At 36.6% G+C, this 72089-nt stretch overlaps 1 protein-coding gene and 1 long non-coding RNA gene across 3 annotated transcripts in view; both read left to right on the top strand.

Moving 5' to 3' along the window:
• Positions 1–647, top strand: part of LOC125244696 — a 2447-nt gene extending 1800 nt beyond the window's left edge. The window contains exons 1-2 of the long non-coding RNA XR_007179360.1: positions 1–289; positions 371–647. The exon at positions 1–289 is cut by the window's left edge and continues 1800 nt beyond it. This is a non-coding gene — a long non-coding RNA (uncharacterized LOC125244696). The remainder of the gene's footprint in view (positions 290–370) is intronic.
• Positions 648–19242: 18595 nt separating this feature from the next.
• arhgef39 (Rho guanine nucleotide exchange factor (GEF) 39) lies at positions 19243–68813 on the top strand. Of its 2 annotated transcripts, XM_048154848.1 has the most exons (13): positions 19309–19389; positions 21956–22162; positions 23985–24177; positions 24992–25086; positions 34330–34450; positions 38278–38396; positions 53756–53826; positions 57245–57373; positions 60445–60674; positions 64134–64222; positions 67421–67544; positions 67774–67895; positions 68112–68813. In XM_048154848.1, exons 3-13 carry the CDS (start codon positions 24028–24030, stop codon positions 68149–68151), a joined length of 1290 nt encoding a protein of 429 aa, XP_048010805.1. In that variant the 5' UTR covers positions 19309–19389; positions 21956–22162; positions 23985–24027; the 3' UTR covers positions 68152–68813. The 2 variants fall into 2 exon arrangements, with proteins under 2 accessions (XP_048010804.1, XP_048010805.1); XM_048154847.1 differs by lacking the exon at positions 21956–22162 and having other exon boundaries at positions 19243–19389.
• The last annotated feature ends 3276 nt before the right edge of the window (positions 68814–72089 follow it).

Genomic DNA, 72089 nt, shown 5'->3' with positions numbered 1-72089 from the left:
TACTCAATACAGCCTCATGCCATTAATTTCAAATAAGGTATGTACACATTGAAGACAAATCACCCAAATTAACATTATGATTTAAGTTTGTGTGTTCTAGGTCAAGTCAGTCTGCTGTTTTAAGTGTCTGACACTGACAGCATGCCGTCGAGAAAGACCCCCTTGAAAACCAGAGCAAATGAACAAACAGCCCAGTTGGCCAGCCGAGCTGCCTGAGAGACATTTTAATTAAAACTGTGACAGTGTATCATAAAAAGCAGGAATCTAATCATGATGGAATAAGTATAATGTAATTATCACTCAGGTTATAAATAGCTTTAATTTCATGCTTTGCAAAAAAAAAGTTGAAATGGCACCCATGTGTTTACAGAGCTTTGCGCCACCTTCAGTTAGTGCCAAGAGACAGAAGCCAGATCCAGATTCTCCTCTACAGTCTCATGTCTGTCCATTCATCCATCAAACCCTTCTCACTCGATTTCTCACGCCCTTCTTCAATGGAACAGCACCTCTAGGGCGCCTAAGGCCTTTGCAGATGTTTCCCTGATGGAGTAAATTTGTGTACTTGTGATTTTATTTGTTATTTTAATCTCATGTAATTTGAACATGCTTTCTTACACAATAAATGTCCTGCTGTTTTTTCGGGCTAACTCAGGGGTTCTGTGAGAAATTTAATCTTGTTCTGGTATTAATGTATGAGATTGTTTAGTATACTATTTTTTTCACAACTCTTCTCATACTTTATTTGAACTTTCTTTTGAATAACTAAAGCTAAATTTGCTGGTTTTGGTTTATTATTTTTGATTATTTTTGACCTTTCTGTGTAAAATTACAGTTGGTGGAAGCTAGTAGCTGGCTTCTCATCCTACATATAAAGGGAATAATGTTCGCTAGGAAAGTCCCATAACAGACTACCCAGAACAACCACTTGTAGTAGCAGCTTCAGGTATGATCCTTATCTTAATGCCTGACGAATGGATGGATGGATGGATGAATGAATGAATGAATGAATGGATGGATGGATGGATGGATGGATGGATGGTCCTACTACCTGGTCTATGTGGCATTAAGTCACCCAATACCATAAGAAACTGACGTCCTATGTTAATAATTGTAACTCAAATGTTGTTTTGAAAACGTATCCTACCCAAACTCTATCACCTTCCTTTAAACATACACCAAGGCAGATGGTTGAAGCCTCACACCTACATATTAGTCACATCGGGTGAGAATGTTTGTCTGAGAAGCTCAAACGAATGCCTAAGCAAACCAAACAAGAATGTCTGCAATTTGGCTGATTTACAACAATCGCATGCCACCCAGACAAAACAAAGGAATAGCAGACTAACAGAGGAGTGTGAGAGGAAAGAGAACACAGGGCTTTAATGACTGGCCTGCTGAAGAAGGAGAACAGGAGGAGGAAGAATTCCTGATGAGGAGACACTAGTGGCACAGGTGCACGAGGTGAGAATAGGAATAGTAGTGCGTCTAATGATCAGGAGGGATCCTTGAAGTGGTCCTTGGGGAACAGTACTACACATGGAAGAAGATTCATATAATGAAAGAAGCTGTGGTATACGAATGAGGGGGAGATACAGCAACGATGGTATGGTTAGATCTTTGTGAGGGGTTACCTGAAAGACAAGGTTTTGAAAGACGCACATAAGTGACGCCTTAATTGGTATGCAAATATATTTCAGGCTGGTTTCCCTTTGAAAAAATAAACCATATAGTGGAAAATTGTAAAGGCAAAAATGCCTGAGTTTGTTCAAATTCAGCTTTAAACTTTCGGTTGATCATAGGAGGAAAGCTAAAGTTGGCATGAAAGCAAAATTCACCTTTGTTACTTTATTTCACCATGCTACTGTATATTTCAATGCAGAAAAACTGCCTCTTGTGCTGCCTTCATGTTCTTTCGGAAATTTCTTTCTTCTCATTTCCAAAATCGTAATTACAAATTTGTCACATTCAAGTGCTTTGTTGTTGGAAATAATATGAATAATGGAGATTCATTCTTGCCTATTTCTTGGGGAAATCTTATTAAAGCCAATATGTATAGAAGATTTTTAGTCAATAGCCAACAGATTTCATAAAATGTATCCAATTTGTTAGCAACCATATAAACATGGCCTGCACTATGTGAATATCTACAGTTTGCTGGTGATTCTGGAATTTTGGTCAAATAAATGCTATTTTAGCTCTGTAAAATACATACAATATGCATCAAATGGTTATTTGCATAAGTAAATACATGAATGTAAGTGCTGAAGAAAGCAATATAGATGTTGTAGGAAAATGAGTAAAACCTAACAGTCTCTAGTAGCTTACTTCTTTTCTTTGAGTTTATGGCCAACCTAACCATAACCTATGCTATATAACCGTAGCACGTTTTTCCAGTTGTAAATATGACTTGAGGGGCCATTCACACCCAATATCCATCTAGGAAACTTGTATTTACAATAATTCCTATATTGCACATGAAGACAACATTCACTAACCACCCACAAACCAGTTTAACATTAAAATGAGGTGAAGTAGTGCAACAGTCTAATTAATTGTTATTCTTCTTGGCACAAACACATTTCTTTTCTAATTAAATGGGTTATAAATTCCACCTTATTAAGCATTTAAGTTTATTTAATTGTGCACAAAATGACCAGTGTTATTTTGTGCATGATTAAATAAAGTGCAAACATTTCAAGAACAAATGACTTTGTAATATTTTGTAGAAATCTAATAACTTGATGACTTAGAAAGTACTTTATTTTCAGTTGGCTTCCTTGTTTTGGTGGATAAAATCTAATTCCTGGTTGAATATTAGTTAAAGTAAAATGGTTGTGAGCGCCATTTCGCTTTTACCATAATGCATGTCCACAGATTCTGTGTTGAATTGCATTTGCACTACTATAAAGAAAGTATTGCCAAATGACCCATAAACCCAAATTAATGTCCAGGGAAAGTAAAAGGGTCATAATATTGAGCTCCTTCCCCCATTTCTTTCCTTTTAGTGGACTAAATGGAAGAAAGTCTTCATTATAAGCGTCAAACATGTGTTAACCTTAAAGCATAAATGACCTCAGCCTATCAATAGAAGAACTTGTCACATGTTGGGTCATGCTCCATGTAGTCATAAAACAGGAGGTTGAAATGGCCATTAGAAAGCCACTTTATTGATGAAGTCTTGCTACTGCTAAGTATTGTGTTACTTAGCGAAAAGGACTGAAGTTTGTGTACAGCACCGTCAACCTCTAAAGACTTATTTACTTGTGTTTTGTGTTCTGTCGACTCCTCATTTATTTGGTATTGATGCCGTCGTGTTAATTTCCCCTGCAGTGACATTCTGATAGGAGCAGAACAGATGGAAATACAGGATTGTCCTAGCAAAATTCATCATGAAAAATGCATCCGACACCTGTGTAATTTGCCTAATCATCTTTTCCTAATAAGCTCCCTCCATTAATTATGCACGACTTCCACAATGCAATCAAGATAAAAGTAAATCTGATGACTTAATACCCTTCAAAATAATTGGTTCAGCCAATCCCCCTCCCCCAATCCCCCTTCACCATACTCCCCCTTTCCCATCATGCCCCATCTCTGGGACAGCTTCTCTTTTGATTCTCTTTCTTACCTCTCCTGGACATTAATTGGGATTAGGGATCGTAAAACACGTAGTCTTGAGTGTGCAGCGTGTCAGGGTATGCATGACAGGAGTTAGGCCAGCAAGATGGCTCAGGGCAGGAAGTTCACCCGCTGTGGACTGAGGGATTCAAAAACGGTTTTCTCCACTTCCTTTAACCCACCCCCCCACCTCCCGAGTCCTCCACGTCTGCTCCGGCTTGCTGTCTCGTTGCAGTTAACAGATGCAGGTGCAGATGAACGTGCATCAGGAGGCAGCTGCGAGGGCCTGTCGGTGGGGCTTTGGAAACCTAATGAGAGTCAACCTTTGCGAACTTGCTGTCTTGCCGTGCGTCCCACCTGTCACTTTGTTACAGCCGGCGTGTGCCTTGAATTTAGCGGGCTAAATGAGCGGGAAAAGGAGGCTGCCATTGCCTCATGCTGAGGCTTAAATTTATAGGGTGTTGGGGGCTGATCCTAAGCAGAAAAGCTGGTAACAGTACAAATAAACAATATAGTCTGTTAAAAGCTGCAGTCCGTAACATTTTTTTGGTTAAAAATGATTCAAAATCAGTTTTTGAGCAAGTACAAAACCAGCCAGTGTTCAAAATTATCTCCTTACCTTAGCCCGATTCACAACGGTAAGCTTGTAATAATGTTTTCTGTACTGGTAGGTTTCTGCAGGATATTTGAGCATGCTGCCATTCGTCTTTGCGTCGTTACGTCATGTCTGCTTACATAAAGAACGAGTCCCAGCTAGTAGGCTATATCATATATGAGGATGCTGCAGGTGGCAGATCATAGCCTTTTATAGCCTCACAGAAGCTGGAATAATTAATCTTATCATTTTGATGGCAGATTGTATGGTATGACAAATGAACAATTATAGAGATTAGACTGTACAGAAATTGAAATCTACAGATAACGCTAACACACACTAAATACACGTAGTCATGCAATGCTGATGTTGTTAATGTTAACAATTTGAGAACAAAGTAAGTAAATAAGAAAATTGTGCACATGATTTAGTAAATTAGGTGCTCCGTACATTTTTGTTTTTGATTGTGAAATTATTTTTTTTTTTTACAAATTACCCACAATCCAGTTGAAAGGGCCATTCAAAGAACATGCATTTAAACACTCGAGAAGGAATGAAATACCAAAGTCTAGCGATGCGTTTTTCAAAAGCTGAATTTATTTTAATTTGAGCACATTTTGTAGGATGCCTTATGCGCAAAGAACAGTAAAATATGCAAGACGCGAACACAGCAGTCAAACATGTCCATTTATCACGTTTACATAAAAAACATAGCTTTTTGCACCATTTTAGAAAAACTGTTAGCGTTAGCATCTAGCGGCCGTGTTAAGCAGATCAAAACTTTGCAAATTGGCAAATTTTGTTTCTAAAAAATTTTTTTACATTGGTAGCAGATTTGGTTCAATTAAAACAAACTCTGGTGTGATTGCTCTGTTAGCGCAGTTCATTTGAACAAGTGTGAACGCTGCCATCTGAACCTTGGTGTGCACCAAACAAGCGGACTGAGATGTGCTGGACTAAATGCACTTGTTATATGATATTTTTAACTCGTAAAGAGCTTATAAAATGTGTAAAGAAGGCAAAACAGCACCAGGAATTACTCTGTCAAACACTCAAATGACGATTTGCTGCATAGAGACTGCAGTTCTGACACCTGGACCAAACTGTGATGGTCATCGTAGCTCCTATGACAAGAAAAAAAAGGTATGCTTCAGCAATATGTCCTTTCTAGGGTCGCATTTGACATCCTGTTCTTGGTTCATTTAGATGTTTTTGGTCTGTGTCAAATCTCACCAAATCACCCACTTTTTCAGGGATCTCAGTTCGCTTGTTTGGTGCGCACCTTGGTTCAGATGGTAGCATTCACACTTATTCAAATGAACTGCACTAACAGATCAATCGCACCAGAATTTGTTTAATCAAACCAAACTGCCATGTATGAAAACACCCTTAGTTCCGTCATAATTTCGTTTTGTATCTTTAGGTTTGGTCTTAAAAAATGGCAGTGTGAACGCAAAGTGAACCAGGACTAAATGCATCATTTTCTTTTTTGGTTCGGACCAAAAGAACCAAGAGAACCAAACTAAAGCTGTGAACACACCCATTTTTCTGTCGGTTTGGGTAGCAGTAAGACCAAATGATAAAGAAGAGCTTTGTTAAATTTATTGCGAAAACAATGCAGACAACATATGCAAATAAGCTTTGCTATTAACTGCCACAAGTGAATTCTCCCCAGAGCCTTTTAAAATCCCTTTCCAATTGTGTCATTATAGACAAATATGCATTTTGCGTGAATCCTCACCTCTGATCTCATGAGTTTATAGCCTATGAGATCCCTGTCTTGAAGCACATCTCAGACCTTTGGCTGGCAGCAAGCCTGTTCTTTCCTGCACTATTGCTAATCCATTGCATAATTAAATCCCTGCTACTTTTAAGATATCTGAACAAAGCCCACATTTTCTGATTCCCCAGCGTTCCACCTTTGATCAGCTGCCTTACTCCTGGCGAGAGGCTGTAGTTAATGGGAGTTAATGTTTCTCTCGGCCGCTCTACCCACGGAGTGCTGCGTTAAGCCCACATCAATGATGATTACAAGTGCGTTTGTGGAGGTGTGCTTTAGAGCAGTAGTGCTCTTTGCGTTGAACTGGCTATAGCTAGCAGTATGGTGTATCTTTTTGTTTCCTCAGATTTGCTTTGAAATGCACAGCATGGCCTGTGTTGTTTACAGTGCTGTGCAGTTGCTAAACTAAACTTTAAAGTGATATTAACTTAACTACATTTTTCATTTGCGTGATTGCAGCTCACAATATTGTAGCTTCTCCAATAACAAGCACTTTTTTCAACAAGTAGCAGTGTACAATGCTGCTTTTTAATTTTATGTTGTTGCACACTTAGCTTTGTTGCTAAGCTAGCAGTGAAGCAAGCTGTTCCTATCTTTTTGTTTACTGTAGATGTATTTATATATAGATGTAGCTAACTACTTCAAGATTAGTTAGACTGTAGTTTAAATTATAAGAAGATCACAGCTTGACAAGCTACAATTTCAAATTAGCTTCCGCAACACTGTCTGCTTTCTTGCAATTATCCTCAGACCAAGCGAGGTGACATTATTTTTCTGTGGAAATCGATGTATTTAAACAATAAAGACGTGTGTGCAGAGCAACTAAATGTTAACACTGGTATGTGAGCCGTTGATTAAATGAAGAAAAAGGAAAAAAATAGACTCGATCAATACTGAAAACAGAGCTGTTGACGAGATGCAAAACTATTCCCTTCCGCAGATTTGGTCCGTTCGACTTGAGATAAGTGGCCTTAGTCGGCTTTCAAATTAACGTCTACATTTCGAGATATTAGCGTGTGAGATGCCACCCTCCACCTGCAACACCTCCATCCCACAATGCCTTGTTTTCCAGCCCAAACACTCACACTGTAACACCTGCACAGAGACATTGATGCACCGATGCACTGAGTAGCTGTTTATAGGAGCTTTTACATCATTAATTTGGAGACTGCTGAAGTGTTAATCAATGCCGCTGCCATAGTAACAGAACAAACAGCGAGTCCTGAATCCCCCGCTAATTGTGCTTTATTGTTTCAGACAGAGCAGGCAGAGCAAAGGGGGCTTCAGTTTGACGTCTGCTCATAAAGACAATGTTCTCATTTTAGCCTGATGTCTCTCCATCAAACTTAGTCGGGGCGTTGTTTCCATTAACCACTAGCAACACCTCACCACCGGAGAATGTTTTAATCAATTATGGTCTGACTCACTCACAGCTTATAGAGAGACACCAAGCGCATTTATGCCTTCCTCTTTAAACTCTCACCGTGAGTGCTTGTCCTGGTTTGGATGTTAGATTTTGAGAATTGTGCATGCATTAGGATAGCATACAGTATCTATAATGAGGTTAATCATGACCAATTATGTTTTCAGATTAAGTGCGGTGAAGTTTCACGCATAGAATATTCTGACAGCTTTGTTTGTGTCTCCACTTATGGCCATTATGTGAGTCGGTTGCTTTGAAGGAATATAAAAATTGTTAAAAACACGTCTTGGTTGAACAGGAAAGATCAATAGGAAGTTTTAATGGATTTTACGTGGGTAATGATAGAGGAGGTTAAGAGGCTAGGGCATGGGTTAATGGTACTATCAGGACATAGACCAAGTTAAGTGCAAAGGAAAGGTCTACCACCAGAGGTTAATTAACCTTTTTAAACCCCAAGGTGTCGGAACACACATACATATTGAATAGAAGCTGCCACAAAAAGTCTGTAGGTCACGGCAAATACATTTTGCAAGTTACAATTAAAACATCATCAGACCACTCCACATCTCGATTTAGGAGCCATTTATGAGGCGAAAACTCAGAAGGCAATTTATTACAGTCAAAAGCTATCTGAACAGAGGGCAGTGGGGTTACCAGATATATAATTTCAGGCAATGGCACATGGTGTAAAGAGACAGGAAGGCCAATGATGCAAGCCCAAAGGCATCCGCTCTTCATTTTTACCTTTTCATTTGCACAAAGTTTAGTTAATGAAAGATTAATGGTCAGCAATTTATTCAGTTCTTTAAAATAAGTACTGTATATTATGCACTATTAACAGCCATTGATGATCAAATTTGCTGTTGTGATTTTGGGGATGAAAAAAAACCCTTATGTATTGTCAACCCTTATGTAAAGTCAATATGACAAAACATTTCAAATTAGATTTTATTTTTATACTATACATTATTCATTTGAATTAGTTTAATCATTTTGTTTTGCCTTTTTTTATTAGTTTTTGACATTTAAACGTATATTGTTTTGTTTATTTAGTTTTAGTTATTTTAGTACTTAATTATTTTGAGTTATTTTGGAACTTAAATGTTATAAACATGAGAAATGTTGCCTTGGTAACTAGCTGAAATAATGTATTTTATTTTATTTTAATTTAAATAATGATTTGTTTTTCTATAGTTTAAGTTAATGATAATAACCCTGCCCCATTTACTTTTTAAATGCCTGTTCTTGCTCTTAATGTGAAAGATTCATTGATGCAAGTTATTCCAAATAGAAATTTGTGTCTTCATAATTAATTTTAAATGTTAATATTAAATCTAACTCTATTCTGGTTTGTAACACCCCCTTTGGACGATCAATTTCTATGGATAAATTAAAGTTTTGACCTGCATTTTGTTTTCTTGATGAATATTTATTTATTTTCCTCTTGACTATTTAAATATGTAACCCAGTGCCACAAAACCAGTCATATGGGTAAATTTTGACATTGAGACATTTTTGACCTTTATATATCATCTGAAAGCTGAATAAATAAGCTTTCCATTGATGCATGGGTTGTTAGGATCGGACAATACTTGTATGAGATACAACTTTTTTTAAATCTGGAATCTGCAAAAAAAAAAAAAATCAAAATATTGAGAAATCCCCTTTAAAGTTGTCCAAATGAAGTCCTTAGCAATGCGTATTACTTACAAAAATAAATTTTTGATATATTTACGGTAGGAAATTTACAAAATATATTCATGGAACATGACCTTTACTTAATATCTTAATGACTTTTGGCATAAAAGAAAAATCGATAATTTTGACCCATACAATGTATTGTTGGCTATTGTTACAAATATACCAGTGCAACTTATGATTGGTTTTGTCGTCTAGGGTCACATATATATTTTTTTAGTTCGGAAATATGGCACATTGCGGTAATTTATATACAAGCAGATGGAAAATTAACTCAAGTTATCAATCCTTTGAGCCTCCGCACAAGCATTTAAATGTTATTTGAGAACTCTCTGGTAAATATTTGTTTGATCTAAGAAATACAGTTTTTTTATTTTTTTCTGAAAAGCTTTGAATTACTTGGATTGCCTCAGTAGCTTTTTAATGATGTGAAGGCTCAAGATGGTTACCGAAAGTTATTGCTAGTGAGTTTCACTTACACTTCAGCATTAGTAACAAGAGGTAAAACATCCCCCCGTGACCGAGAAGCACAAACCATGATAGACGTAAGACTGATTTGTGGTAAATAGCATACGGAGAACCCTGCTGATGACTTCCACTGTGAGTGATCAAAAACTTTCTGCAATCCACCATACATATCCTGCCATTCCCTTAGTGACTGGTATCCCTGCCAGCGCCTCGATTTTGGAGTTTGGAGTTCCCCAAGGCCGGTTCTCCCAAAGGGACCACAAGAAGGAGTCAAGTTTTGTGCATTTCTTCCTTACTTTGCATCTAACACGGATGGTAGGTTGAAAGTGGGCGCGAAGAATCATGAAACTCATGAAGCTGATATTTCCCTATCCTCTCCCGCAGTATTCCCTTTTCCATCCTTTCCCAAGAGCCTGTCAATCCACACCCAAAACAAAGACAACAAAGGAATCCCCACTGGAACCAGGCCATCCTCAGAAGCATAGCGCCGAGAAGATACTCTCCACACCCATGATGTAATGAACGAGCAAGTTTTTCCCCCTCCCAAAAAACTCTTTGCTGCTTTCCTACTTCGCTCTTTTTTGGATATGCCTCCTTTTTTACTTCATGGTGAAAGTTTTTTCTGCATATTCAGTGTGAGCCCGGAGTTTGAGACTCGCACCCACTCTCCTGCGATGAGCGCTATTCCCAAGGTGCGCTCTTTCCAAGTAATTGCCCTGTTTTTCCGAATGCGCCGGATCTGGTGCCACACTGATGCTGTGCTTTAATTTGTGGGTAAATAGGCTTTCTGCTGAGTTTAAAAGCACGGCACCCGTTGGGGGAATTCGCTGTGGGGGATTCTGGAAGGTGAATCATTAGATGAAGGAGGCACCTTGTTTCTGGCCTTGCATCGAGGAAGTTAAGCAAGTGGATAATGCAGCAAACAAGAGCACTGGCGATAACTGAGCTGACCTCACACATCACGCGCTCATCGCGGTTCGCCTACTGAGTGCTACTGCCAATCAACAAAAACATCCTGAGCTGCTGGATTCTGGTAAACAGCTGTGCTGCTACAGGCAAAACTCACCACGAATTAAGATGGCAGAGTCGAGCAGCATTAAACGTGATACGTATTTGAAGTCAGAACTAACTTTGTTATTCAAGAGCAAAACATGCTGCTTCATTCAGGTTTTGGGGGAGTTTAGGTGATACAGGCGCATGCACACAAATTAAATATGCAAAAAGTACATATCCTACATAAAACGTAAACAATTTAAGTGTGTTCGTAAGAAAATCATGTATTTTTTTATGTAAAAATAAGTAACAGAAATTAAATTTCAAGGAGATTCATAGTGTGGCTTACTATAATTCATCAAAATAAATAAAATAAATAATTTTATATATATATAATTTTTTTTTTTTTTTTTAAAGATATGACATCCAAAGTATGTAAGGTAGTACAACTAGATCTCTGTTACTGAATCCAAGAGGTTTTAATTATATTTTGCTACATATAAAGGTATTTTAAAGATTCTGAAGTGTCAAAAGGTCATTCGGTTTAACCGTCCAAAGGCCAATACAGCCATTTCATTTGTGATTAAAATATCTTTAATAAATTTTTTTTTTTTTCTGGCATGATTTTATAACATCATATATCAACATAGTGCAAAATAGTATTAAAATTATGTGTAGAAGTTATTGCTTTGTTATGAGAAAGAATGTCCAATTTCATTGATGTCATTTGGAGTAACCAATATAAAGAGACCATTTTGGATCAAGTCATGCAGTCAATATCATGTGACAGGATGTGACATCATTCAGACACCTGCAAAGGATCACATGGTCATGAATACGCAACATCCGAAAACACCAGGTCATTTGGTACAACCGCAATAAAACATGGAAAATGTTTTAATATTTTAAAAACTTGTACTAAATATAAAATGTTTGATTGTCCTTTTGCTAGCTAAATATCAGCCTGTTAGCATTGTTTGAAAATATCGCCATTCGGTATAACCAAAACCATTTGATAAAACAAAAATTTTGGTTAAACCGAATGACTTTTTTGGTGACAAATTTTGTCCATCTTGTAAAAAATGACAAAAGCAGCGTTAATTGATTATAAAAACCACATAATCTCATTGTAATCAACACTTAATAAAACTTCAAAATTAATTATATTTCCATTATGTTTTACACTTTTAAAAACCTTATTTGTCAATGACCTATATATATAATATATATATATATATATATATATATATATATATATACGTGTGTATGTGTGTGTTGTGCAGAACCGTTAATTAAATGTCAAAAGTGTGATTGTAAATAGTCCATGAAAAGGAGTTGTTACCAGGACTACTTACACTTTCACTTATGTACATTAAAGGGGGGGAGTTAATTAAAATTGTTGTCCAGTTATCTCCATTTAAATATGAGTTAAAGAGAATAGTGTGACATTTGAGACTGTTTTTCAGAAGTTTGTCTTGAGAAGTAGCTAATAGGTTGTTTTTGACATTTCCAAGAGTGTATTTGCATTGTCAAGTCACACTTGAAGTTGGATGAATCCTAATAATTAAAACAGACATATTAGGAACAGAAGAGTTCTAATAATATGTTCAAATGAAACAGGCAACATGAGCTCACCAGACCCTCTTTGCAGTTAATCACTTTGAAATAAAAGACAAAACATCTCTAGAGAATAAACCAATTATAACGAGATAAAAGGCAGCTAAAAATAAGGTTGCAATGAAAAGAATGTGATGCCTCTTGTTTGTTCACTATGACTTGCACTGCTGGAGCAGCTTTGACTCAAATGGGATCCCAGAGGTCTGGGTACTGGTTAAACACATGCAGTGACAACCCAAGCATAACTCTAAACATTCTCTCTGTCCCACAGGTAAAACGCGGCGTGGACATTCAGTGTCACACGAGTTTAACTTTAGATGCGTCTCCAGTGAAAGCGTGACAGCCAGCCCTCCGTGCACAAACTTTTACGCTCTAATTTCCATTCCCAAAAGTGGACGCCTGAGAACAAATGTATCGGTGATGGACGTTCACAAATGACAAACACAACACCGAGCCGTTCCCTCGCGCACGTGTACAAAACGCACGCGAAAATTCAATAGGTGAGCCTCTCGACGTAATGCTTGATGGTTGAATGACAGCTTTCAAGAGAGTTAGTGTCCCCCATCGTCAATTAGGAGCAAACCTCATTGACACGCATAAAACCCTGGCATCCTGTGCTTGCGGTAATTGCAGGCATGACAGTTTATCATTATCCATGAAAACCACTGGGTTTTGCAAGCACTACACTTTTTTTTTCAATGGTCCTCCTCGACTGGAGAGTCACTCCACTTTTTTTGTGTCTATTTGTTTCCATGTGATTATTTTTTTTCCAGGGCCAAACAGTCATTTTACTTTAATGAGCTCACCATTTTCAAACATGCCGAAACAGCGACAAGTATGAAGAGTCGGGTTGCGGGGGCCGATTGAGAACTTTAATCAAGGCAACCAATAGGCAGTTACAACAAATTGCTTTTGAAAATCCTCTGCACTCTTTCAATTTGTTTGCCTCGTTCACCCCCTTCATTTCTCTGTTGATGTGTTTTCGGCTTTGTCCATGACTTCATTTTCTTTTCAGCTCTTAATCTATCATTTACTTTCTAAGCCAGTGTGTATATGCACATTTTTAAGGTATGGTTTTAAGGTGAAATAAAACCAGGGAAGGTATAGAGTTGATTCAGATGATTTTGAAGTGACATGGCTTATTTACATATTTCCTTTTTTGAGTGGGACTTATTAAAGGGGTCCTTGATTATGATTTCACTTTTTTAACTTTAGTTAGTGTGTAATTTTGCTGTTTGAGCATAAACAACATCTGCAAAGTTACAACAATCAAAGTTCAATTCAAAGGGAGATATTTTCTTTTGCAGAAATCACTTTTTAAGGACTATAACAAACTACAATGAGCTTCTTCCTGGGTTGGTGACATCACAAACCCCAAAATTTACATAAACTCCACCCCTGGGAACATGCGGAAGAGGAAGAGTTGCTGTAGTAGAGTGTTGATGCCACCATTTTATGCCGGACTGCTTCACAAATAAGAGTCAATTCAAAGCTGGATTTGCACAAAAGATTAACATGACGGCACATAATTGACGAGTTGAATCAACTCTACAGCAACTACATAAATTTATCCACTAACCATTCAGAAACATCCAGTTGCATTCTAAAAACTTCTTCTTGAGTCTCTCCATCAGTGTCCGACTCCAGTTTGAACGATGTAAGGCTGAACACCGTTACTGTCAATTGTCATTTTGGCTGCGTGAGATTCTCCAGCTTTGTTGTTGTTGAGCAACCGAAGCACGAGCTGTTAAAGCGGCCGGGAGCTCATTTGCATTTAAAGGGACACATACAAAAACAGCGTGTTTTTGCTCACGCCCAAATAGGGGCAAATTTGACAAGCTATTATAAATGATCTGTGGGGTATTTTGAGCTGAAACTTCACAGACACATTCTAGGGACACCAGAGGGCTCATTCCAAAGGGCTCATTCCAAAAAATTAGGTATTGGGGCGTGGCACTCTCATTCTAGAGTGCATTTGATTGAACGATAATTTGTAATGCAAAATGAGTCATCCATATTTTGGTCTGTTTTTTTTTTCTGTTTGAGTCTGTAAATTTTAAATAAAAAGTTAATTTTGTCAACTTTTAGGACTTTGTAAGCATAAAAACAATGTTAATCTCATCAATAAAATTACTGACTAAAAAGTTATTACATTTTTTTGTAAAATACTGACCAAAATATGACTAGACCAAAAATATTATACACGTTATTAGCCATAGCAAAGCAAAAAAAGCTATTTTAGTCGTATTTATATACTATTATAGTAATTAGTAATTTAGTATAGTAATTTTAGAAATTTTAAGAGCTTTTGTCATTTTTATTAGTTTATATATATATATATATATATATATATATATATATATATATATATATATATATATATATATATATATATATATATATATGTGTGTGTGTGTGTGTGTTTATCTTTATTTTGGTTTCTATTTGCCAAGGAATCAAGTTTTTTTTTTTTAAGGTTCAGTTTTTCATCTTTTATTTTATTCCAGCTTTATTTCACATAACAGAAATCCTTTTTTAAATAGTTTTATTTAATGTTAACAACACTGGGTTGTTGTTTTTTAATTAAATTCTGATGTTTAAATTAATATTTAATATGTTTGAAAATTCTGTTTATTTTTGCACATTCTTGCCAAATAAAATATTAAATTGACTTGGACAAAAACAATGACTAAAACAAAGACTAATATTGCATTTAGCTGATTTAGTTAAAGGTGCTCTAAGCGAGTAACTTCCTGTTGACGTTCGAAGTGTTGTCAAACAAAACAGAGGCTAGCTAGACCCTCCCTCCTCCTCCTCTTCCCCCCCCTCCCCTCCGTGCTTCCTGAAACAGTCATGAACGCGCATTTAAAATCATTCTTGTCGGTTAATGGCTGGAGCATGTTTATTATGTTTCGTGGTCCAGGCTGCACCAGTTAGTTTTTGTTGCCGTTTTCGGAGCTTGTGGCGACTACAGCGACCGCGTTTTTTTACAGTGTGTTCAGGGGACAGGCAGCTAGCGGATAGTGAGGAGATGTTTGTTGTATGTGACAAAAAATGTTTTGGCCTAAAAACGCGTGACATCGCTTAGAGCACCTTCAATAGATCTGGATCAAAAACGAGTCCAAAACTGATTTCATGGGGTCTGTAATATCACTAGTGAAACAGCCTGAGAGACGTTTGAAATAGTTTCTGCCCTCTAATGCCTTCAGTGTATCACAAATCTCTGTAATTAAGACTAACGAGAACAATCATGTACTTCAGCAGCAAACAGGGTGTTCATGAAGCCACTTAATGTCTGGCTGCACAGCCGGCTTCATTTGTTACAAATGAAAAGTCCCTTTCCTTGCTCTTATCACAACTGTTAAATAAGGATATTGACCTGTAAATACCTCAAAAGGCTTCGGCATCACGAGGCCCCGAACACTATTTGTTGTGATGGGTCCGTGTTTGTTTTTGTCTAAGTGATTCGATATGTTCTGCAGTTGCAGCATAGTTTCTTATGACATCTCTAAGCTTAGGGTTACCTCTCTCTTTTGCTTCTGAATAATTCATGAACAGAAATCCAATACTATTGAGTTGGAGTGAGGGGGACTCAAAAAAAAAGTTGAATTACAAAACATCGCATTCTTTCATCTCATGAAGTTTTGCGAGGAGCAAGGGTCAATTAAGAGTCCTCTGGCTACGGTGAGTATGAATAATGCACCACAGGGCTGAAAAACCTTGGGAGACTTGCTTTACTTGTGTAGATTATTGACGCTCCTACCGCTTTTTTTTCCCCTCCTTTCTCCTCAGGTGAAAAAGGACCCTTTGTCTGTGGTGTCTCTGACTGTTCATGCCTCAATAGCCTGGAGGCAAAATGGGCCTAATTTGCACAGGTCTGTTTTGGGGCCAATTATTATAATACCAAATGTTCTGGAAACACAATAAAATTGAAAACAATAAAGAGCAGAGCCGCCAATATTGTTCTACATTTTACATTTTAATGAATCTCTCATTAAAGATGTATTTTATCAGTTTGGCGATTCACAATGCTTCACCCTTTTCAGTCTTGTTATTAGATTTAATATCTTATACATACGTATAATACACCTAGATGATCTGATACAAAACTATGTGAAAATATACGCCAGATTAATGTGTTTCAGTTAATAGTTTTTAGCTGTAACTGAAGAGTTATTGCTCCTGACATTGATGTCTCAGGTTTGTTCAGTTCACAGGGAAAATATAACTCAAGGGCACGGTCTCATCTGGCACTCGAGAAACAGCCCTTATGTTATAGTGAACACTGCACACTTGTAAGCGTTGTTGAGCATATGTTGAGTTGTATAGGCTCATATATATGTACTGTACACTGTGTCCTACATGGCTTTAATGCAATAGTTCACCCAAAAATGTTGTTCCAAACCTACATGACTTTCTTTCTTCTGTGAAACACAAAAGATGATAAATAATAATAATAATAATAATAAAGCCTCAGTGTTTGTCATTACAATGAAAGTCATTGACTTTCACTGTATAGACAAAAGAAAGTGAATCAAACTGGTTTGGAACAACATTAAGGTGAGTAAAGGCCTATTCACACCAAGAATGATAACTACAAAGATAACTAAAATTACATTCACACCAGTGTATGATTATGTTCTGTTTATTATGTCATCTGACACTTTAAATGCTTACGCTCTTAAAGTAGAATGGATTTTGATTGGCTGTTAATGTTTTTATAGCTCATCAGCTGGAAAAAATAACTTTCTGAAAGTAATTCCAACAATATTGTTTTTCTGTGCCATTATTGTTATAACTGTGGTTTGGACTCAGCTATTCTTTTATATTTACAACGATTTTTGAACTGTCTTTATTGTTATCGTTATCGTCCTTGATGTAAACGGGCCTTAAAGGGTTAGTTTACCCAAAAATGAAAATTATCCAATGATTTACTCACCCTTAAGCCATCCTAGGTGTATATGAATATCTTCTTTCAGATGAGCACAATCGGAGATATATTTAAAAATATCCTGGCTCTTCCAAGCATTATAATGGTTGTGAACAACGTATTTTGAAGCCGACAAATATACATCCATCAATCATAAAAATAATCCAACCCATTGCTTCGCTTCAGAAGGCCTTTATTAACCCCCTGGAGCCGTATGGATTATATTTATGATCGATGGATGCGTTTATTCTGGGCTTCAAAACAGGCCCCCCATTCACTACCGTTATAAAGACTGGTAGAGTCAGAATATTTTTAAATATATCTCAGATTGTGTTCGTCTGAAAGAAGATACACACCTACACACCTAGGATGGCTTGAGGGCGAGTAAGTAAGTTTTAAGTTAAATCATGACAGATTATTCATTTTCCTTTTAACCCTCTGAAGCATGCAAAATGAATCTATTTACTTTAAAACAATAATATATCATTCCTGATGTTTGTATTTAATCAAAAAATTGTGTTCTGAGTTTTGGTTTCCTTTTTGTTAGTTATTTGGAAACAAAATTATAACATTCATGAAACGTTCTTTTTAGGAATTATTTTTATAAGCAAAAACTAATGTTCCGTGAACCAAACATTGCTGCATTGTAAAAAAATATTTTCATGATTTATCATCACAATTTTTTTTTTCTTTTGTCAGATCAACTTCAATACTTAATGTGGTTCAGATAACATAATATTTTGAGTTTCTGTTGATTAAACCAATCGCCTTCATTGTATTAACTCAAAATTTTTATTTCAGTGAACTCAAAATTTTAAGGTAACTTTTATAGGTTAAACCAACAATTCTTTTTTACAGTGTGGGAATCTTGTCATTTAATAAAATATATACAGGACAGACATATAGAATTATGGGAAAGGGTCAAAAGTGGCTATGATGGTTTGGATGTAACACTACATCCTTTTTGTGCCTTTTCTATTACACAACAACTCTAAATCGTCTAATTTTAATACCCAAATTATGCATTACCCACCATCTCAATGCCTTATTTGTTCTTAATGCATAAAATCAAGCCTGTTGGTCATATATTTTACACCAGGTTGCTGCACAATCTGTCATGTTGGTCAGAGGCTGGATACCTTCAGATAGCCACACATGTGCAGGCAACACTAGATGTCAGTGTTCTCGCTGATGTCGGGCTGCAAGCTTTTTGTTTGTGGGAAGAGGAAGGAGAAGCACATACAGTAGTTTGAGAAGTTGATGCTTGCACTTTACAACTTGCGGGTCCTAATGGATTTCCTTATATTAGAGGGACTGTCTGTGAGGAGTTAGGGGCTATTACTGTGCCAAGCCTGATCACGGGGCATCACTTTCATCTTGCCAACACTCTTGTATAATTAGCAGAAATTTGCTGAGATGTGTTTTCTCCTCCCTTCATTTCCTAAGATGAATCATCAGGAGTATAGACAAAACTCCCTTTCTTAACTCCTAGGATGCAAAAGTTAAATGTAAAATTAATGTTTCGTCTTATTTAGAAGATAAATTTAGTATTTTTTCAACTTTGAAGCAGTTGGATTCACCTAACATGCCTCAGACATTTCTGAAGGCGCATAAGTTTGAGGTTTGGCAGAGTCTGTTTATAGCATCATAATTACATAAGCACGCTGCTCCTTGTTGTTAATGATCATAAACAAACATAACAAACTTGTCATCAATAATCTATCCACTCGCAAGTGTTTTAAACATGTCTGTGGCCAATCAATAATGATAAGATGATTTTTAAGTGTCATTCTATAAAATTAGGTGCCTTTTTCCTTTTGAAAAGGTGATTTTAAGAAAGTAAATTGATGCAAACTGACAGACAAAAAATGACAAACACAAATTGTTTTGATGCTGGCACAGGGTTACCTGTAGGCCATATAGCATCATATCAGAGAAATAATAGGCTATATAGGCTAGCCTATATTCACTTGCAAATACAGAAACAATCTTTTTAATATATAATTAATAATTAATATAGCCTATATTATTTTTGTTAGGTTTGTCAATAATAAATGTTTTTTTTTTTTGTACACTTATTCTTATGACACATAGACCACAGTGAAATGACCCCTAGCGCTGTATGTACTAAATGTATTGTTGACGTCACGGGGGACGGCTCGGTTTCGATGTTTGGAAGCACCAATCAGAGCGCAGAAAAACCCGGAACTTCTGAGAGCGTAAGAAAGAGCGCCTGTATTCAATTTGAAAAGGAAAAACAACATCAGGTATGGACTTTTTTATGTTTATATTATCTATATCGTTTTATAAACGTTACAGGTTTCATTTAAATGGTGACGTTATCATGAAGTCATATATATTAAACAGTATAGTTTCAACTTCAAAGACACATGAAACAGAAGTGCATTTCTTCAGTTCTGCTACGCTAACAAGTGTTTATTTTTTTAAGTACTTCATGTTTGTCATACTTGATATGCAATATTGTGTCTAGACCCCTGCGTTTAGTCTCGAGCGCTGACTAAAGGAAAGCAGACTGGCTTTGTAAATAATGCGTTCAAAGTGGTGACCTTGTAGGTTTGTGTATAATAGGAAAATCTGTTTTGAAATAAAGTCCAAAACCTGTTTGGTCCTCTGTGATTTGAGAGTTTTGTTTTAAGAAACATGTTAAAGAAACGCTAGACTCACTACATGACATGAGTTTTACTAGAAATTTCATTGTTAATCAACTAGAAGCGAGTTAACCTACTTATCTATTTAACCTTAAGGTTCTGTTTAGGGACTCTGAAACCCTTAAATCTAACTATGTTTAAAGTATGTTTGTTTTTATATACTTAATTATGCAACACTTTAAAAATATGGTTCCATTAGTTAATGCATTAAAACATTAACAATGAGCAGTACATGTTACAGTATTCATTAATCTTAGTTAATGCTAGTAAACAAAAGTACAACTGTTCATTGTTAGTTCATGTTAGCTCAGGTCAATTAACTAATATTAACAGAGACAGCATTTAATTTTAATAATGTATTAGTACATGTTTAAATTAACATTAACTAAGATAAATAAATTCTTTAGAAGTAGGCTATTTTTCATCATGTTAACTAATGTATCTAACTAATGTTAACAAATGAAACCTTATTGTAAAGTGTTACCCAGTTGGTTTGACAGTTGGTAATTTTATTAGCTAATTGTTTGCGAGCTGATTATAAACAAAATTTCTCAATGAGACATATTACATTCATATATGTTACATTGTAATCTCGGAGACCCCATATATAAAATATAAATAAATGTAGACTGTAGAAGTATGTTCTTATGGCAAAAATGCAAAGAAAATACAATAAAAATAAAACCAGCTAGTTAATAAGGTCTATTTGGACTTGTTTTAGATTTATTTATTTTTTTTGGCGTTTTTGCCTTTATTATGATAGGACAGTGATTAGACAGGAAGCGAAGTGGGAGAGAGAGAGGGGGACGGGACCAGGAAAGGACCACAAGCCGGGACTCGAACTCGGGTCGCCCGAAGCGCATTGGCGCTACATGTTGCCGCGCTGCCCATGAGGCCATCGGCGCTGACTTGGACTTGTTTTATTATATTTTTCAACAACAGTGCCTTTTTGTTGGTGTCAAACTTAAAGGGTTAGTTCACCCAAAAATGAAAATTCTGACATTTATTACTCACCCTCATGCCGTTCCACACCCGTAAGACCTTTGTTAATCTTCGGAACACAAATTAAGATATTTTTGTTGAAATCCGATGACTCAGTGAGGCCTCCGTAGCCAGAAATGACACTTCCTCTCTCAAGATCCATAAAGGTACTAAAAACGTATTTAAATCAGTTCATGTGAGTACAGTGGTTCAATATTAATATTATAAAGCGACGAGAATATTTTTGGTGCACCAAAAAAAAACAAAATAACGACTTATTTAGTGATGGCTGATTTCAAAACACTGCTTCATGAAGAGAATCAGCGTGTCGAATCAGCTGTTCGGAGCACCAGAGTCACGTGATTTCAGCAGTTTGACGGTTTGACACGCGATCTGAATCATGATTCGACACAGAAGAATCATAACGCTCCGAAGCTTCCTGAAGAAGTGTTTTGAAATCGGCCATCACTAAATAAGTCGTTATTTTGTTTTTTTAGCGCACCAAAAATATTCTCGTCGCTTTATAATATTAATATTGAACCACTGTACTCACATGAACCGATTTAAATATGTTTTTAGTAACTTTATGGATCTTGAGAGAGGAAATGTCATTGCTGGCTGTGGAGGCCTCACTGAGCCATCGGATTTCAACAAAAATATCTTAATTTGTGTTCCGAAGATTGGAACGGCATGAGGGTGAGTAATAAATGACAGAATTTTTGGGTGAACTAACCCTTTAACCCAAATACAAATAATATTACTATATTCAGGGATCCCACAGTGATGAAAAACCTAGGAATATCATTTTTCTTCCTGGACCTGCTGTAATCATCATGGAAATGAGTTCAATCTTAAGAAGTCATGCAAAAGTCATGAAAATTTCTATAGGGAATCTAAATGTTTATACTTTTTCGCAGCTCTGAAATATTTAATCGGCTAGTTGTAGCTGTTTGCAGAGTAAAACTTGCTGCAAGCCACCATGATAACATCCGTTTGCTTGCTGAGGATCTTAATGAAGACATTTGCACATGAATAATTATAATAAATCATTATTAATAATAAAAGAAATCTAATGGTATTTAAAGGAGAGAAAAATCATATTGTTTTAAGTAAATAAAAAGTTGTTTTTAGTATATTAGTTATAGTTAGTATTTTGATTTATTTATTTATTTTGTATTTACAGTACTTAGAAAAGTTACCCTATTCTCCAGAACCGAATGTCTGAAAGAGTGGATTAAACGTCTCTCACTAATCTATGACCATCAGAGCAATAGAATTGAGTGGGAATGTTTGGATGCGCTCCAGCTCCACCCCTCATCCATGTGGCTCTGCTGGGAGGCAGATCTGTGGACTTGCCTGAGCTGATGATGTTGCACTACTTCATTTGCAGGTGCCACCCAACACCTTTATATTTAGATACAAGCGTGTTAGGAAAACAAGTTTGTCTGTGTAATAAGCATAGAATCTTTTTCCTGAACAAAAAGAAAGCAGTCTTGTTTAATATAAGCGCTGAGTTATGCAAACAAACCCTGCTGGTTGCTCCATATTTAGTCTTTTTAACTAGGTACTCCTGACCCCAGTCCTCCTCAGCTGGCTTTTAATTGGCTTCACTGGGCCTAAAATGCTGCAATATTTCTCGAAATTGACTGCTTATTTGAGTGTCGAGAGTGATGCAATTTACAGTAAGTTGCTGGTAAAAATGGACCATGGCTTCAGATGCAGCACTTAGCAGAGGCTGCATGGGGCACGCGTAACTTCAGGGGATGCATTTCACGTTTGCTGTGTTTTTATGGAGGTTTTGTACAAACAAGGGGACCGGCACCATAAAGGCAGATGGCATGGGTTTTTTTTCGGTGATTTTGCTCCTCATATGCACTCCGGCTTATGTGCCCTCTCCGTCTTTTCGTGTTGATCGGACCGCCTTGTTTACAGTGTGTTATAGAAGGGGCTGACGCCAGCCTCCCTCGGGAGGGAACAAGGGTTAATTGCTGTTAAAGTGTTGGTCTCGTTCCTCTTTCTGGCCCTGATACTCCATTAGAGCTGACACTAATGAGGCAGTGCAGAGAGGACACCCCGGAGTCGAGGGACAACACCACCGGCTGGGGGAGGGAGCCATGATGGAGAGACTTTACTTAGCTGAGAGAGAGAGAGCACATACTAAGTCATAGATCAAGAGTGTGTGTTGTTCAGTGTTGTTGAGGATGTGTGTAGGCTTGGCTTCCCTTAATTGGTGGCTTACCCTCTGCATATGTTGTTTGTTTGTCATTAAGAATTCACAGGGGACTGAATCACTGGTCACCCCTGATGCTTGGTCTATGCAGCCAATGGCATTTGCTTGGTTATTTTGCCATATTGATTGTAATTTACAATTTTCAAAATATGGATTTTCAGTGCCCTAATCATATAAATAATGAAAATAGCTTAATAATAATATAAAAGTACTTTATAAATAATTGATCATTGATTTAATGAACACAACAAAATATATAAGGCTGCAATAATTTCTTAAAAATGTATTTAAAATAAAAAAATATATATTTTAATTAATTGTTTTATCAATAAGTGATGTATAGAATTTAATTAACTTATTTTATTTGAGCAAATTATTATTTATTAAAAATACTAATATATATTAGAACTTTGAATTTATTTTTTATCTAAATATTAATTATCTGAATTTTTAATTAATAATACAAATATCACAGTATGTGATATTTGTATAATATTAATATAATTAAAATAGCTTGATTAAAAAGATATATATATATATAATATCAATCTTTTATATATATATTTCTTTTTTAATCAAGTTATTAATTTAATTATATATATATTAGTAATTTGTTACAAAATATTAATGCTGCAGTTTAAAAATATTAAATTAACAAATTATTTCAGTCTCACATCTTTCATTGAGTATGTATATATATTACAATACATTGTCTTTTACTGCAAATAATAATTAATTTCATACTCAAAGTAGAACTGAAGATGATTACTAAGTTATGTTTTGCATGCTATGATTTTCAGTCAAATAACAGACTTTTATTGAAGTTTTCTTAAAAAGTGTTAAAATTCTTAAAAAGTGTGTGTATATATATATATATATATATATATATATATATATATATATATATGATTATAACAGCCAGTTATTTATACATTTCATCTGCTGTCATTACATTTTTTAATAGTGATTTTCTGCTTTGTAGGTAGTAACACTGATCTGGAGTCAGCACCCTCAACTGGTCGGTCATGAGTTTTGCTCCGAGTCCTTTCACCCCCATGGGCAGCCGCAGCATTCAGGAGCAGCGGGACCGCTGGGAGAGGAAGAGGAGCCGCACAGCCCGTGAGCTAGTCCAGAGCGAACAAAGATACTGTGAACAGCTGGATCTAGTCATCACGGTTAGTCTCTCTACAGGCCCAACATGATTACACACACACCCATGGCCTGAATTGGTCGATCTTTTATCAAACAATACGCTGATGGAGAAACACTTGTCAGGGTTGGATTCGGTCATCCTGGAGAGCAGAAAGAGAATAATGCGTTTGTTGCAATGTGTTGAATATCCTAATTAATAGAAATCTGAAATTCTAATCATCTTTGAGATCTTTATTCACCGTTTCAACAGCACAAGGTTTTCTATTTATTGAGTGGTCCTTGACACCATCGCAGGGCTATTCTTTTGAAATTCATGGTTTATAACCTGTTCAAGGCTTTTATTTTGTGACTAATTGGTTTTACCTTTAAGATCGCTGAGATCTCAAAGCCTTTTCTATGTGTATTATGTAGATTATATTGTGTGTAACCACAAATATACACTTGTGTCTCACTCATTCAGGTTATGTATAACATAATAATTACCACTCGAACTTGAAAAGCTAACATAGTGAACTGGCACGTCCGTCTCATTGTTGTCTAATGCCATATTCTAATTAAACGGTCGACCATCGAAACTTATTTTGACAAACCGCACATTCTCCTTCACGTCGTCTCCCGCCCCTAGTGAAGTTGTGTTAAGATATGCAGCTCATATTAAGCCGTTGGAGGTAATTGAGATGTCAGTGCTGCAAAATGCTTGGCTCTCCACAGATTTGTTCTCGCTTTGTCTCAAGGGTATGCGACGAGAGGTGACACTCTTGGTAAGATGAAGAGTCATGTACGAGTGGCGTCTGAAAATTTAATTTTCTCTCCCTCCTGTCTCTTTCTTTTCTCCAGTACTTTGTGGAGATCTTGAAGGCCAAAGGAACCCTCAGGCAGGACATTAGAGAAAGCATCTTCAGTTCAATTAAATCCATTCATTTAATAAACCAGTAAGTATCCTTTAAATAATTAAGCGAATATTCGCGCTCAGGGGAGAGAGACGGCTGAGGGTGGCTGGCTTTGATACCGTTTAAAAAGGACGAGAGGGTAGGGGAGTATTAATTGGGGTCTAACAGGAGAATCAAGTTTGAGAACTTGGAGATTGCCTGGTGTGCCTTATCTTATGTTATTCTCTTTAATTGGATTGCGAATCGATGAGGATGCTGGATTTGGGCTTACAGCTACACTTTCTCCAGTGTATTTCATGTTATCCCGCCAAGGTTGCCATCACTGGTGATGGCTGCCTGTTCGTAATGGCCGCTGTTTGTGTCTTCCAAACCTTATGTGTTGATAAAAATAAGCTTATGCAGTCGCTGATGTTTTAAACGTGCATTTTTAATGAAAGCATCCATTATCATGCCTTCATTACTGACTCTCACAGTCTTTCCACCTGACTTCAACACCAGTAATAGACATCAGGCTGCTCGATACAAGATTTAAAGTCAACGTGAAACACCATTCGCAACCCATTTAATTTTGCAATCTGGTCTTTTGCAGTTCTGAGTGAATCTTGATATTCACCAGACCTGATTTTATCCGCTAAGAACTTGAGAAGTGGTTGGGTTTGAGGGGAATAGGGTTGTCACAATACCAACATTTCAATAGTTTTAATGTACTTTCTGTGCTTATACACTTAACAAATGCTTTTATTCAAAGCAGTACAAGGCATTTATGTCAGTATTTTAGGATCAAACTCATAACCTGAGCCATTTTGAGTTTTTTCGATATGAAAAAAACTTCAGAATTAAGTCAAAATAACATAAAAAAAATTCATTAGTGACAGTGTTGGGGGCAATGTATTACAATTAACGCCAGTTATGTATATACATATCTGAGTTACTTTTTCAAATAAGTAACTCGAGTTACTTTGTTTTCCCATTTATTGACTGACCACTCTCCTGTTCCCAAGTTGAGAGAAATCAGGAGTGCAGAGGCGATGTGTGTGCTGTGTAAACATGGTTATTCTAGACTAAATTTGAACATACATTTTCTCATTTACTTCTCCTGCATCCTATTCTTCTGCAGTCCAGAATGGCACCACAGCTGAAAGGCTTGTTTGTTTGAGCTGCGCCGTCTACTGCACAGGCATGAATTTGCATTTCCTTCAGCCCGAGGCTTATTCATTTCACTTTTGGTGTAAAAGGACCTTTACATTAGCCAGAAATAGAACTTTTTTGTTGTTATAAAACAAACAAACAAACAGCCCAGTCCAGAAGAGAAAAAAATAACGCAAATGTAACGTAATGCATTACTTTCCATAAAAAGTAACGCATTTAATTACTTTTTTAAGGAGTAATGCAATATTGTAATGCATTACTTTTAAAAGTAACTTTCCTCAACACTGATTATTGGTATAATTTATCATGATCATTAACAAATTAAATTAAAATAATGTTTTGTAGTCTTCAAGTTTTTTTAAGTAATGAAACGGTAAGAGCCAAGAAATAATTAAGAACAGTTTTCAAAATTATTGGGTCTCATTCAGTAAGCATGCATACGCAAAAAATGTGTGTCAAATGTGCGTAGGAACGATTTTAAGAACAAATCACGATTCACCAAAAAGCTCGTACTAAAAATCATTCTAAATTTACAACAAAATATAGGAAAGCACTCGTATGCAAAAAAAAAAAAAAAAACTACTCTGTACGGCCTTATAATTGTGTTAAGAAGTTATGAATATGAAACTTCATCCTAACAAGACTACAATTATATTAAAGTATGTTACATTAATTGTATTATATAATCCATTCATAAAAAAATCTAATAAAATTATATCATTTAATCTTAAATACATTTCATCATATACAGTGATTATGTTCAGCTGCAAAGTTTCTCTGAATAACGCAGATATATGCATATGTACAGCTGGTTCATGAGTGGTCTGTAATCTGGGTCTGTATTTGAATTGTTTATTGTGAGAACTGGTGAGAGAGAACGGCACGCTTGGCATTGCTCGAGAATCTAGCGAGAGTGTGTCTTTAAACAGCGGCATGTCTGACGAGAGTGACGTAAGCCTGTTAGGAAAGTGTGCATGGAAACAATTTATATGGACAAGATTTGGGCATGTTTTATGCAAATGACTAACCATTTAGAATACTTCAAATTCACTAAAATAAGAACGAGGTTAAGAACAATTTTCGTGGATTAATATTCACAGCATAGACAGTGGCATGTCTGTTGGGCTGCTTTTAGATCTAATATTTTGTTTTATTGCATGCACAAATGTGGAGGTGCACTGTATATCACTTCACCATATAACTGTAGTTTCTATAACCTTACCAAAAAATACCACTTTATTTTCACCTTGTGTTATTTTCTATATTTCTGATGACTTTGGTGCCTCATACCAACTTTATTGTATTATGAAAAGCTAGTTTGGGACTACTGTTTAATAGCCTTACCTTAGAACCTTATACTGTTTAATCATCTGTGCTAGTGATATTCTTATAATTTATGTGTATGTTAAAGGTGCCGTAGAACATCTTTTCAAAAGATGTAATATAAGTCTAAGGTGTCCCTTGAATGTGTCTGTGAAGTTTCAGCTGAAAATACCCTTTTTTAATTAATTTAATTTGTCTATTTTGGGGCATCATTAACTATGCGCCGATTCAGGCTGCGCGGCCCCTTTAAATCTCTCGCTCCCTGCCCCCCCGAGCTCTCGACTATAATACAGTGCATTTACAAAGTTCACACAGCTAATATAACCCTCAAGTGGATCTTTACAAGATGTTTGTCATGCATGCTGCATGCATGGATCGGATCATGTGAGTATAGTATTTATTTTGATGTTTACATTTGATTCTGAATGAGTTTAATGGTGCTCCGTGGCTAACGGGCTAATGCTACACTGTTGGAGAGATTTATAAAGAATGAAGTTGTGTTTATGAATTATACAGACTGCAAGTGTTTAATAATGAAAATAGCGACGGCTCTCTTGTCTCCGTGAATACAGTAATAAACGATGGTAACTTTAACCACATTTAACAGTACATTAGCAACACGCTAACGAAACATTTAGAAAGACAATTTACAAATATCACTAAAAATATCATGTAATCATGGATCATGTCAGTTATTATTGCTCCATCTGCCATTTTTCGCTATTGTTCTTGCTTACCTAGTCTGATGATTCAGCTGTGCACAGATTCAGACGTTAATACTGGCTGCCCTTGTCTAATGCCTTGAACATGGGCTGGCATATGCAAATATTGGGGGCGTACATATTAATGATCCCGACTGTTACATAACAGTCGGTGATATGTTGAGATTCGCCTGTTTTCCGGAGGTCTTTTAAACAAATGAGATTTATATAAGAAGGAGGAAGCAACAGAGTTTGAAACTCAATGTATGTCTCTTCCATGTACTGAACTCTTGTTATTCAACTATGCCGAGGTAAATTCAATTTTTGATTCTAGGGCACCTTTAAGTAAAGTGGGATGGTACTTGTGTGTATGTGTGTGTCAAACATTTTTGAGAAATAAATTTGCTATAGGTTCAAATTTCTAAAAAATTGGGTTATAAGAATATGGGTCCCACTGCCAAACCCGTTGAGAACCTCTGATTTAAATGATACTAAAACAACTTTGCCATGAGTGTTTGCAGAGCACAAATATGCAAATACTATAGTATACTAACTTCGAAGTACCAGTACTTTTGACAAGGGCAGAGGTCAGGAAAATTAGCGATATGTGTGACGTCATCTAAAAATAAGACCTTTCCGAGTCATAGATGTATAGTCTGCATGCAGTAATAGCAGTTTTGTCAATTTTAAGAAAGTAAATAGTCAACTTTAAATTCATGATGACTTTAATAACATCTTTATATTTCACCAGTGGTAAAGTGGTCATGGTAAGATGTGAAGCCCAGCTGTGACTCTTCCGCGTACAGACGATTAGACACTCTGCTTGAGGGGCGTTTATGACAGCTTGAGCAAATGAAAAGCCAGAGCTGCTGGAAACACAGTGCAGAAGATGAAATAATACATCAGAAAAACTGGCCTGAAGAGCAGTCGGCATTGATCTTCCCATGCGGGCTGGGCAGACTAACAACAAATTAACTCACAGGTGTCAAGAAGCCTGTTCTTGTTAATTTTATCTGAGGCTATCTATGGCACAGAGCTCTCGTGAAGCGTTTTGTGTTTTGATGTACCACATCTGAAAGCAACAAGCAAAAGCAGAAGCCCTCTCCTAATGTCCAATAGCCTGCGAGCGAACAAGCTTCCAGTCTTTTATTAACACCTTTAAGCCTGCATTAGAGAGATCATCGCCCCTTAGTGCAGGTGAACAGTGTTTGATATATTTAACAACCTGATCAATCTCAGAGAATTTGCCTGACAAGCGCAGAGAGACGTTTCCTAACAAGAGAAACATAGTGAAGGATATTTCATTAGTCTCGAATTGACCGAAGTTCTCGTAGGAGATACTGCCGCATGGTTTTGTTGTGTACATATTTCGAATTACCAAACGACTGGAAGGGGAGCTACTGACTGCCTTTGAGGGCTTCATCCAGGCCCTGTTGATCGAGAATCATAAAATTGTCTGAATAATGAATCACCGTGGGTCCCCGAGGCTCCCATCAATGCCTGATTGACGGGCCTCTCTACAAACAGTGGCTGAATGAAGATGGAGGGCTGAATTTCAGAGCCCGATGTATTGGATAAATCGGTGCTTGGTTACCATATATCATCATTAGAATCGGTTATTGAAGTGCCGGGTGAAGCGTAATGGCAGTCTCTCAATTTAGATCTGTGAACAGACAGCAGTGGCTGACTGATTAAAACGAATAAAGTGCTCGCATACTCCAAAACCACATCGTTATCAGGAAGCTTCTTCAGATGCATGTTGATATCTGCGCTGGCTGCTGAAGGTTATTTGATTCCTTAGCTGAAATCATCACTTTTTTTTTATCTTGGACTAGTTGTAACAGTGAAAATCAGAGAACCAGGACAGAAGGTGAGCTGTAGATTGTTTTTGTCATGCACAATATGCGCTTTATAGTATATGCATTTTATAAACCATTGTAGATTTTATTCTTAAAGAAATAGTTGAGCCAAATATGACAATTCTGTCATTGTTTACTCATCGTCATGTCTTTAAAAACTCATTTGACCTTCTTTTAGACTGTGGAATGAAAAAGGAGATATTTAGCAGGCTGTCCAAGCTGTTCTTTTCCATACAGTGAAAGTGAATGGTGACAGCTACCGTTTTCATAGCAAAATTTTTTTTTTTTTTGTAAATACCAACTTTTTGACCTTTTCCTCATACCCAAACCTGTTGTACCACAATCCACTTTCATTGTATGGAAAAGAGCAGCCTGGACATTTTTCAAAACTTCTCTTTTTGCATTAAAAAGAAGGATGTCATACAGGTTTACAATGACATGAGGGTGATTAAATATTTATTTATTTATTTTTTACATTTTATGCATTTAACAGAATTTAATTTGCATTTCTGATGTATTATTTCAAAATAAATTGTTGTATTTTTAGGGGTTCAAGCACATAGTGCTGAAACCCTATTGTAATTGTTAAATTGTTAAAAAATCAACATCAACATAAAAGTGATCAGGCAGACCAAACCGTCGTAGTCGTAGTGACTTGAAACTTTGAGGGCTGGTAGTAGCTACTTACACCGCCTAGTGTCACCAAGACTCACCCTGATTGGCTTGACTGGGGCGCTATGGTGGTGAAAAGTACAAAATCACTCATAACTCCCTTTTTTTTTTTTTCCCTACTTTTGCGAATTAGTCCTAGGTGTTTGGCCCGATTGGAACCAAACCAGTGCTGCAAGATTCTCCAGAGTTTGATTGTCAATAATTATCAAAAAAAATGTTAAAACATTTCGATTGACGGTCCCTAAGGGCCTGTTCAAAGTAGGTGGAGCAATTTTTACTAAAATGGCTATAACTCTGGAATGAGATATTTTCATAAAACTCAGCACACCTATGTAAGAGCTCATTCTGTGGTCGTGTGAAAAAGGACGTGGCAACTGGCCATTTGGTGGCGCTATAACATAAAAATAGCTATAACTATTTCAGTGTTTGTATGTTTGACTTGAAAATTGATGTGCAATGTCTTTGTCCAAGCTACCATGATTGTCTATAAGGACATTGACGTATCTCAAAAAAACATGGCCACCATCGGCCAATGAAGTTTGAGCAGCTATCAGACAAGGTTAACGGAGGCCAAATGAAATTAAACTTGCTGGGCCTGTTTGACTCCCGGCCCTAGAGGCCTGTGAGCAATTCTAAAGAAATCGACCACCGGGGGCGCCTTTACGTTTTTCATGTGCATAAAGGTTTTTCGCACACACCCACGACATTTATACCACATGGTAGAACTCCTCATTCTGAGCAACTTTGCCTCTTGGACCACCTCTGTTCATCGAATCATTTGTTAAATATCGAAGATTATTAAAAAAAAAAAAAAAAACTTTGACAAACTAGTCCTAGATTTTTGGCTCAACCTCAATAACTGTTAAAAAGCTTTAAAAATCATATATTTCCTATTGTAAATTGCCTGTATTTGCTGTAAATGGTCTTTTCCATCTATGATCGAGATGGTTACAGGCTTGCTAATTAAAACGTAACACCCTTTTACGCATGTGTTTAAAGGCCTTAAAGCGCTTAAACCCCGATATTTGCTGCTTGCAGCTATATTTTTTTCTTATGATTTTAGACACATTTTGAGTGATTATATAACCTGAGGACAATGCAACCCAATCTTTCCCAGTTTTCAATAAAAACTTATAAAAATAGGCGTTGTTAATACAATGACATCTTAAGAAATATAAAAAATGTCTGTCAGCTATATTTAAGTTTAAAAGAATAGGATGAAGCTGGTTTGAAGTTCATTCTTTGTACATCATATGATACTCTTGGGTTGGTAAAGACTTAAATACATTCTGGATTCATTAAACGCTTCTGAACAAGCAAGCAAGCAAACAAACAAACCTTGAATATATTGTCATGCCGCTGCCATTCATCAGAATTATGCCTGTTTATCTGATGAGGGGAATAAGGCAATAGTGGGAACAACCCAATTATCCCAGAATGCACCGTAACAGTGATCACCAACTTGAAAGGGCTGTCACTTAAGTAGCACTGAATCAAAAACGTATTTGAGAGATAAATATTCTGAACGAGTGCGTCTTGGGGGTTTCTTAATGACAGTAAATGTGGTGTGGAAATAGATCAAATAGTATCCGATATGAAGGAAGAGGGTCCTTGTCACTATCGAGGGAAGGAGGGGGTCTCCCGACAAACTGAACGATGCTTTTGGGTGCTGTACAAATTTGGGATTTTATGACTGTTTGCGTTGCTGCTAACTATTCATTGATGATAATTAGTGTTCCTCGGTTTTTGCTTCCCGCAAATGAAGCCACATAGGCCTCCATTGTTTGGTTGAGTCTGTGCCCGGCCCAGATGTCGCAACCGCTAAGCATTAATGTAGATTAACGTGACGCAGGAGGAATGCTAATGTTATCTTTGTCATCTTCCTGACGGCTAGAGAATTTAATTGCCCTAAAAAAGAGCATAAAAAATGTAAGTCATAATTTCATATTTATCATAATAGCCTCTGGCTGTGAGGAGGAAAAAGGAAACACTATTTTTCCCGCCCTTTGCCCTCGTTAGAACTCTCTCGGCTGCTCTGGCATCTCCTGATTATGAACAGAGGCTACCTTGGCTTGCAACTTCATTAAAATCTATTTAAATCAACTTCAACTGCAAAATGCTCCTTCTTCCAGCATGTAAAAAATGTAAAGTCTCAGGGAACATCATTAGGGAGAGTGTGTGCGTGTATCCGTACCTGTATTTCTGTTTGGTCTAAGCGGTATGTATGAGCGATATCTACCTCGCCTAGTTTGGATAATAAGCTCCCTCACAAGTGTCAACACCCTCACCCTTGAATTATACCCATGTCACCCTAATGTGCCTGACAGCCAGAGCACCAACTCTTCCATTCCTCTTGAACGCCTTGTTTTGTTCCTGGTTTTGCAATGGGTGCGTTCCCGCTACAAAGCACCGCACGCTTGCCCTTGGGCGCTAGCCCCAGCACCCTTGTCTCAAATAAGTATGTCACCCACAGGGAGGGGCCCTCGGATGACACCACACAAATCTGACTAAAAACACTTCCTTTCGCAAATACGTCTACCTCTGAACTAACCCCCCTCATTATTTGTGACAAGAAGTGCCTTGATTTCCAAAACAGTATCAGGGTTATCATTGCGTTTGGAGTGCGATGGCAAGACTGCAGGGTAGGGTAATGTTGTTGTTTATTTTTTGACTTAACAGGACTTAATTGATTTTTTTTTTTTTTTTTTTCTTCAGTTTAAAACAATTCTTTTAAGGCTTGGGCTGTTTTACTCCAATAGGTAACAGTATGTATTCTAGCCCCATTAATCCTTGCAGTGCGGCATTCTTAACAAACAATATTATGAAAAGAAAGCAGCCAGAATCTTTTAAGGTCCATGTCAGGTATAAACCATTGCTGTAAAATTGTTTTTTTTAGCAGCAGTGAAGCCAGACGTTAACAATCTTCTCTGAACTAATGTAAACTTATAAGAAGAATCATCATTTAACAACATAAGGTCAAACTGCAACTTTGTGATGTTTTTTAGCACCTGAACTACACGTTTCCAGAAATTGGATATAGGACTTAGTTGTTAATGTGATACAATTTTTCCATTCTGTTAAAGTATGCTTTTATATGTATTTGTAGATTAATTTATTTAAAAATTAATACTATTATTCAATGGATGCATAAAACAAAGAGACAGTAAATACATTTATAGTGTTCAACTAAATTATGTTTTTTTTCTGTTAATCAAAGAATCCAGTTTTCAACATTGATAATAATAAAAAATGTTTCTTGAGCACCAAATCAGCATATTAGAATGATTTCTGAAGGATGATGTGACACTGAAGACTGGAGCAATGATGCTGAAAATTCAGCTTTGCCATCACAGGAGCAACTTAAATTTTTAGAAAACATTTCTTTGACATTGTAATAATATTTCAATATTACTGTTTTTACTGTATATGTGATCAAATAAATGTGGTCCTGTGAGCATAAGAGATTTTATAGAAATATATTAATTTACAGAACATTTGAGGTATGAAAAATTAAATGAAGTCTTATTAAATTACGCCATCTAAGGCAAATCATATTTTCGCTTCTTTTTTGGTTTAAACAGGACCCTGCTCGCTCATCTAGAACTGGGGAGGTTTGGCATTGGGTTTGAGGAGTTCTGCACTCACCTGCAGTTGTATAATACTTACGTTGACAACATCCAGACAGCTAAAAAAGTCCTCATGGTAAGTTGAAATTCAATGTTTTTATGTTAGACCTGACTCCCATTTGGCATTGACTGCACTTACAAGTGTGACTCGTTGTGTTGTATGGCCTTGAGTAATGCCTTTGTGAACATAGCCATAGATTAGTTATACACTGAATATTAAGTTTCACTGATTATGTCATGTTCCTCTTCTTTTGATTCTGCATTGCTCTTTGAAGGTAGTCTAATCATTTTTCCACCTGCTATGAAAATTACTAAATCGAAAGGTCGTTGGTATTGGCTTTTCCTGAATGAATGTGTTCTTTTACCTGGATAGAGGTCATCTCCTTACACTAAAAGCTGGTGGCTATGTCTATCAATATGAAATCATGAATATGTATTCATTATAGATCTATGTTAATGCATAGGATTGACAGAATGTCATGCTCCACTTCTAATTAGTCCAAACCTATTAAGTCTTGTACAACTGCTCATCTTTGGCACCTTTTCTCGCTGTGCCATATTGTTCGGCTCAACCTTGTGGGGGGAAAAAAAAAGAGAAGACACAATGTCGGGTCAGTAACTCAAAAGATCACCATTCAAAATGATTGACGTTTGGAACGGTGAAAAAAAATGGAGTCACCTACCTGATTAAGGCTTTAGGATGACACTCTGTGCAAACAGATCTCTCCCAGGCAAAGCCCAGCGGTACCATTAGGTCCAACACTACCATCTCATTACGCCTGACTTAAGTGGGCAGCCTCCATCAGTCGACCGGAAAAAAGTGCGATGGGGAATCTCTCTCTTTGCTAATTAGCTCCTCCCTCGGCAAGGCACCTGTACCCAAGTGTATGGATGACTGATTCCTTGTTAGACCAAATCAGTTAGCGGTTAAAGAATCATCGGCACGCCAGGCTAGTGCTAACTTCTGTATTCTGTGTGCTTGCGGTGAACCGAGGGGCATTTTTTTTCTTACTATGCCAGTAATTGCGTCTGATACCAAATGTATGTTCTCAGAAAGGTCGTTTCGAGTGATGTTAGCCTTGCAGCAAAGCTCCTCCAAGCCTCGTCTAGCCACACGCTGCTTTTATTTAGCTGGGGGAAGCTTGGAGCCTCACAGATATTAATGTCTTAATTAAGAGGAGGAATACGTCTGCGGCCAATTGACCGATTCCCATTGATTGCAGACTGAGCTGTTTAAGTTAGCATCGATTACTCTGCCAGGCCTACATGGCTGTAATTGCTGGAACATGGGCCTGAGTGTTCATTGTGTCACATGACTGAAACATGGCTGGTCTGTCCTTTTAAGATCCACCGTTCTTGAAACTGGCAGTCTAGACCAGGGTTTCTCAAAGTTTCTCAAACAAGGAGCCTTTAATCCCCTTTTTAGTTCCATTTTTAACCTTGACCGATAGTTTGACATAATAATATTAATAAATATATAATAGTGCTGCTGTATATTTAATTAAAAATACAGTAAAAACAGTAATATTGTGAAATATTATTACAATTTAAAATAACTGTTTTCTATTTGAATATATTTCACAAAGTAATTTATTCCTGTGATGGCAAAGCTGAATTTTCAGCATCATTACTCCAGTCTTCAGTGTCACATGATCCTTCAGGAATCATTCTAATATGCTGATCTGCTGCTCAAGAAACATTTAATGTGTACAATTGTACAAAATATTTGTGTACAATATTTTTTTTCAGGATTATTTGATGAATAGAAAGTTCAAAAGAACAGTGTTTATCTGAAATCTAATCTTTTGTAACATAAATGTCTTTACTGCCACTTTTGATTGATTTAATGCATCCTTGCTGAATAAAATTATTCATTTCTTTAATTTCTTTTCAAAAAAATAAAAATAAAAATTCTTACTGACCCCAAACTTTTGAACGATAGTGTATAATGCTACAGAAGCTTTGTATTTCAGATAAATGCTGTTCTTTTGAACTTTCTATTCATCAAGGAATCCTGAAAAAAAAGTACACAACTGTTTTCAACATTGAAAATAATCATAAATGTTTATTGAGCAGCAAATCAGCATATTAGAATGATTTCTGAAGGATCATGTGACACTGAAGACTGGAGTAACGATGCTGAAAATTCAGCTTTGCATCACAGGAATAAATTACTTTGTCAAATATATTTAAATAGTACACAGTTATTTTAAATTGTAATAATATTTCACAATATTACTGTTTTTTACTGTATTTTTAATTAAATAAATGTAGCCTTGGTGAGCAGACAAAACTTCTTTTAAAAACATTAAAAATCTTAGTGGTTCCATATATATATATATTTTTTTATATATATATATATATATATATATATATATATATATATATATATATATATATATATAAAATACATAAAATACATATATATGTGTGTGTGTATACATAATACATATATGTGTGTGTGTATACATACAAAGTTTTATGTTAGATGCGATTAATCATGATTAATCGATTTGGCAGCATTAATATATAATAATGAGATCTTTTTAAGATTATTTATTTTAGAGATACATGATATACTATATGAGTTGTTACTATAAGTTTAGGGTCGGTAAAGGCCCTTTCACACCAAGAACATTAACTATAAAGATAACTAAATGCATTCTAACTGTCACTTTTGATCTACTGAATGTCTCCTTGCTAAATAAATGTATTAATTAAAAATTACTAAAAAAAAATAAAATAAAAAAAATCGGACTGACCCCAAACTTTTTACCTTTTGTCATGATTTAACTCTCACTTAAAGGGTTAGTTCACCCAAAAATTAAATTTCTGTCATTAAGTACTCACCTTCATGTCGTTCCAAACCCGTAAGACCTTTGTTCATCTTCGGAACACCAATTAAGATATTTCTGATGAGAGGTTATTTTAATCTCCCCTAGAAAGCAATGAAATTACCACATTCAAGGTCCAGAAAAGTAGCAAAGACATCGTTAAAGCAGTCCACTGGATCGCAGTGGTTCAACCTTAATGTTTTGAAGCGATGAGAATACTTTTTGTGCGCAAAAACGAAAAAAAAAAAAAAACGCCAGCTCAGTATTGACTGATGCAACATTTGTAATTATGTTGTCATGCCTAAATTCACGTTATATTTAAAACAATTGATTCTAATTTGCAGTGTTTTGTTTATAAAAATTCTATTTCTATTCACACTTTAATATTAAAATTATACTTGCTTGTTGTTTTGATGTCTTGCCTATTATTTTAACTCTCTCACAATTTAAAATGACAGGATTTGTACTAAGATTTTTTTGGCTGGCCTGAATAAAGAATTCCTCTCACAGCATGTCCAACATGCAGTGATTTAATGTTAGTGTGTTTCTCAGAGGGAGACCCCAGCTGCTTCGGCCATAAATGCTAGCCGAGCAGGTGTTGTTCACGGTGTGTGCCATTTGAAGATGATGGATTGTTTTATGTACTTGATATGTTTATTTATTTACTAAGCACACACACATAGCACCGACCCATGCTTTTCTCAGAGGGAAGCACGATTTTACATAAAGAAGTGATATTTTGCTATGCTAATTCAAAGTCTGTCTGTCATTAGCCTGACATGGTATGTGTGAATGTATATTTAACAATGAAACCAGGGTTGCTTCTATTCAGAAGACAGCTTGTGATAAGAGAGAACAGAGATGTCTTGTTGCGCATGAGTGAGATTCAGTCACAAGCGAGACTGAATACACAATTCAATAGACATCAACCACATGCATAATCTACGGGGGTGAAAATGTTGGTGGGAGGTAAACAGTGTTATCGCTAGCATTATCAAATGTGTCCTACCATTGTATCAAGTTGTTTTCATGGAAGCAGATCTTGATTCATGGTTCATTTCCTTCTCAGGTTCAGGTGAAAAAAAGCAAACCCTTCAGAAGGTTTAAAAAGCTCCAGGAGTCGAGGCCCGAGTTCAATCAGCAGAAACTTGAGGACTTGCTTCTGCTTCCTCTTCAGCGCATTCAGCAGTAAGTTGTCAGGTTCACATGTGACAGTATTGAAATTTTAACGGTTATCAGTGTTTATATCCATATATATTAGTGTTTTGGTGTGTTTTTTTTTTCCTGCTATCTTATGGTGTATTTAATACACAATATTTACCTTCAGATCACTTTTGCTGTCATCTAATGCTCACTTAAACTTAATATTTGTGTAAAAACACTAACATTCATTTTTCATATCATGATAGCAATCACTATATTAAATGGTATAACTGTATTTTTATAAATATATATCGTCTGTGGAAGGCATAGGACCATAAAATGTTCATCCAATTATTATATTTGGTCCGAATTAAATAATCTGTTCTACCTACCTGTCAACATACTTTTTTACATACTTTCGCGCACCGTTTGCGCAGACATCATACGTCATCAGAGCGTTTTTATGCTACGTAGAGTTTATACAGACAGACCTCAGTCACTGAGTGCCGCAAACAAACAGCAGCCAACTTTTACAGTTCCTACCGAATCAAAACAATGAGCTTATGCTGCGTTCACGTCATAACTACCGTAATTAAGAGATGGCAACCCGTGACTTTCTAACCGGAGCTGTTCAGTCAGACTCGGAATTATGCATATCCATGTCAACAGTATCAACACTGAAATGAATCTGCAGCAGTCAGGTACAAGTTGTTTACATTCATTATTATTTTAATGTTATGTGCTTTGAGACATGAGGTGGTTTAATGCCGTCTCTTGTGACGCTTTGCTGAAAGCAGCTGTCTGTGTGTGTGCCTTCATGTGTTTTGGAGGAGGCGTGGCTTTGGACGGCGATTTGCAGGGAGGGTGAGATTGTATGCTTTCAATGCTAGCAGGCTAACGTTAGCATTTCCCAGATCACCTACTGCACCTTTAAAATATCCATTTTGATAATATTGCGATGCTTAAATTTACTTGTTGCATTTAAAATGATGGTTTTTAGTTGTTTTTTTTTTTTTTTTCTTTTTCTTTTTTTTTAAACGAAAGAATATAGAATTTTTAAATCGGCCATTATCGGTTATTGGCCGATAATAGTGATTGTTTTTCATTATCAGCCAATAATTAAGTTATATAAGCATTAATTAAAGGGTTAGTGAAAAAATGAAAATTCTGTCATTAAGTACTCACCCTCATGTCATTTCACACCCGTGAGACCTTGACTGCAGTGGTTCAACCTTAATTTTATGAAGCGACGAGAATACTTTTTGTGTGCGCAAAAACAAAACAAATTTTTATTCGACAATCTCTTCTCTTCATTATCATTATCCTTACGCAGGTGCCGCAGTAAGCACAGTGAAGGCTTCCGTGTTTACGTCCGAATGCCGGCTCAGTATTGGCCAAAGCTGCACATGTGCATGTGTGTGATGCTGACGCAGGAGCTAAATTCATTTGTTGCACTTAAAATGATGGATTTTAATTCATTTATTTTATCTTTTATAGAAATGGTTATCAGTCATAAGATGAAAATAATTATCAGATTATCATTATGGGCCAGGATTTTTATATAGGTGCATCCCTAGCTGAAAATGACAATCAAGTTTTTGTTCTGTAGATGTTATTAAACTTTGTTTAAAGTAGGCCGATTTCCCAAGAAAGTGTAACCAGTGTTTCTGTGGCCCTCTCAAAAGCCTGACATGGAGTTTTGGGGTAGGACTACGTGTTTGTGTTTGTGCAAAACGTAATAATTTATTTCTACTTATTACAGCATATATATTTACCCATTTGGTGATGGTAGTCGTGCAGAAATAGCACACCTAAAGATGTTTTGAGTTCGATTTTTGATTTAATGAACTCCTCAACCACTTATTGCAATTGACGTGCAAAGTTTTCTTTTAATCTCATTAAATGTCAAAGTAGCTCAGCCATTGAATTTTCAAGTAAACGAGATGGATTGGTCAGCGGATGTTTTTTGTGTATTTAAAGTTTAAACCATCTGCTTTGGTGAAGAGATTATGGGATCGACAGCATCAACACATTGAAATGCAGTCAGTTCTTGATGGGAATGTAAAGCGTTTTGGTTCTGCATCAGTATTTTCTGACACAGGCCAGTCTACTTCACAGTCTTCTGCTCAGCTGTCAAATCGCTCTACAACTTCACATTTTGTTGATCGTGCTATGTGGGTTTTCTTTAAAGAAGGATTTTGGGAATCATTTGATGGCACGATAACAGAAAGCTGTCACCACCGGGTTATGGTTTTCATGCTTGAATTCTCCATCCGTATTTCGTCGCTTTGGAGGAGTCGGTGCACGCCGCATACCAAGCCTCTCAATGACAGACGTAATTATTGTTTGATGTCGTGCTCACACCTGCCTTCAGACTGTCCAAGAACTGTCAAAATCCCTTTTGTTAAGCCGCCGAATTTGTTGGCTGTAATTTCATGCGGTCGTGGTCTCAGCCGTTAATTAGTGTAACAGGGTGCGAAATGAACTAGAACATGCTTAAGAACCAGCAGAAATTACATGGCATTCCTTTATCAAGCTGCTCGAGTCCATCTTAATTAGGCTTTTATGTCACTCCTACTTATTAAATGTAGTTTCCAACATGAAAGAAGACAAACACAATGTCATTTTTGCAATGACAATAATTATGTCTTTATATTTATTCTTTATAAGAACATTCCTCTGCTTTCGCCCACCTGTCGTGGGTTTCATTCAGTGGTTTCATCAAATGCAACATGGCAGAATTCTGTTCTGATCCATTTTAGGTGATTTGATCGGAAGACAGACTCCTGGTTTTAGCATGAATCTCTTTAGTTTTGACTTTTTATCAAGGAAAGTTTTTTTTTGTTTGTTTGTTTTTTTTTATGACTACACGTCACTTACTATCAGTGTCAGTGTGTGGTTTTGCTGCATGTTAATAAAGCACAAAAATTAAACAAAAAAGATTGAGATGTGAAGCAATTCAAATAATAAATTACTATTAATTTTGTGCACCAAATCAGCATATTGGAATTGTTTCTGAAAGATCAGGTGACCCTGAAGACTGGAGAAATGGCTTCATCTTTGCCATCAGAAATAAATTACTTTTTTTTTTTTTCCCCTGTGTTGTGTAATGTAAAATTAAAAAAATAAGAAAAGGAGTGCAGATCATTCTCTTCTTTTGAGAATAAATATATAAAATAGAAAACAGTTATTTGAAATTCTAATAATATTTTAAAATATTACTGTTTTAATGTATATTTGATCAAATAAATGCAGCCTTGGTTGAGTGTAAGAGACTTCTTTCAAAAACATTAAAAAGTCTTATCGACCCCAAGCTTTTGAATGGACTCTGAATTTTTTGGAATTCAAACACTTGTTTTTAGCGTAGTAGATGATTGACAGGAAACCAGGCCGTCCTCCAGGATGCATTGATGTTTTTACTGCCAATGTGACATTGTCACATGCATTTTTGGCTTGTTTTTATGTGATTTGTATGATTGGATCACAAAATTTTGTACTCCATTTATACCTGTGTTGACCACTTGTTATCAGATCTCCCAAAATCGATGTACGTGTGAACAGGGTCACAAGATGCCAATCTTTAGAAAGGATGCAAAGTATTTTCTATCTGTTTTTGACGTGCAGCAAACCGCAGCACTCGGTACTAAATATCACCTCTGAGCTATGTGCCGCACCCTGAATTTTCTCCACCCAGTTATCACAGAGATATCCTCTAATTTCCCTCGGAACTGCCGAGCCTGACATCTCAATCAGCATGTTCAAAGACGCCCTTGATCTGATCTCATCCTCTCAGGCCCTGATCACTGTGTTTCCCATTGTCCCCCCATCGATTCTACCTCTCCGCTCTTGGAAAGTGAGGACGCACGGGGGGCGCATAATTGTATGATGATCTTAAGTGGCACGGCAGAAGAGCTCCATTCTTGGAGAGTGCAGATAATCAGGAGTACCGCCTCTAACGGGGACTCAGGAGGAAATTGTTGTCACTTATTCGGTTGGAGGATGATGGATGGCGAGGCTGGCTGTGTGTGGATCATGGTGGCTACTTAAGACATGGAGCAGGACTGTTGGGAGGGAGGATAAAATCATTCCTATTATTAAACGCCATTCACTGCAGCTGCTGAGGAGAGATTCACGTTGTGTCCCTGCTGCTCTCTCTGTCCCTCTTCTCAACTCTTCTTCCCCTCTCTGTGGTCTTCCTCACCACAGATTGACGTTTTGGTCAATTTGTCAAGTGTTAGACAAATGAAGTTATAGTTAATGAGTACCGATATTCAAATTCTGGCTGATATGTCAATAAACAGATAATAATTTCCATGTTGAGGGCATTATTAACTTTTATTTTAAATGGTACAAGTGATTTTATTTTTATTTACAGTATAATGTGTAAAAAATGTGTATTTATCTTCCTATCTGTCTATCCATCTGTTTAGCTGTCCATTCATCTGTTCATCCATCTGTCCATCCGTCTTTATTTATATAGTGCTTTATACAATACAGATTGTTTCAAAGCAGCTTTACAGTGATAACAGGATAATGATGCATTTTGGCTGTTGTTTAGCTGAAGTCAGTTCAGTGTTGATTCAGTTCCGTTGTAAAGATCATCAATGATTAAATTAGTTCATTTCATCTTTAAAGCAGTTCTGCAAAAAAAAGTCATCATCCAGCTAAGTTATTAAGTGATCCCCAACTAAGCAAGCCAGAGGCGACAGTTTGTCTGTCCATCGTTCTATCTATTGGTCAGTCTGTCTGTCTATTTAGAGTTTTGTCTGTTTATAGGTCTGTCTGTCTTTTTAACATTCTGTCTGTCTGTCCATCGTTCTATCTATCTATCGGTCTGTCTGTTTGTCTTTTTAGTGTTCTGTCTATCTGTCTGTTTGTCTTTTTAGGTTCTGTCTGTCTGTCCATCGTTCTATCTATCTATCGGTCTGTCTGTTTGTCTTTTTAGGGTTCTGTCTATCAGTCTGTTTGTCTTTTTAGGTTCTGTCTGTCTGTCCATTGTTCTATCTATCTATCGGTCTGTCTGTTTGTCTTTTTAGGGTTCTGTCTATCTGTCTGTTTGTCTTTTTAGGTTCTGTCTGTCTGTCCATCGTTCTATCTATCTATCGGTCTGTCTGTTTGTCTTTTTAGGGTTCTGTCTATCAGTCTCTCTGTCTGTCTGTCCATCGTTCTATCTATCAGTCTGTCTGTTTGTCTTTTTAGTGTTCTGTCTATCTGTCTGTTTGTCTTTTTAGGTTCTATCTGTCTGTCTGTCTGTCTGTCTGTCCATCATTCTATCTATCGATCTGTCTGTTTGTCTTTTTAGGTTCTATCTGTCTGTCTGTCTGTCTGTCTGTCCATCATTCTATCTATCGGTCTGTCTGTTTGTCTTTTTAGTGTTCTATCTGTCTTTGTCTTTTTAGTGTTCTGTCTATCTGTCTGTTTGTCTTTTTAGTGTTCTGTCTATCTGTCTGTTTGTCTTTTTAGGTTCTATCTGTCTGTCTGTCCATCATTCTATCTATCGGTCTGTCTGTTTGTCTTTTTAGTGTTCTATCTGTCTGTTTGTCTTTTTAGTGTTCTGTCTATCTGTCTGTTTGTCTTTTTAGTGTTCTGTCTATCTGTCTGTTTGTCTTTTTAGGTTCTATCTGTCTGTCTGTCCATCATTCTATCTATCAGTCTGTCTGTTTGTCTTTTTAGTGTTCTATCTGTCTGTTTGTCTTTTTAGTGTTCTGTCTATCTGTCTGTTTGTCTTTTTAGGTTCTATCTGTCTGTCTGTCTGTCTGTCCATCATTCTATCTATCGGTCTGTCTGTTTGTCTTTTTAGTGTTCTATCTGTCTGTTTGTCTTTTTAGTGTTCTATCTGTCTGTTTGTCTTTTTAGTGTTCTATCTGTCTGTTTGTCTTTTTAGGTTCTATCTGTCTCTCTGTCTGTCTGTCCATCATTCTATCTATCGGTCTGTCTGTTTGTCTTTTTAGCGTTCTGTATATCGGTCTGTCTGTCTTTTTAGCGTTTTGTCTATCAGTCTGTCTTTTTAGCGTTCTATGTATCGGTCTGTCATTTTATCTTTCTGTCTGTCCATCATTCTATCTATCAGTCTTTCTGTCTGTCTTTTTAGCATTCCGTCTCTGTCTGTCTGTCTGTCCATTGTTCTATCTATCAATCTGTCTGTCTGTTTGTCTTTTTAGGGTTCTGTCTATCAGTCTGTCTGTCTGTCTGTCCATCGTTCTATCTATCGATCTGTCTGTCTGTCTTTTTAGTGTTCTGTCTATCTGTCTTTTTGTCTTTTTAGGTTCTATCTGTCTATCTGTCCATCGTTCTATCTATCTATCAGTCTTTCTGTCTGTCTTTTTAGCATTCTGTTTTAGCGTTCTGTATATCGGTCTATCTGACTTTTTAGCGTTTTGTCTATCAGTCTGTCTTTTTAGCGTTCTATATATTGGTCTGTCTTTTTATCGTTCTGTCTATCAGTCTATCTGTCTGTCTGTCTGTCCATCGTTCTATCTATCAATCTGTCTGTCTGTTTGTCTTTTTAGGGTTCTGTCTATCAGTCTGTCTCTCTGTCTATCAGTCTCTCTGTCTATCAGTCTGTCTGTCTATCAGTCTGTCTGTCTGTCTGTCTGTCCATCGTTCTATCTATCGGTCTGTCTGTTTGTCTTTTTAGTGTTCTGTCTATCTGTCTGTTTGTCTTTTTAGGTTCTGTCTGTCTGTCCATTGTTCTATCTATCGATCTGTCTGTCTGTTTGTCTTTTTAGGGTTCTGTCTATCAGTCTGTCTCTCTGTCTGTCTGTCCATCGTTCTATCTATCGGTCTGTCTGTTTGTCTTTTTAGTGTTCTGTCTATCTGTCTGTTTGTCTTTTTAGGTTCTGTCTGTCTGTCCATTGTTCTATCTATCGATCTGTCTGTCTGTTTGTCTTTTTAGGGTTCTGTCTATCAGTCTGTCTCTCTGTCTGTCTGTCCATCGTTCTATCTATCGGTCTGTCTGTTTGTCTTTTTAGCGTTCTGTATATCAGTCTGTCTGTCTTTTTAGCGTTTTGTCTATCAGTCTGTCTTTTTAGCGTTCTATGTATCGGTCTGTCATTTTATCTTTCTGTCTATCTGTCTGTCCATCATTCTATCTATCAGTCTTTCTGTCTGTCTTTTTAGCATTCCGTCTCTGTCTGTCTGTCTGTCCATCGTTCTGTCTATCAATCTGTCTGTCTGTTTGTCTTTTTAGGGTTCTGTCTATCAGTCTGTCTGTCTGTCTGTCCATCGTTCTATCTATCGATCTGTCTGTCTGTCTTTTTAGTGTTCTGTCTATCTGTCTGTTTGTCTTTTTAGGTTCTATCTGTCTATCTGTCCATCGTTCTATCTATCTATCAGTCTTTCTGTCTGTCTTTTTAGCATTCTGTTTTAGCGTTCTGTATATCGGTCTATCTGACTTTTTAGCGTTTTGTCTATCAGTCTGTCTTTTTAGCGTTCTATATATTGGTCTGTCTTTTTATCGTTCTGTCTATCAGTCTATCTGTCTGTCTGTCTGTCCATCGTTCTATCTATCAATCTGTCTGTCTGTTTGTCTTTTTAGGGTTCTGTCTATCAGTCTGTCTGTCTGTCTATCAGTCTCTCTGTCTATCAGTCTGTCTGTCTATCAGTCTGTCTGTCTGTCTGTCTGTCCATCGTTCTATCTATCGGTCTGTCTGTTTGTCTTTTTAGTGTTCTGTCTATCTGTCTGTTTGTCTTTTTAGGTTCTGTCTGTCTGTCCATTGTTCTATCTATCGATCTGTCTGTCTGTTTGTCTTTTTAGGGTTCTGTCTATCAGTCTGTCTCTCTGTCTGTCTGTCCATCGTTCTATCTATCGGTCTGTCTGTTTGTCTTTTTAGCGTTCTGTATATCAGTCTGTCTGTCTTTTTAGCGTTTTGTCTATCAGTCTGTCTTTTTAGCGTTCTATGTATCGGTCTGTCATTTTATCTTTCTGTCTATCTGTCTGTCCATCATTCTATCTATCAGTCTTTCTGTCTGTCTTTTTAGCATTCCGTCTCTGTCTGTCTGTCTGTCCATCGTTCTGTCTATCAATCTGTCTGTCTGTTTGTCTTTTTAGGGTTCTGTCTATCAGTCTGTCTGTCTGTCTGTCCATCGTTCTATCTATCGATCTGTCTGTCTGTCTTTTTAGTGTTCTGTCTATCTGTCTTTTTGTCTTTTTAGGTTCTATCTGTCTATCTGTCCATCGTTCTATCTATCTATCAGTCTTTCTGTCTGTCTTTTTAGCATTCTGTTTTAGCGTTCTGTATATCGGTCTATCTGTCTTTTTAGCGTTTTGTCTATCAGTCTGTCTTTTTAGCGTTCTATATATTGGTCTGTCTTTTTAGCATTCTGTCTATCTGTCTGTCTGTCCATCGTTCTATCTATCAGTCTGTCTGTCTTTTTAGCGTTCTGTCTGTCTGTACGTTGTTCTGTCTATCTGTCTGTCTGTCTCTGTCCATCGTTCTATCTATCGGTCTGTCTGTCTGTCTTTTTAGCGTTCTGTCTATCTGTCTGTCTTTCTGTCTGTCTGTCCATCGTTCTATCTATTGGTCTGTCTGTCTTTTTATCTCTTTATCTGCCTGTCCATTGTTCTGTCTATCAGTCTGTCTATTTAGCATGCTATCTATCGGTCTGTCTGTCTATTTAGCTTTCTGTTTATTGATCTTTCTGTCTGTCCACCATTCTATCTATCATTCTGTTTGTCTGTCCATCATTGTTCTATATATTTATCTGTCATTCTATCCATCGTATTAGATGATATTGACTGTGTTTAGCATTAGTTCTATGTAGTTTAAAACCTATAGTAATATGGGTGTGTTTTTTATAACACACTTGTACAGCTTTATAATGGATTTGAACGTCCTCAACATCGATGTAGCGAAGTGCAATATAAGAGGTTAAGCCTTCATTTTGTGGTGGAATTCGTCGCTTTGAGCAGGTCAGAAGGTCATGGCCGCGTCTCTTTTACATGCAGAGAGCCTCAAAAAGCGGAGGAGGACTTGTGTTAATGGAGCTGAGCCATTATGTAGCCGATAGTGTCAGGGCTGTTATATAGGCCGGTGCTTACACAGCAGATGGGTTCAATTCAGACGGTGCTTCAAACACAAAATAACGAGGAGTTCAGGAGGTTTTCTCGCCGTTTGTGTTTGTTTGCAAAGGTGTTGATTGAACTCATTTAAAAACAGCTTTATAGTGCTGTCCTCCTAATCATGGTTTCTTTGCTGTTGATACGTCGCTTTTACATGGAAGTTGAGAGGCCACATCCTCCATATCTATGGTTTAGTCTTAAGACAAGACCTCAGGCAAACTCACCTCCTCTCTTCTTTTGATCTGTTCAAATGAGTAATGCTAAAGCTCACTTGTTTCGATTCAGCCTGAGACTTGAAGGACTAGGACGAGCACTACAGGATTCTTCAGCCTTTTAAAAGCACTTTTTATTTAATATATTTACTCTAAGAACTGGTATTGATCCCCTAAATATAACATTACCCTCATCTCGTCGTCCTTGATATGTTGACCTCAGGTAGTGATTGCCTACAAAAATGCTCTACTCTCAAGCAGAGAAGACTTATTGAAATTCTTGGAGCCTATCAGACAATCTACTTTATGTCTTGCCTTTTGTTAATTAGGTTCAGGCACTTGGGAACAGTCAAAGTGCGGCGAAAAACTTGTAAAACTCTTCTTAAAGTGCTTGTCAGCTGTGCCGTTATATACATCTAGACTTGTTATTTTGTTCATTAAGATTGTTGTTTGTATGCTTAGCAAGTTTTCGAGAGTGCATATCAGTTCAGAGGGAAATTTTTAAATATCCAATTAGCCAATTGGAGTCCAATTAGCAGTTTAAATATACTGAAAATTATTACATTTGCTTGCTAAGTTGACTTCTTTGGAGATTATATCTATCAGTATTATGATTGATAGAGGTCTTTAAAGGGATGGTTCATGAAGAAATGAAAATCCTATCATTATTTGTTCACCCTCATGTTGTTCCCAACCTGTATGAAGATAGGTCCAATTGTTCAAATCAAATATTGTTCTGGAACCCAATGAGTTTCATTAGATTTTCATATTTAAAATAGAAGAAAGTAAGTTATACAGGTTTCACATGAGGTTGAATAAATTATTAATTTTTGCATGAACTGTCCCTTTAACTCCATGCAATCAAAAACACGTTATTTGTGTCCCATCTCAAAAAAAAGAAAAAAGAGAGCATATTCTCTATATGTTCCCAGTATACTGTGAAAACAATATGCATTTTGTTATCATTTGTGTTATAATTTAATTGCTGAAGTTGGCGACATCTTGGGTTCTTCAGAGCTGATGTGTTCATACGTCTGCAGCTATTAAAGAGCAATAATTATGCAACAGCCACCGCCGTGTTCAATAACCCGTGCAGGAGCCTGACAGTGGCTGTTGTCTCTTAATTAGGAATATGAATCCTTAATGCACGTATTTAAAGACAAATAATTAGACAGATATTTCCTCCCTCTCTTCTCCTGCACTGACATATGCGCGTAACTACGAGCTGACCCGACATATCTGCTGCTGCAGCAGGGGGGCTGGAGGAAGGGAATGAAAACGCGATTCTTGTTTCATCTGCATATTACAAAGGAATTAGCGAGGCAAGGCGTCCGCGCCGGTAACTAGGCCAGCGATGCTTTCTAGCGCGCCTCTTCATTAGAATATCTGAACTGTTATAAATACGGTTCAGATTACGTTATTGTCTCGTTATCTTCTCTTTGCTTTGCGCGCTAATGACTGGGACAGGGCAGCTAAACGAGCGAGTTCCGTTTACATTATTTGGAATGTGCTTTAATAATGCTCATTAGGCTGTTCCCTTTTTTGTTACTCTGCCGCTTTAATTAGATTTCTTGCCCCCCCACGCCCCTAATAAGGGCATTCGTGGCTGATAATGCCTGTAATGTATTTGTTACTACAAGATGAGACAAGAAGAAAAAGAAGTGAGATTATTTCTCTTTTTAAGTGCCTTTTAATAGAAGGAAGCTTAATTGGGGCTTGTTTGGTTTCCTCTTCCCTTTCATTGCTAATGAGTAATATGCTACTGCTCTAGTTTTCCCAGTGTTCAGAAAGCCTGTTTAGTTAGGTTTCGTTTAGGCTGTTTGTAGGCTAACTAAATATGGAGCAAAGTTTTTTTTTTTTTTCTTTTTTTTTTCTGAAGTTTTACAGATATTCCATTTCCTGATTTTTTTTTTTTTTTTTTTTTTTTTTGTATTTCCTTAAGTTTTACGGATACTAACATTTTATTTAGTTTTTTTTTATTTACTTAAGTTTTGTAGATACTAACATTTTGCTTTTTTGTTTTTTTTTATTTCCTGAAGTTTTTCGGATACTGACATTTTACTTTTTGTTTTATTTTGGTTTTGTTTTGTTTTATTTCCTGAAGTTTTGTGGATACTAACATTTTATTTTGTTTTTTGTTTTGTTTTTTTAATTCCTAAAGTTTTGCAGATACTAACATTTTGTTTTTTGTTTTGTTTTGTTTTGTTTTGTTTTGTTTCCTGAAGTTCTGCAGATACTAACATTTTATTTTGTTTTGCTTTTATTTTATTTTTTAATAATGTGTCATCAGTACTAGATTTTTCTAAACCCAAGTATTAAACCTTTTTTTTTTGTTTTTTTTTTGTTGTCTTTTTAACATATAAAGTCGAGAGATGCATACTGCAGCATGGATTCAAAACTGCTGGTATGTGTGCATATGCACAACCCTCTGTGCTGTGGTTCAACCTGTAATCTCGTCATACAAGAATTTTTTTCACTCGTGTAATAGCTGTGAGCATTTCACTGCCCTGGCACCCATATGTCTGCTTTAACCGCTGCGTTTGGGTCTTGACATGATAGAAGGAGCAGGGAGAACGGAGAGCGAGATACTCACAGACAGAAATCAATGGCAGCTGTCAATGAAGTCCAAGGTCGTCGTACCCCCCTGAACGAATAGATTAAGGAGCACCCATTTGGCAGAAGTACTTTTTAGATGGTAACGGAGCATTTGACATCTTAGCAGTGATGGACTGTGCATTATCACTTTCTGTTTTTTTTTTTATTTTTTTTTTTTATATGCAACTTTTAACCAGAATCCCAAGTAATAATGGTGCATTATCAGACAATATTATTAGCTTTTTTTTTTTTTTTTTGTGGACAAATTAATTGAATTTATTTTAATTTATGTCGACAAAGTAGTATAGCTTTTTAATACCAGCCATGTTTCAGTTATTGGCCATAATTTAAAAAATAATTATAAATTTATTATAGTAATAATAATCATGTTTGGCTTGTTGGTATCAACCAGAATATAATTATTGGATAATAATATTATATTGCATCCCTATTATGTAATTGATTATGTAGAGTCAGTGGCCCATTTTATATATATATAACAAAATCCTTTGCAAGGAATGCCTGATAAACTCAAAGAATGCATGCTTGAATTTGTAGGTATCGTTTATGTTAAAATACAAATTAAATCATTAAAAAAAAAAAAAAAATTTTTTTATATATATATATATATATATATATATATATATATATATACAATTTTTTTTTTTTTTTTTTTTATGATTTCATTTGTATTTTAACATAAACGATACCTACAAATTCAAGCATGCATTCTTTGAGTTTATCAGGCATTCCTTGCAAAGGATTTTGTTAAATATTAGTCCTTTAAATCTTTAATATATTTCATAAGAACAGGGATCTAAAATGTAATCAAATGAGGACATTTAATGCTTGCATACAGGAAATTATCATATATAATAGTTGAATAAATGAGCATGCACATGCTGGGATTTTTCAGCTTCAACTTTTAATATGAGAAGCTTTGCAGGATATCCCACAAGCCCTGCTGTGAATAAATGCACATCATGTACTCAAAATGACTGTTTTGCCTGAAACTGTTCAAATCACCTCTCAACTCTTGAGAGGAAGGGAGGGCCGAAAAGGAGGAGCCAGAAGACCCCCATATCAGACGTTTCTTCCTCTCTCTTTAGCCTTGTACTCTCAGCCCTCTTAAAATCTCTCGTCAGAAGTGGAGTTTAAAGGATGTGCTCCTCTACCCCCCTCTGTGGTTGTCACGGGTGATGGGTGACATGGGCGTCTTGGCGGCTGCCACCACTGTTTACATAATTTCAACATGGCCGCAGGGAAAAAGAGACTACGGCTGCTACGATCTTCACTTCACACTCCTCCAATTAGAAAGGCCCCTGCTCCGCCGCTTAGCATGGCTCTCGGGGAACGGGAATATTCGAGCTTAACTTTTCAGCCCGCGGGGATCGGCAGGCTGAGTCACCAAAGAAAGATGCCACGGTGGAGTTGAGAGGACGTTTAAGACAGACTAAAGATGCCCCAGTTTATCTGACAACATCTAAAATGGTGGACGTGAAGAGGAATTTGGTGCCAGAAATGTTGAGAATGTTTTGTGAGCACTGAAATGTATTTTTGAAGTTAAAATCAGTCTTGTTGTGAACAGTTTTTTGGTTGAAGTAATATTGTATCAAAATTGAAAGTCTTGGCATTTTTTTAATGACATCATCACTTAGGTCACATGGGCCATTGGATGATCCAGTAACCCATTTTTCATGTTACAATCAATTCCCTAGAGAGAATAGGGAAGAGAGAATATAGTTCTTTAGTATAGTACTTTTCCTTTTCTTTTTTTCTTTTTTCTCTTTTTTTTTTATTTTTTATCCTTGTTGAATACAGGGGTGCATATTATATTATATTATATTATATTATATTATATTATATTATATTATATTATATTATATTATATTATATTATATTATATTATATTATATTATAAAACATAATATAACATTTAATTTTTTATATATACATATATGTATGCATTTTATATTTATATATTATATTATATTATAATATATAATATAATATTATATCAATATAATCGTCCAGATGTATATCAGTCAATATTAGATATTTAATCATGCGTGCTCATTTTTTACTATTTTTACATTTAGATTAGATTACCTAATTATCTAATGCTCACTTAAAGTGAATCTTTAAAAACACTGATAATTTTATTAATCATAATTTGAATGATAAATAGCCTGTTAAATGTAAAAGTATCAGAAATAATATCCAACAATCATGGTACATAACCATGTGATGCCCAAATTTAATTCATTTAAAGCTCTATTTTTATATTTTTATAATTATTATATTATGATATAATATAATGTACTAATTATTATTATTAATAATAATAATATATAATATCATATATTATAATAATAATAATAATAATTTCTTGTTTTATTTGTATTTATTTATTTATTTTAATATATAGTATTTTAATATGGCTTATGTGTATTAGCCAGAATTTAATTTAGTTTTCATTTAATTTTAATATCACATTACAGATGTAAATTGGGTCATGAACATTGACTTTTATAGTCTCTATTTTCTTTTTTGGCTATATTTTTATTTGAATACAGTTGATCAAGCTTCTAGCATTAAATAAGAAGCCATTCTCATTACAGTTAATGAACTGCGTATGATATTAAGTTTCATGGTATTTGCCTTAATGCATATTTGATTGCTACATTAATTGCCTGCATACACCTGTGTAATGCTAATGCTCTCCCTCCAAAACTTTTCAAGTTCCACTGCAATCAAAGTACAGAAAACTGTAGAGAATCGTATTCCCAATTGTGACGATACCACAGAGTCGAACTTTTTCTGAGAGCCTTCTCATTTGAAAGAGGCCTTTGATGTCTCTAGTCGCTGGAGTTCTTCTTAAGTGAACTGTAATCTCTAGCATTAAGACTCGCTCTATCTTTATCTCCATCCCTGAAACAGCCAAATGAATTACCACCAAATTTTCTCCCTTCTCAATTTGTCCCTCACCTTGCGATAGGGGTCATTTCCTTAATGGGGCCCTTGATTTTTCCCCAGCCATTTATAGCCTTTTTGTGTCATCAGCGGACGATCGCACAATAATCAATATTTAATTTTTTTTTTTTTTTTTCTCTGAACAGAGGTGAATGTGAAGTTTGACCCCGTGCACTTGTTTGTGTGAACTGGACGGATGGAAATGCATTCTCATTTTTCGGCTTTTCAGTCTCTATTTTTGCACCCTCCTTCATATCCTTTCCTCACCCTCTTGTGCCGCTAAAATAGCACAAAATCAGTTCCGCCGCAGTGTCTGAGGAAGCAGAAATACGGCACATTAGTGTAATTTTGTTGACTGAATGGCTCTTTATTCCTTCTCAAAAAGAAAAGCTTTTTTCCTAAATGCGCCTTAATGCGAGTAACGTCGTCTTACGATGACAGCGCTTGTCCGACCTCCTTACCCTGACACACCGAGATCGGTTTTCTCTTGCGCTTTAAGGGTGTATTTATAGAAACGTTGCAATAAGCCTGTGCCGTGTTTTGTTTATTTGTTGCTTTTTTAGGTACAAGCATTTCTTGAGGGACTTGACAGAGAACACCGGTCCAGACAACCCGGAGTTTCAGCAGCTTTCAAGTAAGAGGCACCGCCGTCTCGCAATTCGACAAACACTCTCTTATCCTGTTAGCGCTCTGTGACAAAAATGTTGATGGGTTTAGCCTGTCTAGATTTATTTTTTTTTTTTTTTTTTTTATCTGTTTATTGTCAGGATCTGTATCAAGCTGCGGAATCACATTCACCCAAAGTCACACTTGTTATGCTTGTCAAATTTGCTTTCCACTCTAGTTTGTCACTTACAGAGCAACCTAAAAAGAGATCACTCAACATGTTTGTGATGATGAGGTGCTTTGCGGAGATAAGCATTGCGGAGGATACCATGGCCTGTTGAAGAAGGTGCAAATGCTGAAATCGTTTCATACGGTGCCAAAACAAACCTGCGTCTTAAAGGGAAAAAAGTTTTTAAGCTGGCAGCCGAAAAGACAGCCTCCCTTGTCTTTGTTAGGGTGATAAAGAACAACTCTGGGCCCCTGTTGTAGCGCTCACGTGTTGTTATTGTCACTGGGTGGCTTTGCTCACAGAGGATGAAAGTACAGCAAAGCTTAACGTGAGTCTAAATTCTCAATGTGGATTTTGACATAATTAATAGGGACCAGATCAGAGGATATCAACCATGCAAAATATAAATAAATAAAATCTCTGGCATCAACAGAAGCCCCGATAATGACTCATTTCTATCGTCAAATAAACAGCAAATCCGACTTAAGAGCCAGTGTACACAAGGAATTATTTATGTGTATCAATTAAAATCTCATTGGTTGCTTGCTGCTTTTGCTTACAAATTAAAACAGCCCCTGATTCTAAGATGAAGGTACATATCCAGATTTGCCCCTCCATTGCCTCTTCCCCTTCTCATTAGAGCTGCTTTTTAAGCTCACTAGGTTTTTTTTTTTTTTTTGCTCTCTGAGAGAGAGAGCAATAGAGAAAAGTTTCCTCAATCAGCCTCAGCCTGGGCATATTGTAAAGGGAATTATTTAAAAACAACCCCAGACAAATTATATTGTATCTGATTAAGCAAACTAGCAGTGAAACTCACAAGAGGCTTTGTTGTTGTTTTCTTTTTGCGTGTTGATTATTTTTTTTTCTCCTCTTTTTATTTCTCTCATCATACATGCTCACATATGCTGCGAAGCTCCACTGTTTTAATTATTATAATTGTGGCGTTCGTCAACGTGTGCGTTTTGGCTGCTAACTTCGGCATTTCCCTACAGCCAAGTATTCTGAACTCCTTTGCGGAGCCTGTCAAAGGTTAATTAATAAAAGTTAACACTCTAGAACTCCTCGGACCGAGTTCTGTTTAAACATACTGAATGTCTAAAATGAAAAGACAGAGAGAAAGTATTCGTAGAATGTGGAATGAGAAAGTATTAATAATGCATTAGCCGTAGCTCTGTTGAAACACAATTACAGAGAGGGTTTTCTTAAAAGGGATGGACTGAGAGACGTACAGAGAGGGACCGAGTCATCTCTAAACAGTCACTTTGTTTGGTTCTGCTTGTAATCGTTCTAAAGATAAGCGACTCAATTAGACTGTGATTATTTTACTATGAGGCAAACGCCCTGAGCGCTGTTCATTGTCTGAATTGTTAGAGTCAATAAGACCAAAGCTGGGTTTAAAATTAGTATCCATCTGCTTGTTTGTTTCTTTTTTCTTCTTAATGAGTTGATGATGTCTACATTAGTTAATGAATTCCAGGAAAATGTTTTCAGTAGCAAACTAAAAAAAAAAGTACGATTTTAAACTCTGAAAACGAGTTCACGCTACATTATTTAGATCACGTTTTGATGCTTTTATGATGCACAGCTTGCTTCCAATAAACCACAGAAATCTGTTTTATACTGAATCCATGTTTATCAGACAGACAAGAATACAAAAGTTTCAGATGAAATATGTAGACCTTGTGCTTTTTATGGCCAGCATAAGATCCTATGGCAAGGTCTTCACCTAATCAGTGGTGTTTGGATGTGTTAATGCACCCTCATCTTTCTCCAGGGGTTGCTGGTGAAATCAAACATTGTGTGGAGGCCAAAAACAAACTTGTTATTATCATATGCAATAATGCAATCTGCATAATGCATGAACGCCTATGGATTTGCACTTATTAGTGTCATGCTGTTATATTACTCCTAATAAGTTAAAAATTGCATAAATAGGTCACGCTCATGCTCATGTTACTGTATTGATCTATGTGTACTTTAATTATTTTGTGGAGCCATTTCAAATTACACAGATGTTATGTTAATAAATGATTTAACACTCTAAAATGAAGTATTACAAAAATGTTGCATATAATGTTATCGTTTACAGTAAATCATAGATTTGTGTTATGTTCATGCCATTAGGATAAACATAAAATGGTGCGTTTGAACATGTGGGGTCCGCATCTGTAAACGTACACTAGAAATAATACCAAATAGACACAAGCTTGTCGCTTTTTGATGTTTTAAGTTAAAGGGTTAATTCACCCAAAAATGAAAATTCTGTTATTAATTACTCGCCCTCATGTCGCTCCAAACCCGTAAGACTTTCTTTCATCTTCGAACACAAATGAAGATCTTTTTGATGAAATCTGACTTTAATCTTTGACGCTTCAAAAAGTTCATAAAGAGATTGGAAAACTAATCCATATGAATCGAGCGATTTAGTCCAAATTTTCTGAAGAGATTCCATCGCTTTTTATGATGAACAGATTTAATTTAGGCTTTTACTCACATATAAACATTGACAAACCTGTTCCGGAAGCTCAAACATGCTGCGTAACCAATGAGGTTCATTCTCGATATAGGGGTATATTATAGGATTTAGTTTTTGTTTTTGTTTGTTTGTTTGTTTGTTTTACTTTTATTATTACGTAAAGTAGTTTTATTGAACCATAATCCATGCTGCATACTCCGGTACAGTAGGTGGCGGTATGCACCTGATGAGTCATGGTTGCAATCTGCCTTAAAACTAAGAGAAGAAGAAGAAGAAGAGGTTCATTCTCATGTGTTACGCAGCTTTTTTGAGCTGCAAAACACAAATAATTTTCATTTTTGGGTGAACTAACCCTTTAAATGGTTTGAAAGGCCCTGGCTAGCCTGAGAGCTGCCAATATTTTAGCACCAAACAAGGAAAATAGGAGAGTAATGTATTGTGAAATGGAATACAAAAAAAAAAAAAAAAACTGCCAGCCCTTCTTTCATGTTGCTTTTTGAGAATATAAGAATTATCTCATAATTGAGGCATCTAATCTGGGATTAGTCATGTAAAGTGTTCACCAACATGACAGAAAACTTGTGTCATTAAATGTATGCAGTGTGACAAGTTTCAGTCTTGTAGTGTGTGCTTGGCATAAAGAAAATTTTAGTGTTGTTTAGTTTGCTGTACTGTTGGAGTTTGGAGTTATGGCCATTCAGTCCCTTCCTCTGTTTCATGCTGCATGCCCTCTCACTGCAGAGGCAGTAAAGGTCGTCTCAGAGGTCGCCCAGCGGATCCAGGACAACGCTCGCAGCCACGAGAACCACCTGCAGCTGCGCAGAGTCCAGAAACAGCTGAAGGGCCGAAAGACCAAAATCCTGACTCCAGGTTAGTGTCTGTGATCTTCCATTCTTTTTATCTCCCAGAGCACCGTGGAGAGCCAGAGAGTTAAGCGGATGAAGGAGGTCAGGTGGAAGAGTGTGGAAAAGTAGTCTTGTTTAAAAGAGACCCAGCTGTTTGCCCATAATCAATAGAGGCGATAGCGGGCGGTTTTGTTTTCGCCAGGCACAATCGTAGTCTCCGACGAGAGAATTAACTGAATTTATCGACAAGTTCTTGCCGCTAATTGGTAATGGAGGGGAAGTGTGCCTTAAGTCAGTTCTTTCCATCTTTCTTCTCTTGTGCTACTTGTGGAGTGGAGGTCCTTTCTTCCTTCTTATTTATCCCAAGGGAGAATGCCCACGTGTGAAACAAAAGAGAAGGAGATGGAGAAGGAAGAGAGAGAGAGAGTGAGAGAAAAAGACAGAGAGGGCCTTGTCGTGAATGCCTTGGCCTGCCAATCTCCCCCAGGACCAATTAGCGCCTCTCCTCATCTTGTGGGCCGGTAGATAAAAAGGAAGCTGGGAGAAAGGGAGTGAGAGAGAGAGTGTGTGTGCACAAAGGTGGTTGGGAGGCTGGCGATGAATACCCAACGAGCACTGGGCTCATTTCACACAGCGCCGGATGTAGGAAGAGTGTAAAAAACCCTCTCATCCTGTTTTTCCAGGACTCTAGAATTCTACCGAGGTCCTTTCTCTTGTCCAATAAGGCTTCTTTTCTTCCACTCGCACTTTTTCTTACTTCAGAAGGCCGAACCGAACCAGGCTATCCCAGCTTATCTCACCCAGCTCCTCCATTTCCTCAGATGTTCCCTAACGAAAGTGATGCTTGACAGATGAGAGGCTTCGGAGCCCCTGAACAATATTAAGTGGCCAGCTTGGAGATAAGGGCAGTGTAATTCTCAGACGCAAAGCTTGAATCAATGGGACATTGATACAGCAGACAGTCTGTCTGTTTCCTTGGAGTCCTCAGCAGGACGTTGCCGCCACCACAGCTTTCCATGGGCCAAGCCGAAACTCAGGCCTACAGAGAAAGACGAAGAGCGAAAGATGAGACCATTCCATGACCTTTGGATGCAACTACATTTTTTTTTTCCTTCCGGGTCCATTAAGTGTGAACAAACTCTAAGCAAGTATGTAGGCTCAAATGCTGGGCCAACAGGTTATAAACAACTAGCAAAAAAAAATCTTTTTTTCAAATCTGATTCAAACCTTCACATTTGGAGGTGTTTTGAAATGCGATTCCAGTCAGATTTTTTCAGATGCGTCTCAGTCCCTCTGGCTGCTCAAATCGGATTTCAAATAGTCTGTTTCAACGGTCAAAAGCGGTGACTGAAATGCCAGAAGCATTCATACATGCCTATATACCAGTCTCCTCGAGGAAAAACTCCACAACAGAGGAGTTTTGCACCGCGACTCAACAGGACACTTATTTGGAGAGTGAGATGATGGAGACCTCCATTTTTCATGTATCCCTCTTAAAAGCCTTGTCACATACGTGTGTACGCCTACGTCATTACCAAAGCAACCATTCAGATAGGTTGGTTATGTCTGGACACACACATCTCATTTGATCACTTTTCAATTAATAGTGCAGACAGTCTGCCTGAAAACAAATCCGATTTGCCTGCAGTCTGAACATAACCTCTGATATCAGTGCCAGATATTTTAATCCAGATGTGTTATTGTTCAGGTAACTTGTGTTGCTCCGCTATGACAGTTGTTGAATTAAAAGAGAAAACTAATTGTGCCATTCACACCATTTTGGAATGACTGTAATTATGAGATTCCGACTTAGAAAGAGGGTCCAAATGGAACATAGAACTCTCAATTACAATATTCTGATTTTACATTTCTTAATTACGGTAATTCCAGCATGACATAAATGAAACATAACCATAGAAGACCGTTTACCCCTGCTTGCAGCAATGAAACCAGCAATGTGTGATTGTGGAGCTTGCGTTGGTAGAAGTGTCTGCATTCATGTACCTACAGAGAGTATGTTTCGGACCTTAAAGTCACAATTCTTCATACAGTTGAGTAACCTGAATCTGAACAAAACTTTAAAGAGGGCTCCTGGACTTTGAATATACCTGAATCCCCTTTTTACCTGACATGAAAGCGCAACATATCCAACAAAGCCTTCTCAAAATTAACAATGATCTGACTTGCCATTCCATCACTTTCAAATCCAGACATGCTTTCATGTGTCTCTGGGTCTTTGGCTTGGTCACATCAGGAGGACCCCGGATGCTTTGTAGTGCAACCTTTAGCACCCTGCAAACCACTAGGTCCTTTGTAGCTGGGCAGAGGTGCTCTTTGACAGGGAAAGTTGAAAGCGTTCAACATGAAGAGGGGGATCTCCAAGTTCCTGCTCTTTGAACTGAGCCGATGAAGCCTTCCTTGGATATGTCAGTCCAAACCAGTGATGGGAATGTGAGGATGAGGCGAACAGACGTTAAACAGAAGCAGAGTCCTTTACCGTTTTACCCCCGGACAACTTGATGTTTTTGGCACTGGCTATCTTGTAAATGCATTTGTACACTTGTTAGCATTGTGTATGTGCAACTAAACACATCAGGCATGACTACCCTGCGTGTAAATGCATGTATCCAATTTAAAGAAGCCAAAGAAACCATTAAATCCAATCTGCACATGTCGCCCGGGAGTATCACAGGATGTGTCCTGGTTGTTGCCTCATATTAAACCTGTGGCATTTTTAAAAAGAGGATTGACCCCTACTTGACCCCTCTGCTAATCATAGAGTGCTTGTCTGTCGCTCAGAGCATCCATTTTGTGCGCCACGCTCTTGCTATCGCTGGAGCTGCAATCACAAGGTTCACTGGGGCAATTAAGGAATCAGTAGCAGGAATGAAATTTCATCTTATCTATCCAAATGTCAGCATCTAATTTAGTTTCCATCATGCAACTGCCAATCACTGAGAAGGGAGATTGGTTGTCTCTTTTCTGTCTCAAGTCATGTAAACCTCATGCTTTTTTATTCTCTGCTTGAAATTGACTTTTTAGGTAGACAATAGGTAAGTCTTTCATCCATTTCTCTGTTATCTCTTCTCGTTGTAGGGAGGTGGTACATTCGGGAAGGCTGGCTTAAGACAGTGCCCCCTAAAGGCACGGAGGCAAAGCCCAAGATGTTTTACCTGTTCTCTGACATCCTGCTCCAGGCCAAACCATGCAGTCCCATACATCCTACCCATGGGGATAAGTTTGCTTGTCAGCAAGTCTACCCATTGAAGGAGTGCACAGTGGACAAAGTCTTCGGCCACACCAAGAGCCAGGGAGGCCTTATCAGTGTAAGTTGAAACAGTTTGTTAGAGATGTAGTTTACTATGATGACAATTCAGTTGGAATTAGTGAAGAATTCTATTATGATCTGAATCTTGGTCATGATTAAGTTCACATATTTTTGTATGATTCATTATTATTTTTAAATAATAATAATGTTATTTTAAATCAGCCAACTATTGGCTCACTCATGGTTGTCTCTCCTTATTAAGGGATAGGATAAAATATTTTAGCATAGAAAAAAAGTACACACTTCACCTTTAGAAGACAAATTTAATATTTCTTCTCTTGCTTCACTGAACATGTCCACACCAGATGTAAACTGGGGATTTGGGTGAACTGAAATTGAATGAATGTACATTACATTGGGTATTGTTGTAGTAATTATAATTGATTTTTAGATTCTGTAATCGATGCATTAAATTTTGATTGGCAGATCAATGCATTGTTACAACCCCAAACCCTTTTTTTTTCTTTGGGGAAAATGGTAATCTGAAGAATTCACACACTTAAAATTCCATTGCAATTCCTCATAGGCACTCTTCAGATCCATCAAATATATTTGAACCGTATGTCCCTCCCCACACTTATTGTTCTCAGAACGACTTGATCTGCAAGTTAGCAAAAATTATCAATTTATCATTCTTCTTCTTGCACTAATTACTCGTTCCTCATAAGGCTTCAAGTTTTAATGTCTCCACATGGCTTGATCTCTTTCCAGGTCTCTGTGCTGCCGCTGTGTGACAAATTATGTCTAAGCGATCTCCGCAATCTCATGAAACATTCAGATTAATGTATCACACACCACACAGGCATTTATTCAACGCGGTTTAGTTTAAGTGCCTAAACCCATCAACATAACGGTGTTGGATGTTCCTCAAGGTTGTTCTGTTGTCTTATAATACATCTACTTATTAACTACACATAAATGCAGCATAAAGATATATAATATAATACTTTGCTGGTTGTTGGGCAATTTGGCCTCTTGACATTTAGCAATATTTTGTAAGAATTAAGGGGGGCGATGACACTAGTGGACCCAGATCTAGTACGCCATCTTGTCACGGGTTTGTTTTTTTGCACGTGGAATAGACAATAGGATTTTCTGAACTGCGGGAAGGCGCTTGCATCACTCCATCAGATTAGATCACAGATCCATCTCTTCCGTTCGGCCGCTGAATGCATCTTCCCGAAACCCTGTCAGTGCTCCACGCTCCTCTCCTCTCCTGCGGCTGGGCCTAGGCCGAGGCTGCATATTATCTAATGGCTAGAAATGGCATTTCATTAGCCTGTTATCCCACAGAGGCCTCAAATGCATACTCAATAGCATTAGGTGTAATTTCTCATAAGGACACATTATTGATCCCAGTTCCACCCGCCTCCCACCTGGACCGAAAGGGAAAGAGGCTGTCAGCACTCTCTGGCCCCTCCCCAGCCGGGCCGTGAAGAATTAAAGCAAAATTAAATTTGACAGCTGGAAATGCCATGGCAATCTATATGCAAAGTTTGAAAGTAGTAGTAGTAGAGGAAAATGTGCTATGAAAATTTTGGCTCCCTCTCCCCTATCCATTTGTCTAGATGAGAGAGTGTTTGTATACGGATAATTTCTTCCCTCCTTTTCTCTTTCTCTCGCATTTCCCATCCTTGTGTCCCCCTCCCTTTTCGTCTCTCCATCTTCCTCTTACGGCTCCCCGTCTTTCTTCCTCCACCTCCTTGAATATTATTCTGCATCCATGACCGATTCCCTTTGATGTATAAATAATCAAGTGAAATTATGTGCGTCGAAGAGGCTCCGTGCTCCGCCGTTCGTATTATACAAAGTAATTTCTACCTAAGAGGGTCAGATTTCCTGACAAATCCCTAATTACCGCATCGCAATAGAAGTGGAATCTATTTGTGCATAAATCAGGCCACCCGTCCCCCCATGCGGCGGACCCCTAATATCGCGCTCCGCTTTGCCTCGCTCACTGAACTCGGTAATTAGATAATACTTTTGATGATGGTACATTTGAAATCTTAATCTATTTAATACCTAATGAGAAACAAGCGTGCCAGCCCCCCCCCGCCTCCTTAAAATACAACCGGAACGTCATTACTTTTTTACCAGGTGTCCATTAAAGACCTGGCTCCGCTCATCATTATGATTCCGTCCCCAGTCGTAATAAAGATTAGGCCTGATTATTGATATGCTGTCGGTAACTGCTGCCGTTTCCTCCACTTCGCCGGCCTCAGGTAAATGTGAAAGGTCATTTAATATTTTCAAGGCCCCAATTATAATCCACTCTAATGGGTCCCCGTTGTAATTATTCGGAGGATAAAGCCTCTGCCTTTGTTTGGGGTTGGATGGTTCCCGTTGTCTTGTTTGACATGTGTAATCTAGCAGTAAAGTCTCCTCAGTGTGGATGAGTGATGGTAATTGCTGTTGACTCAAGGATGAGCCATCTGACGGGAGGCGGAGAACGTGGGCCGAGCTCGAAAAACTTGTCCTCGAAGTGCAGATCATTGCCAAATTAGCAGCTGAGAGCATCAACTGGCACATCTGTGCATCTTTGGGCTTGAGTGGAGAACGTGTCGCTTCCTCTGCATCTCGTTTTCGTGCGTGATGACCTATTTTGCATCAGATTGATACCAAATTATTTACTTAAATGTTTTTGACAATGCTTTTTAATGTTCTGTGAGGTGGATTAAATGGTCTCACTCTCAGTGCTGTTCGTTTTGACACACTCAGGGTCTTAAAATTCATCTTAAGGACAATATAGCACTTTTAAAAATGCCCAATTGTTGCTGTTCCTCCTCTACTTCTGTAGGCTACGTCTATGCATGAAGAACTGTGAAGTCAGTACTGTGAATCATAAGGTCACAAATGGTTGAGTTTTTAGACTGTGGTCAATGTAAACACTGGTGGCAACGTCAACAAGCTAGTTCATGGACGCCCTCTAGTGATCCATTGGAATTATGTGCACAACATATGTTGGTTTCATATGGTTTTGGAAAAACGTTTACACTATTTTCAAGAAAAGTGTAAATTGAATGAGTAAAGTAAGAACTTATTTTCTGTACCTAAACTATATGAGTGGCACATTTGAATCATTATTTAAAAAAGAAAAAGTCTGCTAAATGTAAAAAAAGTGTAAAAAGTGTTTATAGTTTTGGGGGAATCACACAACATTTTCAAGCTTTTTTTTCTGCATGTTGATTGACTTGACTTTGTGATGGACAAAAGTTTTTCAAATACTAAGCAGCAGTTTTGTTAAAATATATTGTTTCTAAGAAATAACAATAACAGATTATGAGTTATGATGTTATGTGTTTGATCAGTAGACGTTATTATGATGTGAATGTTTGATCAGTAGACATCTTAAATTGATACCACCAAAATCACTGCACATTTTTCACATTTCTCATGCATAAACTCTCAATCTATTCCTTTAAATCTGAATGCTTCCTCTTTTTTTTCTTTCCTCTAGTTGACCTTTGCCAGGGCCAAACTGCTCCTAATGTCCGAGGATCAGGGGGAAATTAATGATTGGTACCGCAGTATCTGCATGGCTATTGGGTGAGTATGTCTGTCCACACAAGGATACACAAAATTCACCCCCTAAAAAACTAAACTTTCTATATTACAACTGTCCACTGTATCACTCCACCCAGGTTTTGAAGTTAAAGCATCAACACAGCTCATAAACATCAGTACTCGGTGTTAGCATAACATCAGTGCCCTTTACTCACAGGACCTGAGGGCAGGGCGAGAGTTGACATGTGGCGAGCTCCTCACAGGGGACAGTCCCAACTCTCAAAGCTGGGCTAATTAGTTTAGCACTCTGTCTGAGTGATTGGGAGGGACAAACTGTCACCTCGTGCCATCTTCATAGTGGGGAGCTCCTCACGTGTAACCTTCTTCCCAACCTACAGACCCAGGGGAGCACAATTAGAGACCGAACTGGACAGGTTGTGGTGGCTGAGGTCAGAGGTGATTTATTATAAAAAAAGAAAGATGGTCCAGCCACTGTCCTAGTTGTACAACCAATGTGGATCCTGTCTTTTTTTTTTTTTTTTTTTTTTTTTTTTAAGTAATATCAGCCAGCATCAATATTCTGATTCGAATTCGTTTTTTGCAAAGAATCTTTAAAACTCTTTAATTATTATTTTAATTAAAACATTTTTTAATATATTAAAACATTTTAAAATTGTAATAACTTTATTTACATGCATATCAAATATGCATTTTGTCCTCATTTTATTTTTTTAATTCTTTTAAGGTTTTCTTTTAATGAAAATTTTTGTCTTCATTATCAAGACCAGTGTATTTTTGCACCTTAACATTTTTGACTTTATTTGCCTTCAAAAATTATCAAAATGATTTTTTTTTTTAAATTCAGAAATTAAGTCATTATCATAGAAGAGGTGTATTTAAGTCATTGCATTTCTGAATAAATATATAATTAATATGAGTTTAATACATCGACCCTTATGCCTAAGTAGCGTTTTTGTTTTCATAACCATTTTTCATATTCTGTCTGACCCGTATAATTAAACAGGCCGTTTTTTGATTCTTTGCTGCACTTATTTATGACTTCCTCACAGATCCAATATACTTTTAACTGCCCATACTTCAACAGATTTAATAAAACTGGTTAACAAACCTGAAATATGCCATGAAAACTGATTATTAATGTAAACTTGAGTTGCTGGATATGGAGAGCAGTAGGTGCTACACAAGGCCTGGAATTGGTAGTCATTATTGCAATTATTAGTCATTTTTCATGGTTTATTTTTTTTCAATAAATGCTCTTTTTGAGTTTTGAAAGTATAAATAGTGTTTGTTCAGATGTATCATTAAGTATGTTCAATTGAGTTTTATTGTATTTTAAAAGATCAAGTAAAACGTATCATTATTTGACCCCTTTAGATTGTGGGATCCATTACTCTTACCTCTTTTTTTAATTACATTCACATTTGACACAAGCCATGTCACCGATCCGTGTCACGTGACTTACAATTGGCTTTATGATTCTGTATTCATTCCCCTCCATGATTATCTGTAATGCAAATGCAATCGTTTCCTTTCACGAAATGCTATCAGATTGCCGTTATTGATACACCATTATGTTATTGCTATTGCTTGTGGTTGGGAAATACAATCTTTGAGCTTATTTTCTGTTGTTGCATACCAGTAATCTTAATGCCACTGATTATTGACTCGGAGCAAGACCACAAACGTATCGAGGCCCTTAAAACGATCCGAAACTTAAGAGCACATCATTCCCTCCAATTTCCTTTGAAGTATGCACAGAAATCAACATATCACTAATTCAGTGTGCAAATAAGTCAGGAAAAGTGTAATACATCTTCCATCTTAATTGTAATAGTAAACGAATATTGTTATTAGAAATGAACATGGTTTCACCCACACATAAGCAGATACCCACCACTACTACTTATTGGCCAAGGGACTCAATCAGTTGACCAATCGATGGTTTCAATGACATGAGGTGAAGGCGGCTGGAGCCTTATGACAGAACTGAGCGTCTCTCATCGAGGCAGATCCGCTCGACTTTATGGTCAGATAGACGTCTCCTATACAAATCAAATACTTTTCTTTCATGTCACCAGAAAAAAAAGCACACACAAATATCCTGTGTTATAGACACAGTGTCTCCTGTGTTGGATCAAAAGGAATTGATCAGTGTGACTGATCATTAGTGTTTTAAAATTTTGAGTTATGTTCTCCTGCGTCAGTTACTTTTTCCCCATTTCACACACTTTTATGTCACTTTCGTGACTCTAAAATGCATATGTGGGTGTAAATAATCTTAAAAATGCATTTTGAAGTAGTTAGGTAATATTATTGATTCGTGAAAGATTATGTAAAGTGGGTCCACAAGTCTGAGACCACTGGTTTAAGTATTTATTTTTAATAATAATGCATATAATATGGTCAATGTATGTTTTTAAGAACATTTTTGAATGTTAATAAAACATTAGTGAAAATGCATCTGTTTATTATTATTATTTTTTTTTTTTTTTTGCATTTAACCATACATATATTAGAAAATGAACAAGGTGTTTTTTTACTTCTTAAAAACATTTTATAAATTCTCAATCCCTTTTTAGTTTCTCTTTCCTTGTTTCAAACATTTTTATGGTACTTTCTTAACCATAAAATGCCATAAAATAACCAATATGTCTGAGTTATCATTAAAAATATTTTGACAAACAAGTAGTGCTATAAAGAATATGCATCTATTATTTTATCCCAGAATTTTAGACCCACACATGCATTTTAACTGGGGAAATTTTAGCTAACTGAAAATAATTATATATATATATATATCTTTTTTTTTTTTTTTTTTGATGAACAGTTTACACAGTTTTGAAGACAATTACACATGGTAATATCAGAAATAGCTAAGAATGCAAAAATCACGTTCAAATACAGCTATTTCATGTTCAGCTAGTGTACTATTTCATGTACAGCTAGTTCATGTACATTTTAGATTTCATCACAAAACCGCAGCTGTGAGCAGACAAGTTGTACAAACGTACTACATGTCTCCATTGTAACGAGAGCCGGAGCCTGAAGAGGTGGAGTTTGTCATCTGTATTAAAATGTCAAGATTAGCATCAGATATGACATGAAAGTGAAGCTAATGATGTAGTTTCATACTCCAAGTTCCTGATTCCTGTTTAAATGACTGATCTTAATGTCTTCCCTGGTTCAGTTGATGACAGATGGTCTTGTTTTCCGTCTCAGGCAGCTGAAGTCAAAGAATACAGTGGTGCACAGGAGAGACGAGCTGCGCAGGAAGCCAATCAGATCTGATCCAGACTGTCAGAACACTCCAGAACTCCAAACACGTGGAATAAAAAGGACAATGGTCGGTTGTTGCTTCGTGGTTAATTGAAATTAATGTTAAAATTAACTTGTAATTTGATTATAGAAAGGGTGTCCTAAAGTCTGAGACTATTACATTATTTTATATTATATTATATTATATTATATTATATTATATTTAAATTATTATCATATTATTTATAATTAATTTATATTATACTGTATGTTTCCACATTACATGTACTTAAACTTTTGTGCTTTCTCTCATCCAGATGTTGGATGAAGAGGTTGGGGGACACAGCGAGGGTCACGGCAGCAGTTCCATCCCTTCAACAGGGGAGAGCGGTCACAGCGCCACCAAGAGGCTGAAGTCTAATGAAGCTCCTGCTGCAATGTAAGTTTTAATGCATCATTTCACATTATAACTAACACTGTCCCATCTCTATCATCTTAACTGGTCCATTATTTACCCAACATTTGTAATACAGAGCTTCCATGCCAATTCTCTTTCATAGTCTGAAGAAAAAGTCTTTTTTAGTTGTGTGGATATAAAACATGTACCTGCAATGGAAATTTCAATAGCATAATAACACTCACATTGTTAATGCAGACCACAGGAGTCTTCTGGATCGAGCTGTGTCATACTGTGAGGAGGTTCACGTTCTGAAAGAGCTGAAAGATCTGCCCACAGACGGAAGGACCAGAGGTGATTTAGGGTGAATGTAATGCAATGTACATCAACTACATACTGCTGCATTTTTTTCCATATGCCAAAGAATATGGTGCAATGCAGGGTTATTGCTTTTAAGCATGATTACTGTTCACTTTTTAAAGATTTTTATACTGAGATGTCTTACTAAGTGTAATTCAATGCAGAAATACTCACTGATAATGGACAAAATCGAACAAAAAAGACACAAAAACATCATGTATAGTAACAGAATATTTATCCAGTCACTGACTCTGACTATATATCATTATAGTGCAAAATAAATTCATTTTATGCTATTAACATTTATTATCAAATTTGAATATGAAACCATTTGGTGCAATAAGACTTTTGGTTTGCATGAGATTTTAATCTGTTGTACACTGGACCAAAAGGAGAAACCTGCTTTATTATATATTGAATATTGCTTTAGTTATGATGATACTCTGCTATCCTCAATGCATTTTTTTTTTTGTATGTTTGTGTTAATCAAACTTTTACTGTCAGATACATTTATGAGTTTATTTGTTACCGAACTCTGTTACACTGGTCAATATTATATTTTGCATGTGAATTAATAAAAGCTCAGTGATTTGCTCTAAATATTGACAGAAGTTCTTTTAAACTAACAACTTGAACAATGTTAACTGATCATGCTGTGGTCAACACTGCCCTCTACTGGAATATTGCTGATCGCTCAAGTCCCACATGCATTTAATCCAATGCTTGACTTGATTTGTTAATAGGAGTTCAGTCAATTGTAGAGGTTTGTTATCTGAAGACGGGTATATTTTGGTATATATTAGGTCTGTATTGGTTAAGTAATTTTAATATATTTTGTTAGTACTTATTACCTTGTTTCTCACAGTCATGAAAACAGAAATGTAAGGGAGTTTGACTGATTTCCGGGTTATGGCAAAGTAATAGAAATTTCTGTAGTGGAGTGATTTATACATTTTTCTAATTCTAATATATGAAATATAAAAGTTCAGTTGGCCACATGGTGGCAGCGCACTGCCTTTTTTGTAATTTTATAAAGTAGGCCACAAAATGCAGAAGGTGTTGTTGAGTAGAGTTGACCCTCTTTAGACTTGTATGATATTACTTATATTGGATAAGAAATTCATGCATTGTTGTTTTCTCCTTCATTTTGGCGTTTATCATCACTGCACACTAAACAGGTTGTCCATTTACGGTTTCAAAACAGGCCTTTGGATCATTCAGTAGAGGCTGATGCAACAACATCTAATTTCTGAAACTGCCAGGCATTTACCCGGTTGCATACTTGGCACAATTTTTGCAATTTGCTCCTCATCTTTTCACGTTTCCTCGATGCCGATGCCAGATTCTTTGCTGATTGTTCTCTCTCCTGCCTTATATTCTGTTGGCAGGTGGTTGAGGATTCAGAAATACCATTCATGGTCACTGTGTTTTTGATGGATTGTAACAGAATGCAGTGGCTTACAAAAGACTGAGATCACAATTAAATTCTGTGATTCATCATTTAAATGTTTGAAAATAACCATAAAATAAAAAAATAAAAAATAAATTCAAAATAATGTTAGGATTAGACAAATAAAATTGCTTTTAAATATTGAATATTTAGTATAAAAATGTATAAATAAAAATATAATAATAAAATAAAAAAAACTTTCCAGGTCACTAATCAAATAAGCAAATTTGTGAAATACTTGTTGAAATTCATGAAAACAAACAGTTTTCACTTAAATTGGTATGCTGATGTTAAATTTGTTTAAGTGTATAAAATTTGAGGATGGATTTGATTGACTGACTGACTGACTGACTGACTGACAGATAGATAGATAGATAGATAGATAGATAGATAGATAGATAGATTTACTTTTGATTTATTGATTTGATTGACTGACTGACTGACTGACAGAGAGAGAGAGAGATAGATAGATAGACAGATTTAATTTTGATTTATTGATCTGACTGACTGACTGACTGACTGACTGACTGACTGACTGACTGACTGACTGACAGATAGATAGATAGATAGATAGATAGACAGATTTACTTTTGATTTATTGATTTGATTGACTGACTGACTGACTGACTGACAGAGAGATAGATAGAGAGATAGATTGATTGATTGATTGATTGATTGATTTACTTTTGATGTATTGATTTGATTGATTGACTGACTGACTGACAGATAGATAGATAGAGAGATAGATTGATTGATTGATTGATTGATTTACTTTTGATTTATTGATTTGATTGATTGACTGACTGACTGACAGATAGATAGAGAGATAGAGAGATAAATAGATTGATTGATTGATTTACTTTTTATTGATTTGACTGACTGACTGATAGATAGATAGATAGATAGATAGATAGATAGATAGATAGATAGATAGATAGATAGACATTTACTTTTGATTTATTGATTTGATTGACTGACTGACTGACAGAGAGATAGATAGAGAGATAGATAGATTGATTGATTGATTGATTGATTGATTTTACTTTTGATTTATTGATTTGATTGATTGACTGACTGACTGATAGATAGATAGATAGATAGATAGATAGATAGATAGATAGATAGATTAATTGATTTACTTTTGATTTATTGATTTGAATGATTGACTGAATGATAAAGCCATTGATTGATTAATTGAAAGATTGCTTTGATTGATTGATTGAAAGATTGATTGATAGATGGACTGAACGATAAAGCCATAGATTGATTTGATTGATTGATTTGATTGATTGATTGATTGATGAAGCCATAGATTGATTGATTTGATTGATTGATTGATAAAGCCAAGATATTGATAGAACCATAGATAGATAGAACCATAGATGGATAGATAGAAGCATAGATAGATAGAAGCATAGATGGATAGATAGAAGTATAGATAGATAGAAGCATAGATAGATATTATCTTTGCTGGTACTGATCAATTATGCTTCTGTTTTTTTCCTGCATGACTAAGTACATTTTTTTGTAAGTAATAAAATGTTACCCTGCACCTTTGGAATGGATGGATGGATAAATGAATGAATGAATGTATGGATGGATGAATGGATGGATAAATGGATGGATAGAAGTTGTAGATGATGCTGGACTGTTCTTCATCCACATGCCAAATCTCCAAGGAAAAGACATGTCCAGAGAAACATCAAGTACTCTTCGAAAAAGAACAGAAGCAGTAGGAAAAAATCAAATTAATAACATTTATGTATAATTTATAAATTATACATTTATTTATAACATTCTCTGGCTTACCTTTTGACTACTGGGCCATAAATCAGGCCTTATCAGAGTCTCTGGCATGCTTCCCCTGGAGGGCTGCCCTGTTTAATTGCTCCGTAACCAGAGTTGAAACAGGACGGGGTGGATAGTGGTGAGGCCAACGAGTACTCACTGACCTCAGTGCTTTCGTAGCTTGGTGACACAATTTGAGATCTGTCCCTTCAACTCTGTGTCTGTTCATATTAAGTGTGGTGCATTTTATTTTTTAAAATACAGTAGATCCAATGCTTCCAAATGCTTTGTAAATTAATTCATAGCATTTGATGGCTAATGTCAAATGGATCACTATTGTAAGTTATATCTTGGGACTTGAATATAATGTAAGTTTTACTTTGCTTGAATTGGACCTTTTAAGAAACCACCCTGGCAAAGGCTTAGCAATCAGCCAAGATGACCTAGCAACAGTTTAAAATCCACTTTGCTCAACTGCTGCACCATGTCAACAAGTTTTGCCCTGGCAAGAATCTCACAAAATCTAGATAATATGAATTGTTTGGATTGGAATTCAGGTCAGACTGTAAGTAATTTTGTAGGAGTCTTGTCTGATATTATTGTAAACCTGGTGACATGGTGACAAAGTTTTTGTTTCT

This window comes from Megalobrama amblycephala, linkage group LG14 (assembly GCF_018812025.1).
Source record: "Megalobrama amblycephala isolate DHTTF-2021 linkage group LG14, ASM1881202v1, whole genome shotgun sequence".
Classification (NCBI taxonomy): domain Eukaryota; kingdom Metazoa; phylum Chordata; class Actinopteri; order Cypriniformes; family Xenocyprididae; genus Megalobrama; species Megalobrama amblycephala.
Note: the sequence above shows the minus strand (reverse complement) of the source record. Positions and strands in the feature narration are given on the sequence as shown.

Excerpts from the sequence above, each read along its gene's own strand:
- arhgef39 (XM_048154847.1), top strand. The coding sequence starts at position 24,028 with ATGAGTTTTGCTCCGAGTCCTTTCACCCCCATGGGCAGCCGCAGCATT. Across the intron at positions 34,451-38,277 it reads CAGCTAAAAAAGTCCTCATG|GTTCAGGTGAAAAAAAGCAA; the intron begins GTAAGTTGAAAT and ends TTTCCTTCTCAG. Across the intron at positions 67,896-68,111 it reads AATGAAGCTCCTGCTGCAAT|ACCACAGGAGTCTTCTGGAT; the intron begins GTAAGTTTTAAT and ends TTGTTAATGCAG.